We start from the raw sequence: 72089 nt of genomic DNA, 5'->3' as shown, positions 1-72089 counted from the left end.
CAAGATACGGGACACACACCAACCTAACACACTTATACCTGCATATTGTGCAAATGCTATAACCTATCCTGCTACCTTGGCCACCTCTGTGCATCTGTGCTCCACTGCTATTAGACCTACACATACATGTTACTACATTTCTACATATGGTTGTGGGGGGGGGCACACCTAACTGTTACAACATGTGTACATCACATGGGGGGGCACACCAGAGCATTACTACATAATTAAGTAGGGTTGGGAACCCACCTGACTGTTTCTGCATTCCTACACAGGATTGGGAGGTACACCTGACTATTTCTACATATCTACACAGGATTGGGGGCACACCTGACTGTTACTACATTTCTACGTAGAATGGGGGGCACACCTGACTGTTTCTACATTTCTACACAAGATTGGGGGGGCACACCTGACTGTTACTACATTTCTAAGTAGGATGGGGAGCACACCTGACTATTTCTACATTTCTACACAGGATGGGTGCACACCTGACTGTTACTACATTTCTACGTAGGATGAGGGGCACACCTGACTACTTCTACATTTCTACAAAGGATTGAGGGGGCACACCTGACTGTTACTACATGTCTACATAGGATGGGGGGGTACACCTGACTATTTCTACATTTCTACACAGGATTGGGGGGCACACCTGACTGTTATTACATTACTATGTCGGATGGGGGGCACACCTGACACTTGTACACACTTGCTATGACTGTACTGGTATGTCAGGTACTCTATTTCATTCTGTATTCTAACCTAGCATGCTGACTAGAGACATACCAGTGTACTACAGATCTTAGCTTTGATTTACCTACATATTAGTTTCTGACTTCCTACCCTTCAGAACTAACACCCCACTGCCTGACCTGCTGTAGTCTGTCTGTGTAGGCCTGGGGGGGAGGTTACCCATAGGCATCATTCAGAGGCCATAGCACAGCCTTTGTTTGTGTTTGTCTACACCTGTACTGCTGGCTGTGACTGTTGTTGGGTATGTGAACCACCCTGACTGGCATGTGTGAGTCACTTACCTTGTGGGTGTCCCAGTATTAAGGGTGGTGCTGCAGAACTGCCTATGTCAGATGCACATAGTACACTCCCTACACATGGTTAAGCACAGGTAGTGTCATGTTTGGCATCCCTTTTACTGTATGTGAGAGTCAGAGAGAGGTGTTATTCCCTGGATCCCTCCTGTGTCAGTGTATGTGCTATGCGTTGCCTCTTTACCAAGGCCTGGGCATACTGGGCACGCCTCCTTTTGCCTACTGGGACAGGCTCAGGTTGTTCCTCATCTGAGTAACTCTGTGCCTGTGCAGGCCTTGGCAATGGTGGGGCTTTGTGGCCCTAACCCGTGCTGTTCTTGCTGCAGCTGTTTCCGCAGGATCATATTGTGTAGCATGGCACATATGATGACAATATGAGTACATGTAGCTGGTGAGTACTGCAAGGCTCCACCGGATGTGTCCAGGCACCGGAACTGTGACTTCAGCATCCCAAGCACATGCTCTATTATAATTCTGGTCTGTGTGTGTACCTCATTATGGAGTTCTTGTTCGGGTGTGTGTGCATTTCTTATGGGTGTCATCAGCCATGGCTCCAGTGCGTATCCAGCATCCACCACTAGGTGACCGTGAGGGATGTCCCCACTGGCAAATCTCTGGTACAGCTGCATCAGATGCCAGATGTGGGAATTGTGATAGCTTCCAGGGCAGCCAGCACACACATTCATTATTATGCTCTGGGCATTGCATACAACCTGGCAGTTGATGGAGGGGAAGCCCTTTTGGCAATGTAAACCCTACCCCGATCACCGGGTGGTACTTTGATGCATATGTGCGTGCAGTCTATAGCACCCACTACCTCTGGGTATTCTACTGTTTGGTGGAACAGTTGCATATTGCTGGCCAACACCTCACGGGTGTTGGGTAAATTTACATGCTCACCGACATGATCTGACATGTCATCCAGAAACTGGTGGAATACCTTGGATGATGATGCCTGTGAGATCTCCATCATATCCCCAGTTGGCCTTTGGAAGGTACCTGTAGCTAGTATTCTTAGGCCTACACATACCTTGGTATCCACTGGGATGGGTTCCCCTCTGTTCGTTCTGTGTGTCAGGCGTAGCCGGCACAGCTCAACAATTTTCTGTAGGAGGTCCCTGTCCACCCTATAGCCCTCCACTATCTCCAGCTCATGTAGCCCCTGGTAGGTTACCCTGGGTCTGTACAATATTCTCCATCTCCTCACTGTGGGTTGCTCAACAGCATCCACATCCTCACAACCCTCAGCCTCTTCCACAAGTTGTATGATAGCTATTGCAGCCCCTATCATTTTGTTGTTTTGTTTGTTAAAAGTTCCCCACTTGTATACACCAGTGGTGTAGAGTGTGGGGAAAAAACAGAGGGGAAGGTGTTTGCATAGTTTATAGTAGTGTTCTGGGCTGGGCTGGTCTGCTGCCTGTGTAATTGGCTGATTGTGCTACATTTCACCTGACAGCTGTACTAATTCTCCTAGATTATCCTCTGACTACTGTTTTCCCTTCCCATTGCCTTCCTGTTTAAGCCCGTGGGTGTGCTGTGCAAACAGGGTGCTCAAATGTGCACAGAGCTGCTATTTCCTGGTTTAACTTTTTTTTATACCTTTAAAACCTGATGCACACCCGCTTAGGCAATGTAAAGAGTGCTAGGCAGACTCAGACACACACCCTTGCTTAGCTGTGCTTAGCTAGGAGCAAACCTGAGCCACAGGGCTCCAATTCACTTACAGTATGCCTGACACACACCCCCATGATGTCAGCTAACTCCTAGGCTTGCACCAAGCTATTCCTACTCTTACACTGTTGGGGCCTGATTAGCATGCTAGGGAAAACTGGGATTCACTATCATTCCCCTCATTTGCATAGGATTGCCTGCTAATGCATAGTTACATGTCTCACAGTGAGCCTCCCCCTTAGCAACCACTACTCACTGGCTATGTTGTCTTCTGCCTGCCATTGATTTTCATGGCAGAATAGTGATTTTAGTTAGAATGCTTATTTTAGGTTTATTTTATTATTTTCCCCCTGATCCCGTTTGAGCGCCGCTGCACTACACTTAGCCGAGATCAGCAAAAAAAAAAAAAAAGTTGATTTTTTTATTTTTTAGGCTGTTTGCAATGCCAATGGTCTTATACTTGGCCATTGGCATGCTTCCTGACTGATATGCAGCCTTTATGTGGAGCTGTCACAGCTCCATTTTGGATTTTGCAGACATGTACTCAGTTACTAACCGAGTACATTTCTGCAGATTACACTAGACCTGCACAGCCGGTTTCAAGCTTCCTGGATCACAAATTCACCTAATTTTCATGGCTTTCTCCTGAAAATGGGGTGATTTGCATACAGGGGCTTAGTCCATGCAGGATTACTGCAGAAGCGCTCGTGTACGCCCCTGCATGCTGTTCCTGGATCGCCCGGCAGACATATTGCCTGCTGGAGCTAATGCACTAATCCTGCACACCATGAAGGCATGCAGAATCCGGGGGTAAGAGTAATTAGAGGGAGATCTTGAAAATATTCAAACACAACAGGGCTTAAAAGACGAAACTGATCAGGGCAGACTAGCGGGAATACCACCAAGGGAGTATTATGGATATACTACCTCTAAGGGGCTACAGTTGCCATATGTACCATTTCAGTTGGCACATCAGTTGGTCAAGTTAAATCACCAAATACTGAAACATGTAGGAGCTGATAAGCTATGGGCAGTTGTAAAAGAAAAATATTGGAACCCACATTTAGAAAAGGTCTGTAGGCTAATTGTAGAAGAATGTCTAATCTGTTTACAGGTAAATACTAAAGCAAAAAACTCAGTTACATTGGGTGCAGCCAGCAGATGGGCCATGGTATGCAGTTCAGATAGATTCTGCAGGTCCATTGCCAACAACAACAAAGGGAGTTTACAGATACCTACTAGTAGTAGTGGATGTCTTCTCAAAATGGGTAGAAGCAATTCCCACCAAAACAATGACAGCAAAAGCAACTGCAGAGGCTTTATGGAAAAATATTTTTTGCCATTGGAGGTGGCCATGTGTCATAGAATCAGGCAATGCTCCACAGTTTGTTAGTGATCTCGTTAAACAAATGTGTAATTTGTTAGGCATACAGCAAAGGTTTCATGTACCATACCATCCACAATCCAATGGCATTGTAGAATGTATGAATCGGATGTTAGAAGAACTTCTAAAAAAGGCATGCCCAGAAAAGGGCAATACTTGGGTACATTATCTGCCTGTCATTTTAATGGGTATTTGAGTGACACCAAATAGCAAAAGTATCTCCCTGTATGAAATAATGTCAGGTCACAAAATACCCATACAATTGCCATTTGATCCAGAGATACCTAATGGTAGACCCATGTTAGAAATCAGCAAACTTCAAGAATGGTTAAAGCAGCTTACTTAGGTATATGACTATAATGCAAAGGAGCAAGCAAGCATTCCACTTATGGAAAAAGGTACCAATATTACCACCTGAAGAAACCCTTCTCTGCGGAACAAAAGTATTGATAAAAATGTTCCAAATGAAAGGGGCCATGGGATAGCAATTGACAAGGCCCTATTAAAGTAGTGGAACAAATTGGATCATTAGTGCACAAAATTAAAGAAAAAAAAACAATGTCGGTGCATAAATAGTTAAAAGTTGTTAGAACTAGTGAGCAATGTAAATCTGACTTACTGTATTCTCTTGTATGCTCCTTACAGAAAGAACATAATGAGTTGGTTTAAAGTGCATCCTTTTGGAAATCCAGTTTCGGATGACCAAAGGCAAAATGATTCAGCAATGGAATTTCTATTTAAAAGATTTTTTTAAAGTAATTATAGCTATCATACTAGTTATTATTGTATTGCATCTTTTAATACATTTTTGGAAAGACAATGTTGGTATGCAAAATGCATGAATGTTTCTAATTGCTGGGTATGTAGTTTAATACCTAAAATAACAGGGGTTATGCCCCTGGTGCCAATTCCACTAGTTATTATTAGTAGTTGGAAGCTACTAATAAATGAAACAGGAGACCAAGTTATAAATGTACAAGTATGTAAAGCAAGAGTTCAGTTATCTGCTATAGTACAGGAATCACATGTTTTCAATAAAATGGAACATCCCAGTGGGTTATAGTAATTGCACTAAAACCATTGAAATTATAAACTTTCATAAACACATACCAGTATGTGGGTTATTTTTTCATGGTTTACTTATTCTAATACCAGACAAAGGTCAGTTAATATTAAATGACACAGCAGTATTTCATTTTTCACAAAATGATAAAAATGAGTGTGAAACCAACATTATGTGTTAGTGAAGTAAAACAAAAATTGTACAAGATAAAACTACTATGGGGCAGGTAAATGGCAGTGTAGTAAAAATCAGTGTTGCTCTGTCAGATGGGTTATATTACATTTGTGGTAAATATGCTTATAAATGGTTAGGAAAGGGATTGGATGGTACCTGCCATATTGGAATAGTAATACCAGCAATGCATCATGTAAGAGTTACCAAAGGGAAGCATTAGAAATGCAAGACGGAAAAGAGACATATTACCTATAATTGAAAGTCCAGAAAATCCTGTAAACACCCTAGATACATTATGCATTTACCACCAAAATCTTGATTATTTACAATTAAAAGATATGGATCTAGGAGATGATGTAAGTTCCGGAGCAGGAATATTTCCATGATATGGGACAGCAAAAGCCATTTGGGAGTTAGTAAGACTATCTAAACTAGTTGAAGTATTGGCAAATGTCACTTCCAATGCAATTTCAGACATTACTGTTGAAATGACAGCCATACAAACTATGGTTTTACAAAATCAAATGGCATTAAATTACATAATAGTGTCCCAAGGGGGTACATGTGTCCCAATTGGAGAACAACATTGTACATTTATTCCAGATAAAACAGAGTCTCTAAAAATGCATTTAGATGTCATTCTGAAAGTGTCACAGCATACTAGAAAAACTGGAATGACAATTGGAGTGAGTGGTTTAGTAATTTATTTACAGGGTGTACAGGAAAAAAATCGTTATATTTTTAATTGCTATTATTATTACTATAGTGCTTGGTTGGATATTACTCATATGCATTAAAGTCTGTTTAATGAAAGGTAGTCAATAAGTTACTGTTGTTAATTGTTACAATAAAAATATATTACCAAACAATGATGAATTTGTCTCCCTGGTTTAAAATAAAAAGGGGAACTGTTAGAGTGTGCTAAACAATGAATAAAGGTTGAAATCAATTCTGCTGTAAATATGCAAAAAAAGTAAAGCATAAAATAAAAGTTTGCTTAAATGTAGGAATAGAGCTTACCAATATATAATAAGCATCTATACTTACGTATGTGACATAACCCTGACTGTATTTTGAAAAACAAGGAACATCTGTTAATGGACATGTTTCCTTACAGAATCAGCAGATACTCTAAAAAAACAATTCTGTATGCATTCTCACAATATCAGCAAGGAAGTTTGATGTGCATTTTACTGATTAATAGACATGCTTTTTACAAAATCAGCAGAAAAACAATTTGTACGTACTTTCTCACAAGATGTGTCCTTAAAAGCAACTCTGAAAAGTAAGTATTACATGCTTTCTCACATCAGCAGGTGTTTCCTAACAGATGCTTCCTTACAAAGTCTAAAAAGAGATACTTTGAGAAAAACAGGATCTAAAATGTGTGAGAACAGTATATAAAGACTCTAAAACTAAGCTCTGTTAGAGGTATTTGTTGTAACACACATGTTCCAAGGTATTTTGTAGGAGAATTATTATCTATATTGATCGTAAAGTAAACCTTGTGCATTAAAGCTAAAAACTGTAACAGTATAGTACTTGTCTGCTATAAAAATAAGTTATTTATTAGTAACTGCACTAGAATTAAAATAGTATTGTGCTGCAAAGTGTATTTTCTCATCAGCGTGCAGCTTGCATGGCTCTGTGTCTTAAACAGACTGAAAATGCAGTTATGCAAAACTCTGTGTTATAACCAGACTTTGATTTCAGTAGCAAACAGCCAACAAGACTTAGTGTCTTAAGAAGACTTTGGTTCCAGCACAGCAGCACCTTCTTAATTAAATTTTCAAGCACTACTACAGTGTTATACTAGACTGCAGTGACAGTAGAACACACATGCATGAAATACAAGCATAGCGCATATAGTAGGTGCCCTATATATCAGTATAATGCTGGAATAAGCAATTTATTGTTAGTGGGTTGAAATATCTGTAAAGTCAACAAACAATACCAATTCATGGAGTGGGATACCTCACCCATATAACTTAATTACCTGATGTTTGTGGATGACAGAACATTATGTGAGCAATATTGGCCTACAGACAGCCTTGAATGGTACTATATGAGTTAAACAGAACAAGTGTCAGCTATTAGATTTGTATTCTACAGCTATTACAGTGTTATACTTGACTGTAGCACCTTACCTTAAAGCATGAATGCATACAGCTCTACAACAATGGTTACAACAACACCGTCCTGATGTACACCACTTTCCTTGGTGATACTGGTATTGTTTCATTGTTTATATTGTAGAACAGTTGGCATTATCCATTTCTTGCAATACAGCTTTAATTCCACATTTATTGCACTACAGACTTTATTGTCTATACTTTAATGCAGTTATTGGTATTGTTTCATGTGTTTATTGCACAACAGTTGACATTATTCATTTTTTGCAATACAGCTCTAATTGTACATTTATTACACTACAGACTTTATTGTATATACTTTCGTGCAGTTAATGATTTACCCTTTCTTGCTTATTTCACTACAGTTAGCATAACACATCTGTGCTCACCACACTCACGGCACAACCTAGCCAGATGCCCAGTGTGCGACTCGACATTGCAAGCCCTCTCTTTTGCAGCTGTTGGGAGATAAGCACACCATTATGCATACCAGTTTAGCAGACATTCAGATTAGATATTGGTGAAACAGAGGTAAAACTGCTCACATACTTGTGGGGCATTTCCTACCCGAGCTTCTTGGACCCAGGTGTCCAAAAGTTCCCCCTTTCTTCATTTCAGGTCATCATGGTGGTGACAACACTCCTCAATTGTGCAGATGATACCAGTAACACTGGTGAGATTTCTGGCCAGTCTGTCCCAGACCTCTGCCTTTCACTCTGAGCCCTGGAAACCTCCCAGCAGCTGCCAGTCTTCATGTTTTTAACTAGGAGTTCAGCCATGACCCTAGACTCCAGAATGCCCCAATGCTGCACCTGAAAGCATGAACCTTCACCAAAGCCAGCCATAGCACCTGTCAGAGGAAGAACTCCAATGGATTCTACTGCATTCCCACCTGTTGGGATTAATATAGGCTGTTTTCTGGCTTTACACATCATTGAGCGACATTCAAAAAAGCTCTGCGTTACTTAGCTCTGTGCAAACCAGTGCAGCTGAGCTGAGAAGTGTGAAAACTCGCAGAACCATAGCCTTAGTAGAGCTTAGCAGCACTCAAACCAGCCAAGCAGACTCAAGCAGTGCATAAACACTAGCAGCTGTTATCATTTTATGCGGCATTTAGCAGGTCTTAGCAGGTTCCAGCAGAGATTAGCAGAGTGCAACGGATCTATATATTAAATTAGTCTGCAAAATTTGTATATTAAAATTAAATACTAATTTCCCTTCCATGTATTCAAACCCCAGACCTACTGCACATGGAGCCATCATTCTACCCATTTAGCTATGTGGATATTAAGAAATCTGTTATACCTTCACATATACCACTGAACTATATATAAACAGTGCTGAGCTCCATGCCACACCATGCAAACATGCTTAGATATGCTTAAACATCCCATTTAAATAAATAATTAATGACATCTGATTTCTATTTTTAGATATCTGGCAGATATCTGCTGTCTTATCTGTGGGCACTGCTTAGCTTTGCTGCACTCTGCCCCATGCAAACATGCTTTTTTTTTTTAAAAAATAAAAAATAAATAATAATAATAATAAAACACTACCACAGTGCAGGGAATCTCTTACTCCTCTGCGGACACTGTTATCACTACACCACTCCCTGCACTGATACAATAACTGTGTTCCTCAGCTCTCCCTCGGTAATATGCCATCATTAATATACATGGCATGCTGTTGAGGAGGGGCTGTGTACAAAGACACGATAACATTCCACGTAGGCTCTACACTGTGCCTACACAGATTTTATTAAATCCTGGAGAAAGTCTATCAGGTCCTTGGAAAGTACCTGATGAAATTTTATTTGAATTTTTATTTAACACATTAAGTACATTTTTTTCAGAATATTTATTATCTTCCTCCAATGACTGTCTTACATTTGAATGTTTATTGTCTTCTGTTTTTTTTTTAAATATTTCTGTTATACATGTCAAAACAACCATCATATTATCCTAATTTGTAATAACTATTTCCTCCCATATTTTCTATAGAGTCTATTCTATGTTCTCGTTTTGCAACTTTACAAAAAAAAGTTGTACTTCCAATATTTTACCTTGAAATATATACATGTGTCAAAAATCATATCCTTTAGTTTGTTCTTATTTAGAGATATTATTTCTTTTCTCGTCTCAGACTTGCTATGTATCTTTAAGTAGTATTTTGTCATATATTCAAGAATTTGTGATATTCTACATTTTCCTAGTCAACATTTCTTTTTCAACTTGACTTATACTTCATTTTAAACAGTGTCCACCACTATGTTTAATTTTCACAAAATTATATCATTGTCAGGTTAACTATCTACAGTAACTCACTTGCTTGTTTCATTCTTTCACTTTCTAACACCATATCATTTAATTTTGTATTCTCTTTCCATTTTTGATTTTGTCCAAGTTTTACACACTTCAGTCCACAATGAAATATCATTAGTCAAGTCTAATTATTTTTTTAAAATTTTTTCCAAATTCAGCCAAGGGTCTAATACTTAGCAATAATCTATTTTCTTTCTTAACTATCCCTTCTGTATATATATATATATATATATATATATATATATATATATATATATATATATATATATATATATATATATATGACAAAGACTGGGAGCTAGGATTCGTTTTCTAAATTTAATAATTTCTTAAAAGTTTTTTATGTCTTTCATTGCTTTTCTTGTACCCTTCCTCATATTGTAATCCATGCCCCCATAAGATCTCTATATATGTTAATACTGACAAATTTAAATGTTCAAATACATCATCTCTTTTTTCATGCTTATGTATGCATACATTACAGTTATACATGTAACATATATTTTAGCCCTACAATCACAACTATAGCTCTTCCTGGAATTATAATAGGTGTATCCTTAATTTGAATAGCAGGTTTACATAAACATGCTATTCCACAACAAGCATCCATCTCACAGCTCCACACTACAGACCCTTCCCACAATGCTAGTAGCCATGCTTTTTGAAAATTGTTTGTAGAGTTCCACTATTCAACAGGCAACATTTATCACCATTTTTCTTTTTGCAAAAATTGCAAACAGTTAGTGTTCTTACTTCATTAATAATATTCAAGGGACATACATTGATACTATCCCTTTCCAAGGTAAGCAAGGTCTCTTACTATCGGTGACAGCAAGAAAATGGTCGCATGTCTAAAATATTCAAAGGTGATTGTGTAAAAGTTTTCCTTATCCACCTGGTTTAATCCTTTAATATCTGCTACTGCAAAACTTTATGGGACCAAAACATGATTCCAGATAAATACCTTATTATATGTTGTCTGTTATAACCAGTAAACAATTCCTAATAGCTGTAGTATGAGAAAGTCATTCCTGCCATTGCTGATCCTCTTATGCATAGGATTTAAGCTGAAAATAATTTTATAATGTATTTCAATTTTGTAGTTTCAGTTTTAAGAGAATTGAATCTACGGAAGACTTTCTATGAATATTTTGGATAGTATTGCGTGTAGCCTTGGCCATTATTTCCTTGACAATGTTTGATTCTATCTTTTTATATGATGGTAATGCTGCTTCACACTGCTCTACCATCTGACTTCAGTAAATAACCACCTCATCAGCTGTTTAATCTTCTAATACTGAGCACAATTTTCCATTAGATAATCTACCATTTTTATGGCACTATTCTGTACTCTATCACTACTTTCAACATTTCTCTCTGACTCATTTTTTTCTGCTATACCTGACACCATCTTAAGACCCAATGACAGGAAGAAGAAACTCACAATGAGCAGGGGCATTATTTATACACATCATTTTTAGATATATATCTAATATCAAACATTATTTTGTTCAAAAACAAAAAAAGTTATTCATATTCTTATATAAATAACATTTATGACTTTATAAATGTTCACTCATTCTCCCCACCCTTTTCCCACAACCATTTTTATCTTCTTACACACAACTCTAGAACCTTAAATCATATTATATAATAATTCATTACATCTCACAGTCTATGTTATCCATAACATATTGATTATTCTGTCTAACTAATAAACTTTCATCATGTTTGCATTTTTATAAAGTTTATAAATGATCATATCCATATTGATATTTGATATAATGCTTTTATTCAGATCTGTTTTTGGATTTGTCCAATACTTCATTTATCCTCTCACATTCTAATTCAGAATGTATCAAATTTTCAACATTTTTAGATGTATCACATACTTATTTATCCCCCCACATTTTAAGTAAAAATGTTTTAAAGGTTCTTTCATACCAGATATATGATATACTTTATCCTCTATTCTTTTGTATTTTGTCACTACTTTTACTGGTAATCCTACTTATTTAGCAATCTCCATAGAAAATCATTCATTTCCACATTAGCTTTATTTTTTATTTTATTTATTCATTTATTTATTTTTGCTTTTCTGTTATTGCCTTTAAAATTGTAGCATTCTTTCCTTCTCATACTTTTACATAATAATATTTTATCATTATTTCTTTATAACTTATCTTCCTGTTTAACCATTTTTAATACCACCTTAAATTCCACTCTCTCATTAATTCCAAATATTGTCTATTATAGCTTTCCAAATCTTTCTTACTTTTCTTCTGTAAATTCCATAGTTATATTTTATAGCAGTTATTTTACATACCAAATCCTTATTTCCTTTAAAAGTTTTCTGTGTCATTCAAAGTGTATGTAGGGAATCTAAAAAAAAGGATGTGTTAGTCCCAACCTCCTCCATTTTCTTTGCAGTATTCTACACCCATTTTAACAGGATTCCATCTTGAACCCTACAGAAAATAATTCCAACAAAAACTTCTCTAAATCTACTGGAAACAGAAACACATTCTATAAATACCCTAGCTTACCTAACATATAGTTAGTTCAGATAAGTTCTTTTTGAATAAGATAACTTAAAAGTCTTCAATATCACCACCACTTTTCAAACTTCTTCCAACCTTTCCATCTAATGACTTTTTTCAGTTTGCTCACTACCAAATGTTACTCCAAACAATTAAATTTTGTCATATTAAAATAAATTCCTGCAATCCCAACACTTTCTCCATATCCATTACTTTTATTCTTATTTATTTTCAAACCTACTATATCCAATGAATGTTCCACTTCACATACCACTTCTTTAACACATATCTTCCTTTTACTATTATGGCTAAGTAATCGGCATAATAAGAAACATGGGCAACTTTACTAGGTCTTTAAACACTACCAATCCTGTTACTTTCTCATCTACCTTAACAATAACTACAATACAACTAATGCGAACAGTGTCTGACTCAAAGGCCATCTCTGGTTGACCTTTTTAAATTCAGTCTCCTTACTCGGCCATCCATTTATTAATAGCCTATTCACTGATTTATTATACACTGACTCTATAAGCTTAATAATTAATTTCCAATATCCATATTGTTTCAAGATTTCTATTATTTTATGTCTTATATTGCTTTAGGTCTTTTCAACATCACATGCAATTAAATGTATATCCTCCCTTCCAGATTTACTTTCCCTCACCATTTCATTTGCCTTTATTAATTAGCCATTCATGTATCTACTTTTAACTTCATATATATTTTATTTATCATTCCTCCTATGATTTCTTTCATTCTTTTTGTATTAAATTCATACATATTTTGCAAAAATCCACATTATTGATTGTAATATGTTTCCATTTTTATATCATCCTTTTTTAAACAAGAAACACCATTATTAAATTATCACTTATGACATAGGCATTTATATAAATGAAAATAAACCATATTTATATAATCTGAGTTGCAAGCATTATGCATCACAAACCATACTGACATAAGTTTAGTTGCAAAAATTATACATCACTTATAATCTACCCAATCATTGTCAGTCAAACATTACATAGCTCATTTAAATGCTCCCTTTTTAAACCTCATTCCTTCTTGTATGTATTTTCCCACAATTCCCATTTTCTATATAATTTGCTCTTACCCTTTTCTAAAGATACTAGTTTCACTTGTTTATCACTGTTACTATAGTCACTACTTGTAGTACAGTTGGTTTAGACTTTGATTTCCATTTTCTAGTAATTTTATTTTTGGCAGCCACCATAATTTGACTCAGTGAGGCCTTACTATGTCTAGGCAATTCTGATTCTGTATCACAGCTCAGAAAAATAATTTCTCTAGATATACCAATTTCTTCACTCAGTATCTCCGATAGAGTAGTCTGCAGGGAATTTCTCAAGTCTGCCAACTCATTACACTTTCAGAAAATATGTTCCCAATTATCTCTTTCTTACCTGTCACACCTCCAACATTTGCAATCTACCCATGGAAAAATTCTCTGAAGTCTGCTTGGGGTATAAAAATGCCTATGTAAATGCTTCCAAACAGAAATCCTAATTCTTCTAGATTTTGTTGCATATTTGGGAAACATACAGATATCCCCCCATTGTTTCTTTGTGAATTGCTTATCCAATTTCCCTTTCCAAACCTTTCCAACCTCCTCTAACCGTCATCATGTACTATTTTATATGGTCTATTAATTATTCCCTTTTTAACAGCAGCTTCTGTTCTAGATTCTATTAAAAGCTCTACCAGTGCTGGTCTTTCATTTAAGATCCCCTATTTCTTTCTCTCTGCCTATACTCTGACATCAATCCTTGATAGGGAAGGTAACCTCTAACCTGCAGTCCAAATGAATCCTTGATGTCTTCCCATTCTATTACCTTTCCCTCTCTAGTTATTTTCTCCCAATACATTGGTTCCTTTGTCAGTTTTCTCCAAGAATTTCCAGTCCCTTCTTCCCTACTGTTTGTCATCCCTATTGGCAAAATCTCCTGTCTCCATCCCCATGTTGGCTTAGCTCTTAGATTTCTTTCTGCTCCTTTATGAACATATTATTTTGTATGATTATTGTTATTCTCCTTAAAGATTTGCATCCAGGATTCCAGTCTCTCCTTGTTTCTTGAGCTTCCCCTCTGTTTCATCATCATCATCATCATCGTCATCATCATCATCATAATCATCATCATCATCATCATCATCCCTTTCCACTATGAATTATAGGTTTCTACTTGTGCTGTTTATAGGAGCCTTAACTGTATAGCTCTAAAATACCCGATTCAAATTGTGTAATCTCCATCTGCCTTGTTCAATTGGAAGAATCAGTTTATCCCACTTGAATCTTGCCATCTTCACCTCCCAGATAAAATCCTTCAGCTCTTCATTAACTGCTATCCACAACTTATCTTCTGGATGGTACAAATATGCCTAAACTGTGTATAAAACTAAAAGGACTAAAAAGATTTTAACTGCCTGTATCTTAATATCCATAACCATATAACAGAGCTTCCAGTTTCTAATTTTTTGTATTGCCTTTTAAATAAAAAAGTAATTAATTAATACAAGGCTAACTGCTCTCTTTGGCCATTTTAAGCCCAGATAATTACTCCATGTGAGAATCAAACCCTGCACCTTGTGTCTGTAAGGTAACCCCCTAAGCATTATACAGATCTCCTACCTCTTTTGTTTAGTCTCTTCCCACATATCTTTAGCTGCCACACCAGAATAATTTTTAATCCATACTCCTAAGTACTCCATTTTATCATGTCCCTATAAATTATGTACCCATACATAAACATACATACCCCTGCCATAAACAAACTGTACAACAGAAGGAAGAAACTGTTGCAAAAAAGAGTAAAATCCCATGAGTGTAGGAGTTCCCTGGTCAGCCTCAGTAAGAAGCTGAGATCCCTTATAAGATCCTCCAAAGCTAGCTGCAAAAACAGAATCACCACTAATTCTAAGGACAACCACAAAGCATTATATAGCTATGTCAAGAATCTCGATGGCAACACCTAGATCTGCTCTGAGTTACAGCACAACGGCACGAAAATTACAGAACCAACTGATATTGCCAACATCCTGGCAGATAGGTTCAGTGCTAACTTTACCCCACCCCCACCCCCACCCCCTAAAGGGTCCATATCTATACAGGAAGAATGCAGAGTCCCTGTAATCACAACTACGCAGGTAAAAGCTGCACTCTCTAAAGACAAAAACACAGAATCCATGGGACCGGACAACATACCAGGCTGCGTTTTACACAAACTTCAGAACAAACTGGCTTTCCACTTATGCAACATGTTCAATAATAGCCTCACATCAGGCTTTGTGCCCACCGAATGGTGCACAGCAACAGTTATCGCACTCCACAAAGGGGGAGCCACCACTGATCCCGGGAACTATCGACTTATTAGCCTGACGAGCCTGGTCTGCAAGGCCATGGAACGTAGCATCATGGAACTCATAAACAAAGACATTGGTAACCTCCAAACTCTGGATCCCACCCATTCTGGGTTTGTGAAAGGCAGATCATGCCTCCTGAACCTGATTGACTTTTTTGAGGCAGTCACCAAAGCTGTAGATGAGGGCAAGGTGGTTCACACAGACTATCTTGACTTTGCCAAGGCTTTCGACACCATCCCCTATTCTGGAATTATAGCTAAACTCACTAAACTAGGTATAAATCCCTACATCACAAGATGGGTTGCCAACTGGCTCACTGACAGAACACACACTGTAAAAGTTGCAGACTCCAAATCTGACCTCAAAGCAGTGACAAGTGGAGTACCACAGGGTTCTGTCCTGGGACCTCTCCTGTTTGGTATCTACTCTGAAGTACAAGCTAACACAGAAGGCCTCTGGCTAATGAAGTTCACAGATGACTGCAAACTAGGAGCCATAGTCAAATCCCCAAATGATGAGGACATCCTACAGAAGGCCCTCACTGAGACAGATGCCTGGTGTCAGAGCCATGGCCTCAAGCTCAATGCCAAAAAGTACAGTGTCATCCCCTTTGGTAAAACCTCTGTACCATGAACTACCACATAGGCAGCAATCTACTTAACACCGAATGTGTGATAAGAGACCTTGGGACCCAGGTGGGCAGTAGTCTCTCCTTTGATAGTCACATCGCCACAGTAGTCAGGAAGTTCTTCTATGTGGCACACCTCATCATAAAAGGGTTCTCATCCAGGAAAAAAGAGGTCATTGTTCCTCTCCACTTGACACTCATTAGACCCAATGCCCCTTTTGGAATGTACCTCACAAGACATCTGCAGCAGCTGGAAAGGCCACAGAAGTACCTCACAAAGAGGATTACTGGCCTCAAACAAATGCCCTACATTGACCATCTAAAAAAACTCCAGCTTTACTCCATAGCATATCACCTACTCCTAGTTGATCTCTTCCTAACATATAAAGCTATGTCAAACACAGAGCTGTTGGACATGCTACACCTAAAGAAATCCCAATCCCTCCAAGCTACATGCTCTAAGGACCTAAACCTTGTCACCACAATAAACAGGACATGCTGGAGGGATAGATTCCTGTCCCAGAGACTTCCCATACTCTGGAACAGGCTACCCATCTATGTCAACCAAAGTTCTTCATTAGCACTTTTCAAGAAAAATCTTGATGAGTGGATGGGAAATAGGAAATACACCCCGGGATCACTTCTATGTCTGCTCAACAGTGGCACAGGGAAATAACTTTCTTGGGTGGCATAAGCCAGGGAACCTTGTTGGCTAGGCTTACGTAAGCCCTTGGGCCGATAGCCTAGTACCTACTTATGAACCTATGAACTGGTTCAGCAATCTCTATATCATCCTTTTCACCCTTTTTATAGATCAGTTTTATAATTCCTTGGCATACTCTTGCATCTCATTTAGCATTTGTTAGCCAACAATTCATAACATTTACAGAAGTCTTTCTTATGATCATAATTCATTGATTGGCAAAATCAGAAGTCAGTCTATCTGGTCCTGGTGAATTTGATCTACTTATACTTGCCAAAACACTATGCAATTCATCAACTTCAATGTTTCTTTTTTTCAATTTTTCAATTTTTCTAGAAAGTTTTTCTCCATTTTTTCCTTATATGCCACTTAAAGCATATCTCATTTACTTCGTCTCTATAAATGTTTTCCATATACTCTTCCCCAATGGGCATAATCTCTACTAATGTTTGATTCTCATTACCTCTTTAACTTTTAGTCCATCTGTTCTCCCCTCATCCTGTTTAGCATTTTTACTCAGAAAATGTGACACCTTTTCTAAATTATCATTTTCCTTTCTTTTCAGCTTTCTTAATCAGTTTAATGTTCTGTTTTATTTACTCTGTTGCCAATAGAATCTTTTTGTTATCTATTGCTTCTTCCCCATCATCTCCTTCAAAAGAAGCTTCTGATAAATAACAATGACTCATAGGTATGCCTTAATAATCTTGTATCCAAAAGCATCACACCACTGGATGGTGCAGTGGTGTAGCAGTTGCACTGTTGCCAAACTGCAAGAAGGTCTTCAGTTCAATTTTTGGCTGGAGTGCCTTCTGTGTGGAGTCTGTATGTCCTCCCTGCATTCTTGTCAGTTTCCTCTGGGTGCTCTGATTTCCCTCCACATTACAAAGACATGCGTCTAGAGCATTTCTCCCTGGGCCTCCACTGAAAATTTGCTTTGTTCCAAGTTGGACTTTCCCGGTAAACAAATGTTAAATAAATGCATTTTTAGACCTTTCCAAAGCAGTTGTCCTTCTTTTCTCATTAATTATACTATTTACATTTTAGGCAACAATTTCTAAACTACCATTTCCCTTTCTTTTCAGTTTTCTTAATCAATTTAATGTTCTGTTTTTTATTCTGTTTGTAATATAATCTTTTTATTATCTATTACCTCATCATCATCATCATCTTCTTTAAAAGAAGCTTCTGATAATTTTTTATAAACCTTATAAATGTCTTTATTGTATACATGCACATTTTTTAACAACTTCACTGTTTGAAATTGAATTTTCTTCATCATTCATTTCACTTTCTATTTCAGATGTAAAATTTACATTTTCCTGCATAATTTCAGCCTGCTGGAATGTTTCATAAATTCCATTAATTTCCATGTTATCAGCATCACAATTACATCAAAAATGTTTTGCACTGCCACACCACAGATAAAATGTGTTACAGTCTTTTTTACCATGCCTTAATTCTCTTATTTGTATACATATCCATTTTTACAATAATTAAATAAATGATACTCATCTCCAACATGGTAATATGTTCTAGGCAGGCCCCAATATTTGACCTTACCTTTCTTATTGTTCAACACAACTACACTGAACAAATGTCATACCCTACCATCCAAAACATTTAAACAGACATCAGTTTCCCATCCCCTATTCCACAAGTTTCTATTGTCATAAGATATTTCATGTATAACAATGCATCTATCTTGATAAAAATGTTAATTTCTACTTCAGTTTCATTGGCAATCCAAAACTGTAAACTTAAATTTCTTTTCAGCACAATGTTTTGCCATCAGCAAATTCTATGGTTCAGAAAAAGACATGTATCAAATTTCAGTAAAAAAAAAAAAACTCTACAAGCTCTATTGTCTTAAATGTTAATCCACTAAAGCTTTCCACTCCAAAATGTATATGTGCTCTAAAATCTTCTGGTTTTACTCCAAGTGGTTTTATTACATCGTTCCAAAGGACATATTTCTCAGTGGTTGCACCTTCCTTAGAGTCTATGAACACTACTGCCTTTTGCTTCTGTTTTACAACACTGGAATTTTGCTTTGTCAGAACCTCAGTACTAACAGTTGTAACTACCACTGCAGCATATGCCATTGTGCTTTCTTGTCCAACAGAAATGTTAGGCCTTCTATCAATTCCTTTATCCACCTCCATCTTGCTTAGTTTGTTTCCAATTCACCATACACTCATTATCCTGCACATCCTCCTTCTACATTTTCTCAATCAGAAATGCAACCTGGGATCACAGAATTGCTTAATTTCCCTCTGTTTCTTCTTCATTTAACATTGCAATTAACATCTCCATATCCAAACCACATCCATTTACATCTATGACAGTCATACTCGGTACTTCAAGATCTGCATTCCTGTAAGTTCCAAACTCATAGAATCCTAAGACATTTTCATCACAGTTTTGCACAGCCTTGCAAACAAGGTTCATCATATACCTTCTCCTCTATGTGACTCCTTCCCAGAAGCAACCCTATACCAACATATCTAGGAAAAAGTAGGAAGTGCTTCATTAACATTTACATTCATTTTATACCATATAACAATGTTAAATCAGTTATTTACACATTATTTTTGCATTCATACTTAGAATTATTTACAAGCAATCAACATAAAAAAACTTAACTAAACAATTCTATTTTCTTATTTTTTCTTTTATATTTAACTTCCATCACCCTTCCACAATCATCTTCTTACTTAAGCTAATACATCAACCTCTTCCATTTTCTTATCTTTTTTTCACAACACCAGTATTGCCACAGTACTTTATTCCATATATCAATATCACATTTCTTTACTTTATCATACATCCCATATAATATCATATCTTTGTTTACAATATTTAAAACTTTCCCATTTACATAATAATTTCCCAAAATCCTTTATTCTTTCTGTAGTCCAAAAAACAAAATTTTGTTGCTTCTTCTATACTACAATGACACAGTCAACATGCTTTCTTTCCTCTGTCACCTTATATTTCTTTTACCCTTTCATTGGTAACTTGTCTAATAAAATTATCTAAAAAAAATCAGCTGCTTTATAAAAATCTGTCAGACTTTTTTCTTCTGCTGATCTTTTTCACTTATTGTAATTCCTTCCATGGGTACACAAGAAAAATAAATATCTTTTTTCTAAAATCATATCGTACCATTCTTTTATTTTCCCATCAACCTCACTTACTTTTAATTTCCATAATTTCATTATTGTCATATTGTTTTCTTCCTTCCTGACTTTTTTTCTTTGCTTTTCCCTGTTTTATATATGTCATATAACATCTTACCTCTCATTTATTTTGTCTTTTAATTATCTCATTACCCAAAAATAAATACATAGATGCTACTGCACTACTTGATTTTTTTTATAAATTCAAACCACCTTCTTCTTGGGAGGCTGAGAAATTAAGCAACATGTATTTGGTTAGCCTATAGTGGATTTGGAAATGTGAGTGCACTAGGGTATTAAATAATAAAATAGATACACTAGATCACAGCTGTCATGAAGTAATTGGACTTCAAATGCAGAGTGACTTTTAATGTAGACTGTTGGAAAATTTTTGAAAATTTACTTTTTCAATTGAAATAACATCATTTATTTCAAACTGTTTTTTTTTCATTATCATATGTTTGTAGATCTTATTTTATATTGTATTGACAGGACTTTCAATAAAGCATTGCTCTGTTTATTATTTTAAAAGTCTGTGTTTATTATACTGCTTTTCCCTGATTACTTTTATAGCTTCATTGTTAAGTACTAGTCTAGTGTTTAAATAGCTGGCAAATAATAAACCTTATTTGGATTATAGCTGCAGATGTCTGTTTATTTTTTCTTTCTTTCTTTTTTTTTTTTTTTTTGTTTTGTTTTTGGTCACATCTTCCAAAGAAGTGGTGCCTTCTAGCATTACCATAAACCACTTCAAAGAAGTATGGGAGACAGCAGTGAAAAAAAGCAAAAGGATTTTATTGATCCACGTGTTCAAAAATACCAATTTCATGCTTTTTTCCTTCCTACCATACAGGACTTCATCAGAACTGGTGACAGACAAACTAGCACTCCTTAAATAACCTGAAGTCATAAAAGTTGTGGTTTTAAAGCTACCACATACATTTAAATTGATCTATAAACCATCCACAAAAAATTGTCATAAAACCAGCTGAACATTTAACATTAGAGACATAATAAATAGTTACTTTAAAAAGAATGTTACAAAACATTTCATTTTTTACTAATAAGTATACTTAAATGTAAGATTTTTCAAAGTTTAGCTGCAGAAACTTTTAAAGAAACACCAGACAACTTTTACGTTTGACTCTTTCATATTTATAAAGAAATAATTGTGAATGTTTCTTACAGTTTAGCTGCATTAATTTGGGGAACTGGACTTACTGATAGGTGTTCATTTAGCCCTAGCAGTGTACAGGCATTTTACTAGAATTACAATAATAATTCTTTATACTCCAGTTTATTCTCCCAAGCACTTCCCCTGAGCTTAAGCAGCAGTGTTTCAAGAACAGCAAACAAAAACATTTTGAAACTTTTACACATGGTAAAATGTTTAAGACTGCATTATTTACATTCTCTTTTTCAATATTGTGAAGGTCTTCATAAATTCTTTTATGAAACAACCTTTCAGTTTTTCACTCATAAAAAAACTTGAACAAGTGTTACAAATGGCAAGACAGATCAAAACCTTACTTAAGCAATTCCCCTTTTGTGGAGAAATAACCATTCCATCAACATTCTTCAAAATCAATTTGTGGTCAGTGTAAATGAATGGACATTGTTTTCAATGTCCACGTTTTTGTGTGCATTTCATAGGACCATAGGAGGTTACTAAGCTAATGGCCTTGGGGCCCTTACAAGTCCAGCCAATAGTTTATCCCTAAAAAAGAAACTTCAGTCAGCACCTGTTGCCTCTGTCAGTGAGGGACAAAGGTGGAAGACCTGGGACAAATTTGTGGATTCCCAGCCACTAATCAAGGTTGTGCTTGAAGAGGGTTTGTGAGGTACTCTGTTTGACATGTATGGGAAGTCTCTTCCAGAGACAGGGCAGCCCTTGGGAGACAAATCTGTCTCTCCAGCAGGTTTTGTTGATGTTGCATATTAGATTTAGGCCTATCAAGTGGGTAATGCATGAGGAGTTATACTTATGGATATTGAGCATCTCTAGTAGGGCAGGGTCCGATATTGCCCTGTAGGCGAGACACAGATCACCTCTGAGCAATCTGTATGATACCGAGTAGAGTGATAGTGATTTGAGTCTGTCCACATATGACAGGTGTTAGAGGCCATGGATTCTCTTTGTGAGGTACTTCTGTGACCATTCCAGTTGGTGCAGGTGTTTGGAGAGGTACATACCAAACAGGGCGTTATACTCCATTATAGGTCTAATGAGGGAGGAGTACAGAGAGGTAATAACCTCCTTTTTTTCTGGATGCAGTCCCTTTACTTATGAGATAAACCAAGTAAAAGGCTTTTCTGACCACCACAAAATGGTTGAATGTGAGATTGTTGTCAACCTGAGTACCCAGGTCTCTCACCACAGGTTGTGTGCTTAGGGGGTTGCCGTTGATGTGGTAATCAGAAGGGGCCATGTTTTTGCAGACTAGTCTGATAATACATTTTTTTGCATTTAACTTACGGCCATGACTTTGGCATCAGTTAGTTGCAGCTGTGAGACCCTCTTGCAGTATGTTAACATCATTTGGGGAGTGATTGACACCACCCAACTTACAGTCATCCACAAACTTGGTCAGCCACAGGCCCTTTGTCTTTGCCTGGACCACTGACAAGTAGATGCCAAGCAGTAGGGGTCCCAGGACAGATCCCTGGGAATACCATTAGTGACAGGTCTGCTGTTGGAGGTGTTGGCACCTATTTTGACCTTGTGGGTCCTATCTGTGTGCCAGTTGGCCACCCATCTGATGAGATAGGGATTAACACTAAGTTGTGTTAGCTTTTTGATGATGCTCAAATGAGGAATTGTGTCAAAGGCCTTGGCCAGATCAAGGTAAGTTGCATATATACTGAATTTCCCTCATCCAGGGCCTTACTGACAGTCTCAAAGAAGTCAACTAGGTTCAATAGGAAAGATCTGCCCCGACAAATCCAAACTGGGTGGGGTCAAGTGCTTGGAGATTGCCTATGTCCTTGTTTATGAGATCCATAATAATATGCTACATGGCTTTACAGATCAGACTTGTCAAGCTAATGGGGTGATCGTTTCCCAGGTCAGTAGTAGCACCACTTTTGTGCAAGGGGATCACAATGGTGGTTTTCCAATCTGCTGGAATGAAGCCTGCAATTAGGCTGTGGTTGAATAGGGTGCTCAATGGTGAAGCTGGTTCTTGCTGAAGATGGTGCACAATATAGCCTGGGATACTATCAGCTCCCATGGAACCTGTGTTCTTTGCCTTGGATAGGACCTTTAACACTTGATCTACAAAGATGTGAGGTGTGGGACAAGTATTGGGGATGTCAAATGGGCCTTTTGGCTGGATAGGGAGGTGAAGTTGGCACTGAACCTATCAGCTTGCAGGTTGGCTAACTCAGCAGGATCAGTGTTAAGTGGTATCATTAACTACTAATTCAGAGCAAACTTGGGCTTTGCCATGGAGGTTCTTAAGGTAACTGAAGAAGGACTTCTGGTTTCACTTTGTTTTGGAGGCTAGTTTCAACTCATAATTGGCTTTGGAGGTTTTCACTAGTGATCTAATTTGCTTGTTGAGATGGAGAAGGGAGGTTTTCCAATTTGGAATGTGTTCCTTTTTACCCTTGGACAACCGTTTCTTCCTTTTGTTGTAAAGCCTGTTGATAGAGGATGTCCACCAGACAGGTTTGTGTTTACTTGAGTAGCAGGTTTTAGTTCTGTTGGGTATGGCTGAGTCCATGCAGTTGCACAGGTGCTTGTATACTGCAATGGTGTGCTGTTCAGCATAGTTGTCTGAATTCTCTGAGGGGGGTGGTGGTTTGAAGCTGCTGATATTCTCCCTTAGAAGGTTGTAGTCAGCTTCTGAGAAGATTTTTTAGCCTGGTTATGGCTGGGGAGGGGATGGGTGGGATAGAAACTTTGAATGAGACAGACTGATGATCTGATCTCATCAGGGAAGAACATACTATATGAGTGGTGCAGCAGTTGCCCATGTTGGTGAGAAACAAGTCCAGAATGTTATCTTCCCTTGTGGGGGATGAGATCAGCTGGTCTAGTGTGTTAGAAGTGATGAAATCATGGAATCATTGGGTGAGTACATTAGTGCAGGAATAGTTCACCCAGTCCATGGTGCAGTAGTTAAAGTCACCAAGGATCAGGGTGTTAGGGGTTTCCTTGATAGAGTCAAGTAGGTCCAGATAGGAGGAGTGGGTGCCCTGAGTCATGGGGGGAGGTCTATAGGTGGCTATACCTTGGATGGGTGTCTTGCCAACTGTCAGTTGCATCTGGAGTAATTCCAGTGTGTCACACTGGTAAACCAGTCTGGAGGTGTACGTGTCCTTAATGAAGATAGAGACTCCACCACCCTTTGTCTTTCTGACCTCATTTTGGGGTCGGAAAGTGTGGAATGAGGTATAGCCTGGTAAGGCAGGGATGCTCTTTGAAGTCCTGAACCATGTTTCCATGATTGCACAGACATCTGCATCTGCCAGTGTGAGCAGAGCCTCCAGTGAGTGCATTTTCAGGTTAAGGCTCCTAGCATTGAATAGCCTTGTCCAAGATCCGGAACCCCAGGGGTGACAGGTGGAGGTCATCTCTGGCAAACCATCAAGGCCTGTCAATCATGTCATCCCAGGCAGACAGATACTGGATCTCCTTGGAAAGACACCAGAAACTAAGCCAGTTGTTGAAGTCAATCATTTTTTGTTGATATTGTGGTATCATTCTTGGTGAAGGTAGGATGCTGCTTAGGGCTAGGGTCATACCTGCCTGGAGCACATATTCTGAGAGCTGAATTGTGTCTCTCTTCATATAGTCCAGGGAGGTATGCCTCAAATCATTCACACCAACATGGACAATGACAGAGTCATACTTGCACCTGTTGTGGAAAGACTAAAGTGTGTGTGTGATGTGGTGGATTCTAGCACCTGACAAGCAGCTGACTGTGACCTTCTCCTTGTTGATTCTGGTGAGGGGGATACCAGTGTGTCTCACTACTTGAGTCACCAATGACTAGTATGTTTGGTTTACTGTTACGCCTTATGGCTGCATTGGTTTATTGTTATGCCTAATGGGCTGTGTTTGTGAGACACTGGTGTGTTGACTACTGTGTGTGATGTATTGGTGCTGTGTGTGGAATGTTTGTGAGTATGTTTTGAGGGTCTGTGTTGTTTAGGTAAGTTTTTGTTGAGGTCCCCTGCATAGGTGGGTTTGTGACTCTATGATGTGGGTGATGTGGTGTTTGTGCTGGCAATTTCCTCTTAGTCAGGAGTACTGACTGTGGTGTGAGAGAGCATGGATTCCAGCTTACTGATGTAGATGCATTTCTTGCAAGTAGAGGAATTATGTGTTAGGAAAAGGGGACTGTCCTTGAACATGAGGTAGTTGCTACACTGTCTCAGTATGACCATGTTGACCAGGATGCCAGGTTAAACTGATGGGAATTGACTAGACATAGTGTTCTGAATACTTGGCAGACTTATGAAGAGCAGGGTTTGATAAGGGTTTGTCAACAAAAACCCTAAATGTAAAATAACACAAGTGCTAAAACCAAAACTAAGACACTTAGAATAGCAGACAAATTTAATCAGGCTACAAACAAGCAGTAATAAGTGCAGAATAAGAGCACTTGAATGCTTAAGAGCACAGAGAACAGCAAACTGAGGTAACAAAGAAGGTAAAAGACAGTTACAGTAAGAGCAGCTGAATAAAGTATAAATATATTTTTTATAGTAGAGAGGTTGGAAACAGCAAGATTAAGAGACTACAGGGGTTGTCCTTCCCAAATGCTCTATCTGTACACAGTAGATAGAGTTAATGAGATGGGACTGATAGGAGTGTCTGAAATCAAATAAGCAAGGGGGTAGTCCTTCCCAAATGATCTCACTGTACTCAGTTGAGTGAGCAAATGGGATGGGTCCAGGAGGAGGAGTGTCTAAACACAAATTTACAGCAGGAGTGGGTAATTCCAAAGCCACCAAGATTAACACCACAACAAGGACAGGGTGGGGTGGTGGGAAACTAACTGCAGAGAGACAGAGAGACCAAAATATTAAATTAATATTCAATGAAACAAATAAATAAAATGCAGTACTATCACTGAATCAAGGCAAGTGCAAACAAAAGTGTACTTAAATCAGCTTGTATGTCCAGATGATTGCAGGTAGATCACAGCCAGACAAGCACCTCAGATAATGAGCACAAATAAATGCACAGAGGCGTGACTAACACTATTATAAGGCAAAGAGAAACCTCTTAGGCTAACAGTTAAACACAGAACTTCAAAGAAGTGATGCAATCCCCAATGAAACTAGGTGGCTTACACTTCTAGCTGCTAACTGCAGAGAGACAGAGAGACCACAATATTCACTTAATATTCAATGAAACAAATAAATAAAATGTAGTACTATCACTGAAACAAGGCAAGGGCAAATGAAAGTGTACTTAAATCAGCTTGTACATCGAGATAATTGCAGGTAGATCACAATTAGCAATTGATTACTCTGTTACCCTATACTTTTTCTTTCTTTTCAATAAATTGTTAACATTGTCTGAAGTCTTAAATACAAAATGGGTGTTTTCAAATACAATTTATAAAATTGTACCATTTGCCTTAAACATATTCCAATTCTTGGTGATTATATTCTTTACTGATGAGCTACCGGAATTATACTGCAAAACAAAGGACTTATCAAAATCTCTTTACAAGTTCTGCCATATCCCTAAGTGACACATCAGCAAGCCATTTCTGTAAACCCACACCCAAGACTGGTGGTAAATCAACTTTCCTCATCTGTTTAATTTCATCATTATTGTCCAACACCATCTTTTTGTGGTATCCTCTATCTGAAAACATTTTTACTAACTTCTCATTCTCAAAATTTAAAAGCCCTATTGTCAGAAACCATTCATGTTAATTGAATGACTTGTCCTTTGAGTATGCCCTTCTTCAACTTATAAGGGTAGAAACTTGTAAAGTATATGTAACTATTACTAAAAGTGGACTTACGGTAGATGTTGAATGAATAGTTCCCATCAAACATAGAAATACTTGTGTCTAAATAATTGACCATGTACTTAACAAAATGGTGAGTAAATTTAAAAAAAAAAAGTTGTCTCTTGTGGATCATTTCATCCAGATATCTTAAATACAGGGCACACTATTTGTAATAATCAGAGTGGAAAATTTATTTTCTCTCCCTGGCCATCATCATTAAATTTGAGAGCACTGGAGCATAAGCAGTCCCCACTGACACACCCTTACTCTGCTGAAACGTCTGTCCCATAAAATATATGACGTTATTCCCTAGGACAGCCTCAGCACATTCCATAATTACTTCAATATCATAGTCACTCAAAAAGTCAAAGCTCAAAACTGCTTCATGAACTGAACTAATTCGGTCATCTTGAGAGGTACAAGGAAAACGATCAAGTCAAATCAATAGTTAGAACCTCAACCCCTTCATTGAATAAGTTGTCAGTTAGTCTACCCAGAAAGTTCCAGGAATCTGTCAGAATGTCAAACATAAGAAACCACTAACAAACTCCAACCACTGTAGGCTTCATTATCTACAGCAGTGTAAACCTAAGTGCATTCGTCTTATGAGTAAGACTTCATCAGAGTGTCAAGACTTACAAGTTAAAACCATTTATAGCAGCAGACAGTTAGAACCAACCAATAAAAAGGTAATTGAATAAATACAATCAAGTTAAAAACATATACCAGACTGTGAGATGCATCTAAATAAATGCTAACAAATATAAATATAATAAACATGTAAAAGACTTATACAACCCTTTGGCAATCTTAGAACACATAAAAACAATGACAACAATACAAAAATAATTTTGTAAAATAAGGTAAAATGGGTGAATAAAAATGTACGTATGTATATATGTGAATAAAATGAATGAAAATGTATATAAAGATGTGTAACTATAAATATAAATGTAAAAGTATATATATATATATATATATATATATATATATATATATATATAGGTCTACTTTGAAACATCTAAAACCTATAACATCTAATTTCATAACATTGAGACCAGAACATCTAAAACCCAAAACATCTAAAACCCATAACATCGAATTTCATCCTTTTCGCAAAATCCACAATCATCTGACCTTCTGCATTCCTCTCCTTAACACCATACCTACCCATCACTTCCTCATCCCCTCTGTTCACTTCACCAACATGCCCATTGAAGTCCGCTCCAATCACTAGTCTCTCACTCTTGGGTACACTCACCACCACTTCATCCAACTCACTCCAAAATTTTTCTTTCTCATCCATCGCACACCCAACTTGTGGAGCATATGCACTAACAACATTCATCATTATACCATCAATTTCAAGCTTCATAAACATCACTCTATCAGACACTCTCTTCACCTGCAAAACACTCTTGGCATACTGTTCCGTTAGGATAACCCCTACCCCATTTCTTCTCCCATTCACACCATGATAGAACAATTTGAACCTGCCTCCTATACACTTGGCCTTACTTCCCTTCCATCTGGTCTCTTGCACGCACAATATATCAACCTTCCTTCTCTCCATCATATCAGCTAGCTCTCTCCCTATACCAGTCATACTGCCAACATTCAAAGTTCCTACCCTCAGTACTACACTCCTAACCTTCCTCCTCTCTTCCTGCCTTCGGGCATGCCTTCCCCCTCCTCTTCTTCTTCGGCCAACAGTAGCCCAATTTCCACCAGCACCCTGTTGGCTAACAGTACTGGTGGCGGTCATTGTTAACCGGGGCCTTGACCAATCTGGCATGTAAATATGAAATGTTCTCCTTGTCAGTAATTTGGCAGAGGTTTTACGCCGGATGCCCTTCCTGACGCAACCCTCCCCATTTATCCGGGCTTGGGACCGGCACAAAGAAATGCACTGGCTTGTGCATCTCCAGTGGCAGGGTTTTATATATATATATATATATATATATATATATATATATATATATATATATATATATATATGTGTGTGTGTGTGTGTGTGTGTGTGTGTGTGTGTGTGTGTGTGTGTGTGTGTGTGTGTGTGTGTGTGTGTGTGCGTGCGTTAAGCCTCAATTGCCAACAAAGTTCTTCACAATCTAAGGTAGTTTCAGGGTTATCTGAACTCTGTCAATAACAAAAAATGTGAGTTTTTTGAAACTTGAACATTGAAGAAAATGATGAAACAAGGCATTTGCCATTTTTCTTCTTCTTTATATCATAGATATGTTCGATAATACTGTCTCTCAACCTTCTTTTTTTTGCCAACATAAAATGCATTGCAAGAGAGAGACATAGCTAAATACACTAAATGTGCCGTATTACATTTAACCTTCCCTGGACAAAGGATGGATCTTTTGTAATTATGTACTATAGCATATGGACCTACATGTATATACCTACACATTTACACATTTTACAATATCCACATCTTTGCATCAAACTGTGACTCCAAGCTACTTTCCCCATCCCTGACTCCAAACTGCCCTTAATATTTTTGCAACGAGAATAAGTAATAATGGGATGTGATCCCAAATACTTTTTCAACTCATCACTGAATACAATGTCCCAGTATTTCCTAACAGTGCTAACATACTGATGTGTAGTGTTACTAAAATGGATAATCAAAGAAAAGGTATTATCTGTCAAAAGTTGGGCACTCTGTGGGAGTGCAGAATGACTAACCCTTGATCCCTTCAAAACAAGTGAGAAGAGGTCAGGCCTATGTTGTGTTACTTTGGCTTTGATGTCATTAAGAAACTCCATCTGGTATCCCCTATCCAAGAACAAACCTATCAAGTGCTGTAACTCCTCACTAAATTTATTATCATCTGAAATAAGCCGTGACGCCCTGACCATCTGACCCTTCACTACTGATTTCTTCTGAAAGCGAGGGTGACAACTATCAAAGTGTAGATATGGGTTGGTGAAGGTCTCTTTTCTATAAATAGTAGAAGTGCAAAAGCTATTTTTTGAATCTTTAAGAATGTGTTGGACCGTGTTGAAAATTGGTTTTAACAATCTATCAATGTACACTGCAAATTGTATATTTTGAACCTTGCCTTGCTATAGTAAGTCTGGAAGGAGCACTGTAAATACTTTTATGCACCTTCAGTATTCTAAACATAGTTGGAATCACCAGATGTGGATTACTCGAAAAAAATTGTAAATGGGTCCATAAACAAACCCTGATATAACCAATTATAAAATAAAAAAATGATAATTAAATGCACTGTGTTATATTTTATTTTAGTTCTGATGAAGTCCAGGCATCATGGCGGTTACTTTGCATTTCATAGCATCAAAGATTGCAACAACACTAATTTCACGAACTTTAATCATACCTCGACTTAAGAATGGAGTCCATTTCTGTCGTTTTATTAGAAACCCAAAAAGACTTGAAGAAATTAAACCCAAGCAGTTCACTGGTGAAACAAGTAAGTCTCAAAGAAAATATGAAAGAGACAAAGATAAAAATATATTAAATGAAGGGCTATAGCTCATCATTATCAACTCCATTTTCCCATTTTTCTACATAGTTCATAGTTCATAGGTTAGTACTAGGCTAACTGCCCTTGCGAGCCATTTTAAGCCTAGCCAATTATCCCTTGTGAGACTCAAACCCTGCACCTTCTGTTTGTAAGGCAAACACCTTAACCATTAGGCCACCCTCCCAACCCTATACAGGTAAGTAAAACTTACTTAAACAAACCTCAATAAACACACTTTTGCAGGGGGGGTTGCCCCCCTGCACTCCCCATGTGGGTGGCTGTGCCCCCCACACACCCCTTCTTATATATACCAACTCTGAGATCACACTACAGTGGGAAAAAGGATATATTTCTTCTTCCCGACGATCACCCTGCTGGCCAAGGAAATACATTCGGCATTCTGTATTTCGATGTTTATGTGTTTCACTGTTTCAGCTGTTCGGTGTTTACGTGTCGCGGTTGTATTCGCGGTTTTGAATGTTCAGTCTTTTAATATAGACCTCACTTTGCTACCTTCTTTGACAGTCATTCATGCCTGACTGTCACAAATTTTCCCTTATGCAGTCCATCTTAATTCTTTACTGGATATCCTTGTTTTGAGACTGCCGAGATTTCCATACAGGCAATTTATTTATTTGGCCTAGGGAATCAGCTAGGGTCGCGCCCCATGTTATACCTGCTACCAATAATATTTTATCACAAGGAGGAGTGTCTAAGAGGAATGAAGCAACAACATCCCATGTAAGGGGTAGAACTTCTGTTGCCACACAGAATGGCACCAATGTCAAGAAAAACAAACGTAATATTCATTCACCAGAAGTAATGGCTATGTCTTCAACTTTGTTGGATCCAGGAAGTGATGTCCACCAAAAAGAACAAGCATGTACCAGTTTGAATGATACTGCATTTTTTTACTTCTTCCCACTGCCTTTCAAGGAACTGCAAACATAGCAGAGGAGTTTGAGCTGAGGGGGAAAGAGACACAAGTCATTGGAAGAAGGGAAACACCAGCTACAACAACAGACAAGGACTTGGCAAACAGTGAGTGTGACTTAATAGTTAATATTTCGAGTTACATATTAACCAAGACTGAAAGATCCCTGTTGAACAGAGATCTATAGTTTATACTGGCAAAAAACACGGACATTGTTGACTTTATTATTGATATAAAATGTTTTATCAGAAATGTAGCATTGAACTTTTACATAATGACAATGGTGTTAATCCTTGTAGCACATTCAAATGACCTAGTACTTTCATACCCCCTAGCCATCCATTTTTGGAGACATTTGAGAAAGCTTGTGAAAGAGATTTGAATGAGTTGTATAATAATGGTGTTAATGGTAGAAAACATGATTTTTACAATTTGGATAGAAGTGAGTTTGAAGCACTGAAGAGTTTACAGGCAAATCAACATATTGTCATCAGTCAGGCCGATAAGGCGGGGGCTGCTGTTGTTTTTGATAGTGATAAATATAAGGAAAAAATGTTGCTAATGCTTGATGATGTTACCACATATAAATGCTTAACACATGAACAACTTAATAAGCTAATACGAAATGTTCATAGTGATCTATATGATCTGCTTATATGTAATGTTATTGATGCAGGTTTATATAGATATTTTTTATAGAAAATCCATGTGTCCCCATGATTTGCATAAAGTACATAAAACTATTAGTGATCCTCCGTTGAGATCCATTGTCTCTAGCAAGGGGTGGTTAACTGAAACCCTCTCTATCTATATTAAAAACATTTTAAAGTTGATTGCTAACAAGATTGTGACTATTACTAGAGATAGATAATATTTCTTGGAGAATTTTTCAACATATGTGCCTTCAGATAAATATAACCCCAATGTTTTGTTAGTCACTCTAGATGTTAAAACCCTCTTCACAGCTATTCCTAATGAAGAGGGTCTTGATTATATTAGACTCCTTTTGGCTAAGGCAGGGACTTCCAATTATAACATACTAAGGAGTACCCTTTTGTTAGACTTAGTATTAAGTAATAATGTATTCTTTTTTGAGGATAAATATTTTTTATAAGTGAAAGAGGTAGCAAACATAGTCATGGAACATTGGGAGGCTGAGTACATACATAATACGGAGTATGCTAAGTTCATTCCATACTACATAAGATTTGTATATGACGTCTTTATGGTTTGGGATGAACCATTGGATGTTTTTGAGACTTTCTTAGATTATATTAATGGGAAGACTCCTTTTTTGGAGTTTGTTGCCAATAGATCGTATGAGAAAATCAACTTCATAGATGTAAGCATTTGGAAAGAAGGTGAAAGAATAGAGACCGGAATGTTTAGGAAAGAGTGCAGGAAAATAATCTCTGAATTCTCTCAGATAGGTTACAGAGGTAAAGAGAATACCTTCTTGAGAGATGCAAGAGTTATAAAACAAAATGAACAAGGTAGGGCCACCAAGGCTCTAAAATCCAATGTATTCCAATGGTAAAACTGAAGGATAAGTACTTTCACGTGGAGTAACCATGCTTCATCAGATCTCAAATGCAAAGTAAAGCACTCAGTTTAAATAACATCACAAAATACTAATTAAGACAAATTAATATAAATTAAAACTCATGAACACATCATTAAACAATTACAATAGTATTGCAAGAAATTCATTTAAAGGGCTGTGCCTCTAGTACAGGCTTAATGCTCACATAGCTATTAAGACCTGGATAAATGTGTGCACGTAGCCTGAATATCCATTTTAGCTCAACAGATTCTAGATAGTTATTAACATTACCTCCCCGTGGATTCTGAAATACAAGTTGCACCACCTTGAAACTGAAACTATGTGTATTAAATTCAGTAATATGTTTGGTCAAGGCATTCTATATATTAAGATTCCTAGTGTCATACAAATGGTTATAAATCGTATCTCTCAGCCTTCTAGAAGTTTTGCCAACATAGAAACATTCACGACAGTTACAGTTAGCAAGATATACTAAAGTACTACTATCACAAGTGGCATGAAATCTAGGAGAAAATTTAAAATTCAAAGTGGGATGACAAAAAGGCTGTATTATGGCTATCACTCTACACATATTGCATCGCTTACAAGGGAAAGTATCAAAACTCAAACTCTTGTCTTGCTTAATACACTGAACGGTATCTTTACATAATAGTTGTTTTAGATTCAAATTAGTTTTATATATAAAGCTCAGTACTTCTCCAACTATATTGGCTGTAGTGGGGTCTATATTTAATACATGCCAATTCCGTCTAATAATTTCTGACATAACTACGTTATCATTGGCATATTTAGTTATGAAACTAACTCTCTTGCCCCTATGTTGCTTATTATTCCTGGGTTGATTTAATGAATGTTCAGAACCAGCTTCTGTAGGCCTCCTATCACTGAAGACATTATTATTAACCTTATCCAGCACCATTCTATTATAACCCCTATCTACAAACAACCATTCTAAAGTATCAATTTCAACATTCAAATCAATTTGATTTTTACAAATCCTCCTCATTCTATGGTAAGGTCCCTTCACTATATTTGGGAACATAAACCTGGGATGCATACTGCTAAATTCGAGCAGATTGTTTTTCCAACAGGGCTTACGAAATAAGGCAGTAGTAAGGGTCCCAGAGTCATCCCTATATACAGTGACATCTAAAAAGTAAACCTTATGCATAGAAGATGTCATAGTGAACCTCAAGAAACCAGTCGTGGACTCTAGGTAATTAATAAAATCATGTAGGCAAGAGAGCTCACCATTCCACAACAGAAATATATCATCCACAAACTGTCTATACAGTTGGACATGAATAATAAGCACTATTAAATAAATGCATATTCTCCCAGTACCACTAAGTTTGTGTAAGAATTCGCACATGGGGTGCCCATAGTGACACCCCATTGCTGTAAATACATTTTGTTGTCAAACATGAACACATTATTGGACAGGACCATATCCAATAATGTGCAAACTAACATCATTTCATTATTCTCTATCGAGTGCATGTTATTCAAAACTTCTCTAATGTCATCCAGGCCATATTCATTTGGTATGAAAGTAAAAAGAATTTTTACATCTAATGTAACCATTATATATTCATGAGAAAAGGATTCCTTAGTGTATAAGTCTAAGTCATTCAAAAACTGAGTAGTATCCTTCAGAATCGTTGGTATTTGCTTTACTATCAGTCCTAATTTCTGTTCTATGTAAATGCACATAGTTTCGGTTGCCCACCCACCACCACATATAAGTCTCATAGGAGCTGGGTGTATAGACTTATGCACTTTTGGTAAACTCTTAATGCATGGAATGAGGGGATGATCTACATGTAAATAATGATACAAACCATAATCTATCTGTCTGCACATTAAAAGGTCATATAAATTATCATGGACCTGTCTAAGGATATCCATAAAATGTAAGTCATCAATAAGAACATAAGTATCAGTAGCTTGCAATAATTCATGCATTGCTTTGTTATAGTCTTTCCTATTCATTAGTATGATTCCCCCCACCTTTATCTGCTGGTCTAATAGCTAAAGCCATGCTGTTCTGCAAAGACCATAAGGCCTTTCTCTCACTTACATTTAAGTTAAAGTAAGAACAATTATTTTTGCTATATAACTGATTATAAATATCCCTTTCACATGCTTTTATAAAACAATCTACATGATACAGCAGTACAGGGTTATACAAGCTTTTATGCTTCAAGGAAAGTTCAGTTTGTTGATCAGAATCTTTATCTTGTAACAGCTTCAAGCTGACATTGCACCCAAACATCCTTAAGTCAGTAAGCAAATCACTCACATTCGTACCTGTTGAAGGAATAAAAGATAGTCCTTTGTTTAAAAAGGAAATCTCAGCCATGGATAATTTATGGTCGGATAAGTTGAAAACCAAATTGTTTATCTCCTGGTCCTTCGATTTATGTTGTTGTTCTCTCCTGAGTGTTTTCTCTTCAGACGGCCCTGATTGCTGGATCTTGACTGAGGCATAGTGTGTGGATGAAGTCTCCTTTCTTGGGGTTTGTTGCCAAAAGATCTTATGAGAAAATCAACTTCTTAGATGTAAGCATTTGGAAAGAAGGTGAAAGAATAGAGACTGGGATGTTTAGGAAAGAGTTTGTCTTTTCTCGGTTAGGGGTCGTCACAGTGGAACTTCGGTCCGCTAATGATTGGCAGTAGATATTTATGGTGCAGAGTTGCCAGCCCAATGCCCAACCTTCAACAAAGGCACACTCATTTACGCATGTCTTTCGAATGCCACTCGACCATGGGGAGGACATGCAGACTCCACACAGAAGGCACTCCAGCCGAGAATTGAACAGGAGGACCTCTTGCTGTGAGGCAACAATGCTGCCGCTGCACCACCACGGCTAATCTGCTACATCATGACAGTATGTATCCTGCCCATGTCTACAGGAATATTGTATATGGTCAAGGACTCCGAGTCTCTAGGCAGACCATCTCAGATGGTGTATGTGATGAGGCCCTACAGAAACTGGAAAGTGAATTCTCCCAGAGAGGTTACAGAGGTAAAAAGAATACCTTCTTGAGAGATGTAAGAGTTAAAAATAGACATGGTAAGGGGAAATCTTTCTTTAAGAGAGATATGAATGAATTAAAACCCCTGCATCAAACAGTAGAGCCCATATGGCATGATGCAAGGATGGTTAAGCCCTGTTCGAATAACAATAGAAAAATACATGACATCATTACTAAAAATTGTGGGATTTTAACTGTTGATGAGAGAATTGGAGCTGTTGTTGGTGCTAAACCTAAATACACATATGGAAATACCAAGTCTTAAAAAAGACTACTATGCTATGAAAGGAACAATCAAGTTAAGTTGCAATCAATTCGGAAAGGGACTGTTCCGTGTAGGAACTGCAATCATTGTAGTTATATGCTGAATAGTGAGACCTTTGAGCACCCTACTCCTCATAAGATATATAGGTTTAACCACTATGTTGATTGCAAGTCATGTGATTTAGTGTATTTAGCTACTTGCAGCAGATGTACATGCTTCTATGTAGGGAAAACAAATAGCACCTTGCGAGACAGGGTAAGGGAACATCTTTATGCGTTGAATAAGGAAGATGAGACTAATGCACTAGCATGTCATGTTTTGAGTAAATTGTTGGTGCTAGAATTGATGGGTAAAAGTCTCAGGTTAGGTGACCTTAAGAATCAAACAGAACAAGCAGAGATAAAATGGATCGTCAGGTTGCAAGCAGATAAGGGGTATGGGCTTAATGACAAAATTTCCCTCAAACCCTTTTTGATTGCTAAACCTTTCAAGCATTGACATATGCTTTTAGTCTTGTTTTTATAAGTATTTTTTACATGTATATTTTTGATACATGTTTTTTATATGGTCCACACACACACACACACACACACACACACACACACACACACACACACACACACATATATATATATATATATATATATATATATATATATATATATATATATATTATATATTTTTTTTTTCCCACATAATCAGTTTTTTATAAAATGGTGATGTTAATATAAGGTTTTATAAATGGAGAGATGCTATACAATAGGATATTACACCATTGTGTTTTATCCTTTGAGTATTTACTACAATGTTACTTTAAGTACTAGAGCAAGCTAATTGAAGGAGGAATATAATTAGATATATTTTATTATTTATATGCAAATGGAATGGTTGATTTTATATGTCTCATGAAGCGTTCAGCAAGGGGTATGGGCTTAATGACAAAATTTCTCTCAAACCCTTTTTGATTGCTAAACCTTTCAAGCATTGACATATGTTTTTAGTCTTGTTATTATATGTATTCTTTACATATATATTTTTGATACATGTTTTTTATATGGTACTTATATATATTTTTTTCCACATAATCAGTTTTTATAAAATGGTGATGTTAATATAAGGTTTTATAAGTGGTTGAGGTGCTATACAATAGGATATTACACCACTGTGTTTTATTCTTTGAGTATTTACTACAATGTTACTTTAAGTATTAGAGTGAGCTAACTGAAGGAGGAATGTAATTGGATATATTTTATTATTTATATGCAAATGGAATGGTTGATTTTATATGTCTTATGAAGCGTTCTGTAAGAGTACGCAAAAGCGCTAACATTTCTTGATTTATTTGTTTTATTAAAGGACTTTGCTGCTTTGTCAATGGTGTCACCTTTGGATTTTATTTCTGTACGTTTTGGATAAACTATTTTTCCAGAGGTGCTTTATCCTTTAGCTGAAACTACTCTTTACCTTTGGTCATTTCTCCTGTAACTCTCTCAGCATTTTAATAATATCTGCTATGACCCCGTCAGAGCTTGCTGCTATCCCTGACTTTATTTTCCTTAGTGCCATTTTTACTTCTACGGTTGGCTCTTCTTTCTCTTACATCATAGACTGTGTTTGGGGCAGTACATATCTTCTCTAGGAATTTCTTCACTCAGAAGCAGCTGGAAGTATTCCTTCCATCTGCCTTTGATGTCCTGTGGGCTGGTGAGCAGATTGTTGCTGGAATGCCTTATGAAGACTGTCTGATGTCTATGTTATCCTTCAGTCTTTGTTTTGTGACTTGATAGTGTTTCTTTTTGCCATCACTTTCCAAAAGCTGGGAGAGTGCACATAATGCCCTATTCTTTGCTATTATGACTACCTTCTTAGCCTCTTTGTTAGCCAACCAGTATTTTTTTCTTAGTGTGGCCCATCTTTTCTATCTTCCACTTTTTTTCCTGCACTCCTTCTTTCTTTTTGTAACTTCCTGGACTCCTGCATCCCATCACTAACTTTTTTATGCACCTTATGTCCATACCTGGCTCAAATGCATAGCCCACAATAGGGTTAATGTCAACAAATTCATTATCTCTTAGTCCTTGGACATATATCAGATTAAAACTTTTTTTTTTGGTTATTCCAATCTATTCCCTGAGAGTTGCTGGTCCAGTGTGTAATTCCCTGTCTTCCATTGTATACTGCAAAGTCACCTGCCTGTAGTAGAGACCAATGTCAAGTTGTAGTGTGCTCTATACCCTATAAAACACTAGGTGTCCCAGCCACTGCATTCGAAATGCAGAAACAGTACTGATTTCTGCCAGGGATGACTGCATTCACAAAGTAAGTAGCACACCACAAAGTCACCTGTTTGCATTTGTGACCATTGCCTAGTTAAACTGCAGTGTCCAATACACCCCTACATCATGCAAGGTTCCCTTTCCACTGCAGCAATCATATAGAAATATTACTTCTGACTGTATTTATAAACTCTCAGGGAATAGATTGGAATAACCAAAAAATATAGAGCAAGCACCGAAAACACAACTTAGAACCCAAAAACAGTTTGAAGTGTTGGCCAAACCTATTTAAATTGTATATTTAATAATTTTAACTGTCAAGGCACCATTGTTTGTATGAAGTCCAATTGTTTTAAAGGATGAAAGCACTTAACTTTGTGTTGCCTTTTTTTCACTTGAATTAAATGGATTGTTTATTTTTGGCCTACGGAAGTGGTGTTTCCAGGAAACAATTTTGCCAACACCTTGAACTGTTTTGGGGTTCTAAGTAGATTGGACTAGACAAACTAAGCCAATTTTCTTTGGCATCTCTTATGCACAAACTTCTAAATGACAGTTTTGTATAGCCAAGGTGTGAGTTTGGATCACAAACTGTATGTTACTTCCTTCTAGATCTCTTTAATTCTCCACAAGATGGGGGTCTGCTAGCCGGGATTCCTAGCAGTCTGTGTACTATAAGTACAGTCTCCACTAAGGTATACAATAAGTATAAAGAACATTCTCCATCTTCATTTAGGTAATAGTGAAAATCATGCAGAATTTCTTGCTTTATTCATTTCAAGGTCACGGGGGAGCCAGAGTATATGAAAATCAGAGAGACTAATTCAGGATAAGGTGACAGTCATTGAACACACACACACACACACACACACACACACACACACACACACACACACACACACACACACACACACACACACACACACACACACACAGCTTATATACCCGTGGAGAATTTGAACATCTGGTGGCTTGCCTAAGGTATTTTTATTAGGATATAGGAACAAACAGGAGTACCAAGTGAGGAAAAAATGCTCAGACATGCATTCTCTGCACAAAAGACAATTCAATTGGGAAATGAATTGGAAAAGCATATATTGCAAGGCAGGAACTCTAACAATTGCAAGACTGTGCCACTCTGAGCTGAAGTTCTAAAATAAAAACACTCCATGGAAAATGCTTATGCTCTGTATGTAGGATGTAAGATGGAAAAGAAGGCGCCAGAGTAGAACGTAGAGAGAAATGCTCATGCATACTTGTAACCCTCCTGCTTTAGAAGCATTAAGTTTTCTTGTCATGCTATTTATTTATTTATTTATTTATTTATTTATTTATTTATTTGCATTTGTTGATAGGGAAAGTCCACTGGGTCTTAGTGACCCGTTTTCAGTGGAGGCCCGGGGAGAAAAGCTCCACAAAAAGTTACATTAATACTAATAGTGAATGAGAGTTTACATTAATAGACACAATTCAGAGTCAGGAAGACACAGGCTTTCATGTGTAACATTCAGTGCACAAGAAAAAAGGATAATGAGAGAGGTAGCAGAGTTACAAAATTATACAGTATATAAGAAAAGCATGACATTAACACATTGGTTTACATCATTAACATTCATTGCAAATAGTTTTCTATAACTTTCAGAGAAGGATTTTAGTAGCTGGGGGGGTGCTTAGGTAGGAGCATGAGAGCGGCATATCCATTTGGAGGTCAGATGAGAGAACAGGTGGGTTTTGAAGTTGTTGTGGTTAGACATGCTGCGTTGTGGGGAGGGGAGAGAGTTCCATAGTTTAGCTATGGTGAAGGCTAGTAGTAGTTGGCCAAGGGGATGAGAGGGTTTGTACACTTGAAGGAGATTTGGGCTCTCGGATCTTAGAGAGCGGGAGGGTGTGTAGGGTGTAAGGACAGAGGTCAGAGATGGACAATCTGCAGGTCTGAAGATGAGCTTGTGTGTGGTGGTAAGTTGCAGATATTTGAGGTAGTTAGGGAGTTCTAGCCATTTGAGGGTGTGTAGAGAGTGGCAGTGATGAGATGAACTTTTGGCGTTGGTTGCAAATTTGCTGATTTTGTGGTAGCAAGTTTTGAGTTTGGAATGAAGGCCTAAATGAAGGTTGGTAAACAGGGGAGCGCCATACATGAGAGATGGGGAGAAGGAAGGCAAATGCAAGTGTTTGTCGGGTGTACTGACTGACATAACGGTTGTGTCTGCAGAGGAGACCTATTTTTTGATGGGTTTTCTTAATAGCTGAGTATATGTGGGAGTCAAATTTTAAGTTTTCATCAATAATGATGCCTAGCAGTTTGGTGGTGGGAACAATTTCCAATAGGGTTTTATTCTGGCTTGTAATGCGGAATAGGTTCCTGTCAAAAGTAGATTTTCTACTGGGAGTAAAAATCATTAGTTTTGTTTTGCTAGCATTTAGGGCAAAGTGATTGGATTTCATCCAGGATTCTGTTTTGGAAAAGGCAAGCTGGGTTTTTTGTAGTAGGTCAGAGGGGGAGGAGGCTGAAAAGATGATGGTGGAGTCATCTGCATACTGGATAATGGAGGCTTCAGGGATGGAGAAGTGGAAGTTGTTGATAAATATGTTAAAGAGTAGAGGGCCTAGTACAGATCCTAGAGGAAAACCGGTGGGTGTGGGTAGAAAAGGAGAGGTAGATTTGTTCCACTGTACTGCTTGTTGGCAGTTGGATAAGTAGCTGGTGAACCAGGCTAGGGTGGAGGGAGAGAGATGTAAGAGTGAGAGCTTGGATAGGAGTAAGGAGTAAGGAGTGGGAGATGGTGTTGAATGCCTTTGAGATTTCTAAAAATAGAGATGATACATATTTGCCCTTGTCTCATATTAGGTTTATGGTTTCTAGAAAGGATAGGAGGGCAGTCATGGTACTGTGGCCAGGGTGAAAACCGTGCAGGGTATGGGAGAGGAGTTTGTTTATGGTTAAAAATTGCATAATTTGTGCATGAATAGTTTTTTCTAGTATTTTTGAGAGAGGTGAAAGTATTGCTATGGGTCTAAAATTGGTTGTGTCAGTGTTTTTGCCACCTTTATGTAGTGGGATGATGTATGCTTGGCACCAGATGATTGGAACATAAGATCCCTGCATTGATCTATTTATAAGTATGGATATGGAATAGGCTATAGCTTCAGCAGATTGCTTGAGGAAGGTGGGTGGTAGGTTTTCTGGTGTGTTACGGCAAGGTTTTAGCTTGAGGTGGAGCCTTTTTATTGTGTTTGTGGGGATGGGTTTTAGGCTGAAGGGGGAGGTAATAGGAAATTGACTGGTGGGGGGAGGGGGGAGGATGGTGGGTCAGGGAAGGAGGAGGATAGTTTTGCTATGCAATCTATAAAGAATGTGTTGAAATTAGTGGCAGTTTCTAGGCTGGTAAGAGTTGGATCAGGGCATGGGTTGCTTTTGTTGCCAGGGTGAAGGATGGAGGAAATGGAGGTCCAAAACCTTTTTGGATTGGATGAATGTATAAATTGAGGTTTGCTGTAGTAGTTTTTGTGATCTTTGGTTATTTGTTTTTTGGCTAAGTTCCGCAGTTGTTTGAATTCTAGGAAGGAGCTGGAGTTGTTTTGTTTTTGGTATTGTTTCCATTTTGTGTCCCATTGATGCATGATAGCTTTAGTTTCACAGGATAGCCAGGGGTAGAGATTAGCTTTGGTTCATTTGGATCTGAGGGGGGCTAGTTGGTTTAAAATGGTAAGAAATGTTTTATTGAAGAGGGATACTGCGCTGTCTAGTGGGAGAGATTTTAGGGGTGACTAGTCAGTGTGTTTCAAGCACTCTGAGAATAATACTGGGTTAAAGGAAGCTAGGTTGCGGGTTTGGTTGTATTGATGATGTTTATGTGGGGGGAGGATATGCGGTCAACGTAGGCTGGTATGTGGTCACTGAGGGGATCAGGTAGTATGCCAGCATTTGAGGCAAGGTTAGGATGGATAGTCAATATCCAGTCTATGATGGATGAGTACAACTTTATAACTTGTGTTAACTAGCATACACTTTTAGGCAACCACTGTAGTAAAGGCCATGTAAATGTATATTGAGGTTGCGTGATGTATTTTGGTCAGTTTACTCTCAGCCCTTTTGCCTAAACGGATGTGGAAACATACGGAACTCAGCTATTTTTTTTTTTTTTTTTTTTTTAAAGCCGTCATGCATAACTGAATGCTCTATTGTGATAATTAATAAACTCCTTTGACAAATGTGAACTGCTGAATGTATGTATATGCTTCTGGTTCTGACTGTAAGGGAACTGTTATATCTTTCTGTTGTTTGGTTTACGGTTTGCTACTACATTTACTGCTCTGTGCCTCCTGGCTCTACCCTACTACCAACACTCATCTCTTTCCACCTTTTTCCATGCCCTCTACTTGTTTACCTATCTTAAAGCCCTGTGAATGCTAACCAACCTCTCTCTCTCTCTCTTTTCACAGCTTGCTTCCTCGGGTGCCCTCCCCCACTCTGCAAATAATATTGCAGGGAACACCCCCCTACAAAGGAAGATTACCTTGGATTGCCTGCTCTAATAAAGCGTGGTTTCCTCTTCTAAAAGAAAGAATACCATATAACAACTAAAATAAAAAATACGGAACTCAGCGGATCCTACAGGTAGCGTTCCCATCCAAGTGGTGGCTCCCTGATTCGCAGCCCTATTGTTCCCTGTATGAGAGGATACAATTAATCCCCTTACAGACTCTGAAGGCTTTTCTACTGTTTAAACATACAGGTTGTTAAATAATAGTACCGTTTGCCTTCAGTAGCTCTCTGCCTTTTAGGATCCAAGGTTATACTTTTACAAGTGTTATTAGCTCTAGGTCTTAGACTTCACCAAAAATTAAATTGGACTTGCAACGGACTTATATTTGGTGCCTGAAAATCATAACTAAAGCTTAACAAGGCTGTAAATTGGTGCCTGTAAAGTACTAATTCAAAGCAGAATAAGGCTGTATAGCCTGCTGAATTTCCCCAAAAAATAAAGAGCTATCTACCTTTGTTGAGTGTGTAGCCAAGCCCGCGAAACCCTGCTATATTTCATTACTCCTCCCCCACAAGCGAGGTTTCAAATAAGACTTCAGTTACCCGCCATTTCTAAAACCTGAGAATACCTGGATCCTACAGGTAGCGTTCCCATCCAAGTGGTGGCTCCCTGATTCGCAGCCCTATTGTTCCCTGTATGAGAGGATACAATTAATCCCCTTACAGACTCTGAAGCGAGTACGCCGCTTTTCTACTGTTTAAACATACAGGTGGCTCCCTGATTCGCAGCCCTATTGTTCCCTGTATGAGAGGATACAATTAATCCCCTTACAGACTCTGAAGCGAGTGGCTCCCTGATTCGCAGCCCTATTGTTCCCTGTATGAGAGGATACAATTAATCCCCTTACAGACTCTGGAAAGTTAGCACGCTTTTCTACTGTTTAAACATACAGGTGGCTCCCTGATTCGCAGCCCTATTGTTCCCTGTATGAGAGGATACAATTAATCCCCTTACAGACTCTGAAGCGAGTATGCCGCTTTTCTACTGTTTAAACATACAGGTGGCTCCCTGATTCGCAGCCCTATTGTTCCCTGTATGAGAGGATACAATTAATCCCCTTACAGACTCTGAAGCCAGAGCCCGCTTTTCTACTGTTTAAACATACAGGTGGCTCCCTGATTCGCAGCCCTATTGTTCCCTGTATGAGAGGATACAATTAATCCCTTACAGACTCTGGAAGCGCTTTTTCTACTGTTTAAACATACAGGTGGCTCCCTGATTCGCAGCCCTATTGTTCCCTGTATGAGAGGATACAATTAATCCCCTTACAGACTCTGGCGAAGAGTACGCCGCTTTTCTACTGTTTAAACATACAGGTGGCTCCCTGATTCGCAGCCCTATTGTTCCCTGTATGAGAGGATACAATTAATCCCTTACAGACTCTGAAGCTTAGTACGCTTTTCTACTGTTTAAACATACAGGTTGTTAAATAATAGTACCGTTTGCCTTCAGTAGCTCTCTGCCTTTTAGGATCCAAGGTTATACTTTTACAATTGTTATTAGCTCTAGGTCTTAGACTTCACCAAAATTAAATTGGACTTGCAACGGACTTATATTTGGTGCCTGAAAATCATAACTAAAGCTTAACAAGGCTGTAAATTGGTGCCTGTAAAGTACTAATTCAAAGCAGAATAAGGCTGTATAGCCTGCTGAATTTCCCAAAAATAAAGAGCTATCTACCTTTGTTGAGTGTGTAGCCAAGCCCGCGAAACCCTGCTATATTTCATTACTCCTCCCCCACAAGCGAGGTTTCAAATAAGACTTCAGTTACCCGCCATTTCTAAAACCTGAGAATACCTGGATCCTACAGGTAGCGTTCCCATCCAAGTGGTATGTCTATTTTGAATTCTTGAACTAAAGTATGTATTTCACAGTCTATTTTGAACATCGTTCACTGTAAAATGGATATGTATTTAGCTAATCCTGAATGAGTATCTTACTGTTGTTATAGCGCTAACCACGCTAGAAGTGGTGTAACAGTTTTGTTTTAATGTGTATTTGCTACTCCTGGATGCAGTACTGTAATGTCGCAAAAGCGGCAGTAACCCTTTTAAACTTAATGCTATATCTAATCATGCTTAATAAATTATGCTAGTATTCAACTGCATGCTCGAACATTTGTTAGCGACTTTCTAATAGAGTGGAGGAACCATTGTTTACTGCCTTATGCTCTAATATAGTGGTGTATTTTACATGTAAAGGTATAAATACTACATCTACTGTCTACTGTTAGCGACTTTTAACTAGAGTAGAAGACCAATTGTTACTGCCTTAGGCGCTAGTTGGTTGTGCAGTTTACTTGTACTCAATGTATAAAGATTACATATACTGTCTTTTCACTGCCTTCTAACCTTATTCCTGACCTCCCTCTTTCATCCTAGGTGGCTCCCTGATTCGCAGCCCTATTGTTCCCTGTATGAGAGGATACAATTAATCCCCTTACAGACTCTGAAGTTAGCACGCTTTTCTACTGTTTAAACATACAGGTTGTTAAATAATAGTACCGTTTGCCTTCAGTAGCTCTCTGCCTTTTAGGATCCAAGGTTATACTTTTACAATTGTTATTAGCTCTAGGTCTTAGACTTCACCAAAAATTAAATTGGACTTGCAACGGACTTATATTTGGTGCCTGAAAATCATAACTAAAGCTTAACAAGGCTGTAAATTGGTGCCTGTAAAGTACTAATTCAAAGCAGAATAAGGCTGTATAGCCTGCTGAATTTCCCAAAAATAAAGAGCTATCTACCTTTGTTGAGTGTGTAGCCAAGCCATGAAACCCTGCTATATTTCATTACTCCTCCCCCACAAGCGAGGTTTCAAATAAGACTTCAGTTACCCGCCATTTCTAAAACCTGAGAATACCTGGATCCTACAGGTAGCGTTCCCATCCAAGTGGTATGTCTATTTTGAATTCTTGAACTAAAGTATGTATTTCACAGTCTATTTTGAACATCGTTCACTGTAAAATGGATATGTATTTAGCTAATCCTGAATGAGTATCTTACTGTTGTTATAGCGCTAACCACGCTAGAAGTGGTGAAACAGTTTTGTTTTAATGTGTATTTCGCTACTCCTGGATGCAGTACTGTAATGTCGCAAAGCGGCAGTAACCCTTTAAACTTAATGCTATATCTAATCATGCTTAATAAATTATGCTAGTATTCAACTGCATGCTCGAACATTTGTTAGCGACTTTCTAATAGAGTGGAGGAACCATTGTTTACTGCCTTATGCTCTAATATAGTGGTGTATTTTACATGTACGCAAGGTATAAATACTACATCTACTGTCTACTGTTAGCGACTTTTAACTAGAGTAGAAGACCAATTGTTACTGCCTTAGGCGCTAGTTGGTTGTGCAGTTTACTTGTACTCAATGTATAAAGATTACATATACTGTCTTTTCACTGCCTTCTAACCTTATTCCTGACCTCCCTCTTTCATCCTAGGTGGCTCCCTGATTCGCAGCCCTATTGTTCCCTGTATGAGAGGATACAATTAATCCCCTTACAGACTCTGAAGCTTTTCTACTGTTTAAACATACAGGTTGTTAAATAATAGTACCGTTTGCCTTCAGTAGCTCTCTGCCTTTTAGGATCCAAGGTTATACTTTTACAATTGTTATTAGCTCTAGGTCTTAGACTTCACCAAAAATTAAATTGGACTTGCAACGGACTTATATTTGGTGCCTGAAAATCATAACTAAAGCTTAACAAGGCTGTAAATTGGTGCCTGTAAAGTACTAATTCAAAGCAGAATAAGGCTGTATAGCCTGCTGAATTTCCCAAAAATAAAGAGCTATCTACCTTTGTTGAGTGTGTAGCCAAGCCCGAAACCCTGCTATATTTCATTACTCCTCCCCACAAGCGAGGTTTCAAATAAGACTTCAGTTACCCGCCATTTCTAAAACCTGAGAATACCTGGATCCTACAGGTAGCGTTCCCATCCAAGTGGTATGTCTATTTTGAATTCTTGAACTAAAGTATGTATTTCACAGTCTATTTTGAACATCGTTCACTGTAAAATGGATATGTATTTAGCTAATCCTGAATGAGTATCTTACTGTTGTTATAGCGCTAACCACGCTAGAAGTGGTGAAACAGTTTTGTTTTAATGTGTATTTCGGCTACTCCTGGATGCAGTACTGTAATGTCGCAAAAGCGGCAGTAACCCTTTTAAACTTAATGCTATATCTAATCATGCTTAATAAATTATGCTAGTATTCAACTGCATGCTCGAACATTTGTTAGCGACTTTCTAATAGAGTGGAGGAACCATTGTTTACTGCCTTATGCTCTAATATAGTGGTGTATTTTACATGTACGCAAGGTATAAATACTACATCTACTGTCTACTGTTAGCGACTTTTAACTAGAGTAGAAGACCAATTGTTACTGCCTTAGGCGCTAGTTGGTTGTGCAGTTTACTTGTACTCAATGTATAAAGATTACATATACTGTCTTTTCACTGCCTTCTAACCTTATTCCTGACCTCCCTCTTTCATCCTAGGTGGCTCCTGATTCGCAGCCCTATTGTTCCCTGTATGAGAGGATACAATTAATCCTTACAGACTCTGGAAGCTATCACCGCTTTTCTACTGTTTAAACATACAGGTTGTTAAATAATAGTACCGTTTGCCTTCAGTAGCTCTCTGCCTTTTAGGATCCAAGGTTATACTTTTACAATTGTTATTAGCTCTAGGTCTTAGACTTCACCAAAAATTAAATTGGACTTGCAACGGACTTATATTTGGTGCCTGAAAATCATAACTAAAGCTTAACAAGGCTGTAAATTGGTGCCTGTAAAGTACTAATTCAAAGCAGAATAAGGCTGTATAGCCTGCTGAATTTCCCAAAAATAAAGAGCTATCTACCTTTGTTGAGTGTGTAGCCAAGCCCGAAACCCTGCTATATTTCATTACTCCTCCCACAAGCGAGGTTTCAAATAAGACTTCAGTTACCCGCCATTTCTAAAACCTGAGAATACCTGGATCCTACAGGTAGCGTTCCCATCCAAGTGGTATGTCTATTTTGAATTCTTGAACTAAAGTATGTATTTCACAGTCTATTTTGAACATCGTTCACTGTAAAATGGATATGTATTTAGCTAATCCTGAATGAGTATCTTACTGTTGTTATAGCGCTAACCACGCTAGAAGTGGTGAAACAGTTTTGTTTTAATGTGTATTTCGGCTACTCCTGGATGCAGTACTGTAATGTCGCAAAAGCGGCAGTAACCCTTTTAAACTTAATGCTATATCTAATCATGCTTAATAAATTATGCTAGTATTCAACTGCATGCTCGAACATTTGTTAGCGACTTTCTAATAGAGTGGAGGAACCATTGTTTACTGCCTTATGCTCTAATATAGTGGTGTATTTTACATATGCAAGGTATAAATACTACATCTACTGTCTACTGTTAGCGACTTTTAACTAGAGTAGAAGACCAATTGTTACTGCCTTAGGCGCTAGTTGGTTGTGCAGTTTACTTGTACTCAATGTATAAAGATTACATATACTGTCTTTTCACTGCCTTCTAACCTTATTCCTGACCTCCCTCTTTCATCCTAGGTGGCTCCCTGATTCGCAGCCCTATTGTTCCCTGTATGAGAGGATACAATTAATCCCCTTACAGACTCTGAAGCATGCGCTTTTCTACTGTTTAAACATACAGGTTGTTAAATAATAGTACCGTTTGCCTTCAGTAGCTCTCTGCCTTTTAGGATCCAAGGTTATACTTTTACAATTGTTATTAGCTCTAGGTCTTAGACTTCACCAAAAATTAAATTGGACTTGCAACGGACTTATATTTGGTGCCTGAAAATCATAACTAAAGCTTAACAAGGCTGTAAATTGGTGCCTGTAAAGTACTAATTCAAAGCAGAATAAGGCTGTATAGCCTGCTGAATTTCCCCAAAAAATAAAGAGCTATCTACCTTTGTTGAGTGTGTAGCCAAGCCCTTGAAACCCTGCTATATTTCATTACTCCTCCCACAAGCGAGGTTTCAAATAAGACTTCAGTTACCCGCCATTTCTAAAACCTGAGAATACCTGGATCCTACAGGTAGCGTTCCCATCCAAGTGGTATGTCTATTTTGAATTCTTGAACTAAAGTATGTATTTCACAGTCTATTTTGAACATCGTCACTGTAAAATGGATATGTATTTAGCTAATCCTGAATGAGTATCTTACTGTTGTTATAGCTAACCACGCTAGAAGTGGTGAAACAGTTTTGTTTTAATGTGTATTTCGCTACTCCTGGATGCAGTACTGTAATGTCGCAAAGCGGCAGTAACCCTTTAAACTTAATGCTATATCTAATCATGCTTAATAAATTATGCTAGTATTCAACTGCATGCTCGAACATTTGTTAGCGACTTTCTAATAGAGTGGAGGAACCATTGTTTACTGCCTTATGCTCTAATATAGTGGTGTATTTTACATGTACGCAAGGTATAAATACTACATCTACTGTCTACTGTTAGCGACTTTTAACTAGAGTAGAAGACCAATTGTTACTGCCTTAGGCTAGTTGGTTGTGCAGTTTACTTGTACTCAATGTATAAAGATTACATATACTGTCTTTTCACTGCCTTCTAACCTTATTCCTGACCTCCCTCTTTCATCCTAGGTGGCTCCCTGATTCGCAGCCCTATTGTTCCCTGTATGAGAGGATACAATTAATCCCCTTACAGACTCTGAAGCGAGTACGCTTTTCTACTGTTTAAACATACAGGTTGTTAAATAATAGTACCGTTTGCCTTCAGTAGCTCTCTGCCTTTTAGGATCCAAGGTTATACTTTTACAAGTGTTATTAGCTCTAGGTCTTAGACTTCACCAAAAATTAAATTGGACTTGCAACGGACTTATATTTGGTGCCTGAAAATCATAACTAAAGCTTAACAAGGCTGTAAATTGGTGCCTGTAAAGTACTAATTCAAAGCAGAATAAGGCTGTATAGCCTGCTGAATTTCCCCAAAAAATAAAGAGCTATCTACCTTTGTTGAGTGTGTAGCCCCACTACGCTCGGGCTCTCTTCGCTCCCCTCCCTGCCCCCTATTCCCACCCGCCCCCACTACCTCTACATTTATAGTCATAAAACCACTCCCTCTAAAAACTGGTCCAATCCCTGCTGTTACCAAAATTTCCCCACCCAACCCCTGAAACTCCACCTTCCTTGCATTCTACCTACTCCTGCTCTCTCCCCCTCCTTCTCATTCTCTGAATCATCTATTCCTCTCCATCTATTCTTTCGGTAATAGCATTTTTCTGCAGCCCAATATCACAAGTACTTAAACATGTGGTATTTCTTTCTTCTTCCACTGCTATTAACCTCTTACTTCACAACATCGTATGAAACACAAAACCTGGTATTACTCTCTACTACCACATCAGGGACCAATATAATTGGAAGTAAATTCAATAACTACTTTCATGTTTATGGTACTTGGGAAGAATCAACCTCCTGTTTACTGCTACCTTACCCAACCGCCGCAAATAGAAATAAAACCCCCAAACTCAAACAATCTTACAAAATTTTAGATAAATTCCTAAAACTTATCTCCAAACTTAGACTTAATCTGCTCCCTCATGGTGATATACACCCCAACCCTGGTCCCACCAGCATTGACCAGCAGTCCTCTCCCAACATTGATATTAGTTCCAACCCCATTACTGCCCGTCCTACTAACTCTCTTTTAACCTGTCATCTGAACATCAGAAGCATAAACAACAAAGTACATGAACTTCATGCGGTACTAGTAGACCTTTCCCCTGAGATCTTGTGTCTAACTGAAACATGGTTAAAACCCACAACTACCGATAATGAGATACTAATCCCAGGTTACAATATACATCAGAGACCGAGTTCCCAGGAAAGGAGGTGGAGTAGCCATACTCTATAAATCTGATCTAACTGTATCTATTGATGTTTTGCAACCACCTCAATTTAACAATGCAGAAATACTAATTTCCAAGCTTCAGATTAACAGCAATAAATTTATCTATATTATTTGCTTGTACATTCCCCCAGGAAATAATATAGAAACCCTCGAAAACACCCTTCACTGGATATCAACTCACTTCCCCCAAGAGACCTTAGTTCTCGGAGACTTTAACATAGATTGGAATACCTGTGCCCCCTCAGCTCCTTCCTCACATATTAACCTTTACTCTTTCAAGCAAACTATTAATACTCCAACTAGGCTAGGGAAACCTAACCAGAAGGACAGTATACTTGACTGGGTACTAATAAATAAGCACCCTGATCACTATACATCTGGTACTCTCCCCGATAGTTTAAGTGACCACCACCTCACCTACATCATTAAGCATAAGATAGCCATTCCCATGCAACCCACAATCAGAACTGTTAGAAACAAAAGAAACTTGACTTAACTAAATTACAACTAGAACTATCTTCATGTAACTGGACATTACTAAAACATCTACCCCTAGAGGAAGCTGTGCTTTACTTTAACAAAAAATTCTTAGAAATTCTTAATTTTCATGCACCCACTCGTTCAAAGAAAACCAAAGCTGTAGATGTTCCTTGGCTTTCAAAAGAAACAAGATTGAAAATAAAACTTAGAAACAAGGCGTGGTCTGTCTGGTACTTCCAAACTCCCTTTGGACCAAAGTAAATACAGGCAACTTAGGAATGAAACTAAAAGGCAAATATTACTAGATAAAAGACAATACTATTGTAAATTGCAAACCGACCACCAAAACTGTCCACAAAAATTCTGGGCTGGACTAAATCAACTTCTTCATCCTGGTCGCACTACTACCCCTGCCCCTGCCACACTCATTGATAAATCTGACGATGTCTCCAATAGTTTTAACCACTTCTTCACTGAGACAATACAAACTCTGTCTAATCAATTACCACCTAGCCTTCATACCTCTGACCCTCGAACACTAAAAAATATTCCCTACTTACCTTTCAACCTGTTGCAACTTCCGTTATATGTAAATTAATTAAAAAACTAAAACCCTCCACACTCTCAGCCGACCAACTCCCAGCTGAATATTTGCAAAAAACAGCTGACGTAATTGCTTACCCAGTGTCAATCCTCATCAACCGCTCCTTAGCAGAGGCCATAATTCCCGAGATCTGGAAGATATCATATGTAATTCCTCTCCACAAGGGAGGCACTTCCACTGATCTTTCTAACTATAGGCCCATATCCATACTTTCCCCTTTAGCAAAAATAATGGAAAAATGTGTTCAGAAACAGTTCATGAAACACCTAATGGTCAACCAACTACTGGCTGATACCCAACATGGTTTCAGACCTCTCCACAGTACCACCTCAGCCCTCCTTGTCTTTTCAAATACCATAAACTCCCATCGTAATAATAACAATCTCTCATCAGCACTATTTCTGGATCTGTCAAAGGCCTTTGATATGGTGGATCATAAACTTTTAATCAATACATTGCCTTCACTAGGTCTTGACACCTTTGCTGTACAATGGTTTAGTTCCTATCTATCTGGCAGAAAACAAGCAGTTTTATGGCAGACCAAACTCTCTAAGCTACTACCCAATACATTAGGAGTACCTCAAGGATCTATTCTAGGGCCGCTATTATTTTCCATTTTTATCAATGACCTGCATACAGTTACTCCTAATGCCAGTTGTATACAATATGCAGATGATTCCACGTTAATCTGCTCTGGTACTACCCCTTCAGATTTACAACTGTTAACCCAGTCTACTTTCAGCAAAATAGAAAACTGGCTCTCCAGTCGTCGCCTGATTCTCAACCCAAAAAAAACTAAAATGTTGTTGTTTCTTCCAACAAAAAAGTCCTACCCCATTAACTTTACTATCCAAGCTAAGGATGGGACCATAATTTCTCCTGACCTCTCGACAAAATTACTAGGGGTAACCATAGACAACAAACTAAAATTTGATATACACGCAAACCAAATAATTAAGACCATTAACAAAAAGCTAGGCTCTTTATATAAAATAAAAAGCTTCCTGACTCCCCAAGCTAAAATGGCCATTGCCCAGACTCACCTCCTCTCATCACTCCTGTACTCGTCCCCCTTACTTCACAATATAAGTAAAACTGTAATGAACAAACTCTCTAAATGCTACAATCATATTGCAAGGTTTGTTACTGGGTCCCCATATAGGACCCATCATTGTACCAATTTAGCCAAACTCAACTGGTCTGAGCTTCCTAACCTAATTACTTTCAACCTACTAGTCCTTACTCACAAAATCATATATAACCCTGAATATGCTCCTTCCCTCAAAGCACTACTTCCCCTTTGTAATAATCCCCGCCCATTGAGGTCGTCCAACCGTCTCCTAATCCAAACACTCAAAACTAATAACTCTGCTGGAGACTTCCTTCTCTCCAACGCTGCAGGTAAAATTTGGAACAAACTTCCCATGATATTATATCCATCTCTACTTTAAGTCAATTTAAAGCTAAGCTAAAAACTCATCTGGGCTCAATGCGAAGTTGCCATTGCCTAAACCCGGGATAGTCCACTCTAGTATGTAATAACTGTCTATAACTCATGAATATTCTACATCTCCTTACTATCCTACCCCTCTTACATTTAAAATAAATTAGAAATAATAACTTAGAATGCTCTTATTTTGAATGTATATTTTGCTTCATTGTTTAGTTAAGTGTTTTGTAACCTGTATTTTGGAGCTTTTCTCCCCGGGCCTCCGCTGAAAATGGACATGCATCCAGTCGGATCCTCCCGGTCAACAAATGTAAAATAAAATAAAATAAAATAAAATAAATAAAATAAACTAGTGTGTCTGTATCTTCTTAATATTTGAAGGATTGTCTATTTTAACAGTATCTACCTACAGCGAACACAATAGCAGCCTTCTGCAACCCATTCCCTCACTTCCAGTTTCTTTTACTCTATACTCCCCGAATGCTTCTACTATATTAAAAAAATAACCTGAGGGGATAAACCGATAGCGGAAGACCAACTAATGCTTCTGTTTCCCATCCCCTTTTTGCCACTAGGTGGTAGCATACACCCACCTGAATGGATAGAACACCTTTAAAGGCTTGTCGTGTCACCATAGCATTGCATTGGTATATGTAAATGCTTTTCTTTTATAACAAACTCATATAACCTATAGGGGAATATAACTAATGGCTCTAACCTACAGATACTTTCCTGCTCTGCCCTCTTCCGCAGAAACTGATAGACGCCCTCTGCAGTCCCAGGCTTTTCCCTCAGCACTGTTTTTATTACTTACCCTCTAGCTATAGCACCATTCTGACAACAGAGTCCCAGTAACTGATTGTTTTCTGATCTGTGGACTACTCCTCTTGTGTCTTCCCGCTCCTTTCGCGTTTCAGGCTCACTCCGCTCCCCTACCAACAATAAGCATTAACAGTTCCCTTACAGTCAGAACCAAAAGCATATACATACATTCAGCAGTTCGCATTTGTAATATGTTGTTTTGTCATCACTTCTGTTGACTGGTTAAACCTAAAAGCATCTCCTCATCCCTGCTTACTCACAGTGATGCTACTTCACTTCTTCTACTGTTGTCCCTAGGAGCTTCGTCTCAGAAGTGTAGCACCTTTTATCATTACTACACTGCTTTAATTGCTACTGTATTGTACAGATGCTTTTAAGGGACTCTGTAGCTGAATCTAACACATATATTCTCTTAATGAGTCAGTGTTGTAATCAGTTGCTGGCTATACAATGCATATATCACATTTCACCTATGCAGCCATTTCTGTTACTTAAGTCTACCATTTCTGCAATACCTTATTTTTCTGCATTGGCTGGAAAAGGGATCCTTGGACCAGCTACTATACCACTAAAAAAGCAGATATGGTAGCAGTATTTTGTATACCAAAGTACATTACATAGAATAAGGCAGTCTTATTTTGGCAGCAATATTTATGTTTATCATAAAAACTGCAAACCAAACAAGTGTATTAGATGTATGCCAGGTAAGTTCACTTCCAAGTATATGCCACATCTGTTCAAACATAGAATGCCAAGAACTGTGCCTTGACAAACATAGGTGCCAAGGAGGTTTGTGCCTACCAGCAACTTCTTTGATAAAAATTAAACTGTGGGCACAGCTTCATAGGTAAATATTAAGCAATCAGTCTGCAGCCCACGACAAGCCTAACCAAAAGCTATATATAATTCAGAGATATACCTACAGGGGTATATTATCTATTTATTTATTATGTATTTATTTATGCATGCATTAATTTATGAGTGCATGTATCTATTCAAATGATTATTTTTATTTAACGGTCCAAGTGTGTATTTAATTATTTTATTTCATTTTATTTTAAATGAGAATGAAACACTGTGAAAAAATATCCAAGTTTGTTGAGTGTGTCACTAAAACTTAACATATGCAGAAAACAGTATTATTCTTAACTGTGTATCATGACTCTATACTGAAGTTGTACATCTAGTAAGAGCTCTCGTAAGTCTGTGTTTTCTACACATGCATGTAGATTTTTTTTTTTACTTTACAAAAGAATGGCCATATCAAGTGGAAAAGTAAGAGTTTCATACATGTCTGTAGAGGATGACCTTTAAGTGAACTAGTACTAAGTGAAAGGCACTTTTCTTAAGAAAAGAATTAGACAGCACTGAATCAGTGCCATTTACCTACTACAAAAGGGAAAAAACAGGTTGTGTGGCAAGCTGAAGGGAGAAAAAAATAAAGTACTTTTTCTCAGAGACCACTCATTAAACATGGGATGCCTTATAACAGAGACCAGTCAGATGTGACAATGGAGTCTGTCATGGAAGAGTGCTGTTAGCAAACAAAATTCTCTTTAAGTTGTCAATAGAATTTCTTAGGTTCTTTGCATGACTCACTGAACTGATTTTTGTTTGCTGCTTGACATGATGACTGTTACAGGGATCAAGGATCCAACCACCAGGCAGGCACCAAATCCACCGCACACACTGCTGACATGACCCCTGACATTCACCCATTAACCTAAGTTCTGAGGGCTTTAGCACTTAAGTCATCCTTGCTCTAGACTTACCTTTTGGCCAATAAGAATGCACAGGAGTAAAATTAACTATTTCTTTCTGCACAGACATTTTCCCTTCAAATCTACTTTTTGTAGAATCATCAGTTCATATACAAGAGGCTTTGATGTATATGATGTGACCTTCAGAGACCATAACCAGGTGGGATTCTTAAGTACACATTGAACAAAATGTTCAAAGCAACAACTGTTCTCAAAAGACATTTTAGACTAAAATAGTTTAAAAACTAATTTGTTTCATGTGACTGTTTTATTTCAATTTATTTCCACATCTCAACGTATAACATCTGATCCTCTCACCCCGTATTATATTACTTTCACTGCTGTCACCATTGCTTCATTTCAGAACTGATTTCTAAAACTTTTATTTTTATCAACAATCACAGGGACTGTGGCCCAAAACTACTGTCTTAAAAGCTGGCTCTCTGCCTTTCTCAAGTTGCCATCCAACATGATTGGTCTGGTATACAACTAACTGGAATAAGAGGTTTCTCCCTAATATGTGCACTATAATTAACATGGAATCATACATTTTTAACAGCCAAAGACTAAGAATTATTCCATTAAATAAATATACTTTAGAATAATTCTGTAGAAGCACATACACATTAAAAGATGACGTGAAAGTACAGAGTGTAGCTACTTTTCTGTGCCATGTTACATAAATGAATGCATGTGCATTTCCATATATATATATATATATATATATATATATATATATATATATATATATATATATAGCAAACCGGGTCTGGATATATCATCCCAGTATTCTTACCCCCAGTATCCTTGACTCATAAGCTATATACTGCCTCTCTCTTTCCCTCTTCTAGCTTTCTTTTTCTAGCTTTAGCTACTATCTGCCTATTGTTTTACACTCCTTACTTCAATTATGTTTACTCCTAACCTCTATACTATAACCTTACATATGTCTTACAAGTCATATCTAATGTTTTCTTTCTACATATATTGTACATGGAATGTTTGCATAGTAAGTATTTTATACTTGGAATTTAATTACCATGTATAATATCACCACAGAAAAATCATCCGTTCCATCTCTGTATAGTATTGCTAAAGAATAATTACATGCTTGTATCTAGATGTCTTAAAATCCATCTGTAAAATGTATCTTTGTAAAAATAGTTGATTTATCATAATTATCTTATACGTATCTACTGGATCAATTCTCCCTGGCCCTCCACTAAAAATAAACTTTGCCCAGTTAGATTTTCCCAATCAATAAAGGTAGATAGATAGATAGATAGATAGATAGATAGATAGATAGATAGATAGATAGATAGATAGATAGATAGATAGATAGATTATTAAATATAAATAAATAAGAACATCATTGTGCCTTATCTGTGAAAAGCTATAGCTACTACCTTTGTTAATAAAGTGTTACACTTCTATGAAATACTCTTTCAGTGATTTACCCATGTAGAAATGATTACATGAGACAGCTGACCTTATTCATATATTATGAGTAACTAGGTGAGGATCTCAATGCATTCTTATCTGTTTTCAGTGGTAACCCCCCCAAGATTCAGTCATGTTAAATAGCTTACTTTGAGTTACAAATAATGTACGCAATAGTTAACTCCATGATAGTTGTTTATATGATGTAGTTTTTTCATAGGTCTTCCTTAACTATTAGACTTATATTAATAGCAGTTATGAACGTTAACAGCCAGGAGGGCAGAAGCTTTTCCACCCTGAATTCAGAGAGATGACTATATCAGTAATATAGAAATTGATAATTTGTTAATTGAAATGAGATTCTTCTTCTTCTGGCTTTTCCCAGTTAGGGGTCGCCAGAGTGGATCATCTGTTCGCTCATGATTGGCAGTGAAGTTTTACGGTGTTGAGTTACCAGCCTGGCACCCAACCTTCCATAGAAGGCACACACATGTGCACACTCACACCTAGGGCCAATTTAGAATGTCCAATCCACCTACTGCATGTCTTTGGGATGTGGGAGGAAACTGGAGCACCCAGAGGAAACCAACGCAACCACAGGGAGGACATGCAGACTCCGCACAGAAGGCACCCCAGCCGAGAATCGAACCGGAGAATGTCTTGCTGTGAGGCAGCAATGCTAACCACTGCACCACTGTGGCTGCCCATTAATTGAAATGAGATTATTTATTTCAGACTTAGACTAACTGGTATCAGGATTACTATCAAGAGAAGTTTATAAAATGTAACACTTAGTAAAATGTATCTTTGTAAAAATAGTTGATTTATCATAATTATCTTATACGCATCTACTGGATCAATTCTCCCTGGCCCTCCACTAAAATTAGGCTTTTCCCAGTTAGATTTCCCCAATCAATAAAGGTAGACAGATAGATAGATAGATAGATAGATAGATAGATAGATAGATAGATAGATAGATAGATAGATAGATTATTAGATAGATAAATAAATAAGAACATCATTGAGCCCTATCTGTGAAAAGCTATAGCTACTACCTTTGTTAATAAAGTGTTACACTTCTATGAAATACTCTTTCAGTGATTTACCCATGTAGAAATGATTACATGAGACAGCTGACCTTATTCATATATTATGAGTAACTAGGTGAGGATCTCAATGCATTCTTATCTGTTTTCAGTGGTAACCCCCAAGATTCAGTCATGTTAAATAGCTTACTTTGAGTTACAAATAATGTACACAGAAGTTAACTCCATGATAGTTGTTTATATGATGTAGCTTTTTCATAGGTCTTCCTTAACTATTAGACTTATATTAACAGCAGTTATGAACGTTAACAGCCAGGAGGGCAGAAGCTTTTCCACCCTGAATTCAGAGAGATGACTATATCAGTAATATAGAAATTGATAATTTGTTAATTGAAATGAGATTCTTCTTCTTCTGGCTTTTCCTGGTTAGGGGTCGCCACAGCGGAACATCTGTTCACTCATGATTGGCAGTGGAGTTTTATGGTGTTGAGTTACCAGCCTGGCACCCAATCTTCCACAGAAGGCACACACTCAAACCTAGGGCCAATTTAGAGTGTCCAATCCACCTACTGCATGTCTTTGGGATGTGGGAGGAAACCGGAGCACCCAGTGGAAACCCATGCAACCACAGGGAGGACATGCAGACTCCACACAGAAGGCACCCCAGCTGAGAAGTGAACCGGAGAACCTCTTGCTTTGAGGCAGCAACACTAACCACTGCACCACTGTGTCTGCCCATTAATTGAAATGATATTATTTATTTCAAACTTAGACTAACTGGTATCAGGATTACTATCAAGAGAAGCACTTATTAAAATGTGCTAAGCATTGGAGACTTACCTAACAAAACATGAATTTGACAGCACATATTAAAATTCAACTCTAGTCCGGATACGGGCCATTTTGAGAGTACAGTAAAATTCAGAACTAAATCAAAACTGTACCTTTTTTCTTTAGAATGACTTCAGAGCTTCCCAAGGAAAAACATGGTTACTTCAGCTGAGTTATTACCATAAGGGAGACTCCAAGCAAAGAAACTGAATTTAATTAAATTATTATGTTTACGGTCCTTCTGAAGAGGAAGTTACTTATCTAACCTAAGATTCTTGTGCAAATGATTCTCCATGCATCCATGGAATTGGGGCACTCCACAGAAAATATTTCACTACAAAATCAATGTACTAGAAAACATTCACAGAAGCAAAAACAGCAAAAGTGCGGAACCAAACTTATAAACCAAAAAAAAAAAAAACTTCACAATCTTAAACCACTTCAAAAAGCAATAGGAAACAGTAGTGAAAAAAACAAAGGAATTTTATTGATCAACACACTCAAAACCACCAGTTTACCGTTTTTGTCATTTCTACCAACGATAGATCTACAACAGACTACTTGGATGTTCTTTCACAGCAGGAATACAACTGAAGCAGATGAGGTACTGTTTTTGTCATTCTACATAGCACAATTGTGAAAGACTCAATTTAAATGCTGCTTCTGTAACTAGAGGTTCCTATTTTGACACTTTTGATTTTTTGGGTTGGTTGCAAAAACATTTAATTTTGACAGATGACTGAAAGTAATGATAGCTCTTGTGGTCTTGAGTTTAAAACTTGTTCCACAAGGGCTAAATTATTATAAATTTCCCAGGTGGTGTTGAATCTGATACATTGTTTTCTTTTTTATTTAGGTTTAATGATAGCAGCGGTTAGCATTGTTGCCTCACAGCAAGAGGTTCTCGGGTTCGATTCTCTGCTGGAGAGCCTTCTGTGTGGAGTCTGCATGTCCTCCCCACAGTCAAGTGACGTTAAAGACATGCAGGTAGGTGTGTGCGTGAATGGGTGTGCCTTCTTTGAAGGTTGGGCATCAGGCTGGAACCTCGTCACTGTAAAAATCCACTGCCAATCATTAGTGGACCGGAGTTCCACTGTGGCGACCCCTAACCGGGAAAAGCCGAAAGACATTACTAATGATTGTAAAATCACAAAACTCATTTCAGAAGTTAGTGATTTAAATGGGATATTAACAGTTGACTTCTGTTTTCCACATTGTTTGTGTCTTTCGGCTTTTCCTGATTAGGGGTCGCCACAGCAGAACTCCGGTCCGCTAATGATTGGCAGTTGATTTTTACGTACCTGCTTGCCTGACACACAACCTTCAATGAAGGTATGCCCATTCATGCATGTCTCCACGCAGAAGACACTCTAGCTGAGAATCGAACCAGACAGCGTCTTACTGTGAGGCGACAATGCTACCGCAGCACCACCACCGTGGGTATGAATATAAATATCGCCAGACTATTAACAAAGTAGATAGACATTTCAAGGTTGTGAGAAACAGAAAGAAAAAGAAATTAGTCTGTGACAGGTAACAGTACAATAAAACAGTAGCATATCCTACTTTCAAGTTAGGACCAAATGATTTCAACACTAGGCCTAGTTTTAATAGTTTTAACAATGTTTTTTTTCTGGTAATGGTGAAGAGAAAATCTTAGAATAAGCAACAGGACAACTTGAGTATATTACACAGTCCATTTGGCAGGATGACACAGAAGAAATTGTCTCTTCAGATGGTCCCTCCCCTCCGCAGATCTGAGAGGATAGTGAACCAATGTTCCAAGGAGAGGAAACAATTATGCATCCATTATAGTTCATTCGCCACAAGAAGGACCTATAGCAACTCCACAGAGGTTCCAAAAGGGAATGGGAGGAAGAAGAGGAAGAGGAAGGAGGGATAATTAGTCATATTAATTGAAGTCAATGAAGACACTAATAAATTGATGACCAAGTATGGGTTATTGTAGTATCTCAAAAAAGTTACAAAATTTCCAGCTATAGTAATTTTGAAATTACACCTGTAGTTTTGAAATTACACCTGAATATTTTTCTTTGTTTCAAAAAAGGTTCACTTTTGTACCCAATAAGAATTTTGATATTGTTGATTCTATTCTTGGATTCAAGTTATTCACTAGGAAATTAAACTTAGCCCTATATTTTAAGAGGTTCCATAGTACATGATCAAAGACACTTTTCTTCGAACGTGTAATATTCAAACCCAAAACATCAAAAACATTAAACTGTGAACGGCCACATCTACAAATTTTTTCCTAGGGAAAATGTTTGGTTGGTCATTCTCGTGGTTTGCCCTTTTCCCCAATGTTGACCGATCTTGGAGTTGGTATATTTAGTTACGAGGAGGTGTGGGGGCACAGCCCCCCATGTCAGGGAGTGTGGGGGTGAATCCCCCCACTTGATTAGGATTGCGAAGTTTGTGTTGTTTGTTTGAGGCCTTGTGAATTTTTTCCCTAGGAAAAAACTTGCAGACGTGGCCATTCACGGTTTAGTGTTTTTATTGTTTTGGTTTCAAATATTATGCGTTCGAAGAAAAGACACTTTGATTGCATAATATAGACCCTTTTAATGAATATGCAAGAGCTGAAAGTGTTACAACTGGTTTATGTACAAAGAAAATCACTTTTAATCCACCCATGCGCCCATTACTGCAGGCTGTTAAAGCAGCATGTATTTCCAAGATGTACAAAATCAAATGCACAAACAACAAGCATGTCAGTCACCACTTGGAATATGCAGAATTTATGTTAATGAAAAAATGATGTTAAAAAACACTTGAAACCCAACAAAGGTGGAGGTGTGGTGATTTTTAACTCCTTGATTGCATTAGTGTTATTTGTAATATTTTAAATGATGACAACACTTATTTTGTGGTTTAAAGGCTCAACTTCTGAGAGACTTGCTTGGCTACAAACATCTGCATTAGAAGGTGAAGCTAAGTGAAACTTGCAGTAGTGTATTTTAGTCTTCTGTTAAGTACAAACTTGCAGTTTTAAAAGTACTGTATTTTCATTTTTCTGTTTCCTAATTGTGTGTTTCATTGAACAGTGTGCTGCATGTCTCTCTGCAGTTAGTTCCCCACTACTCACCCACCCGCCCTGTTCTTGTGTTGGTATTAGTGTTGGTGGCTCTGGAATTGCCCGCCCCTCCTGTAAGTCTGTATTAGAACACTACTCCTGGGTCCATCTCATTTGCTCACTTAACTGAGTAGAGTGAGATCATATTCTGAGTCTAGTGTTCACTCTACTTAATACAGACAAAAGATTTGAGAAGGCCAACCCACTTAGGTTTGTCCTTCCTCTCTCCTTGTACTTAAAAAGAATTGCACTTTATTTATCCACTTTTACTGTACTTGTGTTTCCTCCTACTTTATTTTGCTTTTCTTAAAAGTACTCAATTTTATTTATTCTTCTGTATTTATTACTGCTCGGTAGTAGCCTGATTAAATTGTAACTGTTATTCTAAGTCTTTTGGTTTAAGCACTTGGGCTTCATACAGGCTTTTTGCATTAAGAAAGTTTGTGGTCTACACTGTTGTGGCAGGACAGGTAGCTTACATCCTTCTAAGCTAGGAATTGCTGATTGGAGGCCCATTGTCTGCTATTCTAAACGTGTATTAGTTCTGGCTTAAGCACTTGGGCTTCAGGCCAGTTATTCTACATTAAGAGGCTTTGTGGTCTACACTCTTGTGGGAGGAGAGGCTGGATTCAGCCCTTCTGAGCTGGGAATTTCTGGTCACAGGCTTATTGTGCCTGCTTATTTGAACTGTTTCTTTCTGAAATTGGTGTGCCTTGTTGCTGTAGCATAGACCAGATTCAGGCCTGCTGAATCTAGCTTTGTTTGTATAACTTGAGCACTGATCCATGCCATCTTTTTTGGAGAAGGTTCCCCTGCAACCTAGTAGCAGGAGTGTGCAGTTAGAACTTGTCTGATTGAAGACTGCTGGAACAGGGCTCAGTTTTGAGCATTTTTCTGGTTAATTGAGTGACTTGTTTAAATCAGTTTGTTTGTTTTCTATTGTTTTTCTAGATATATATATATATATATATATATATATATATATATATATATATACACACACACACACACATATATATATATATATATATGCATATATATATATATATATATATATATATATATATATATAAAATTGCACTTTATTCATCTGCTTTTGCTGTATTTGTGTTTCTTCCTACTTTATTACTAGGGGCATTGACTACAACTCTAATCTGCAATATATAACAAAAAGTATCCTTTTCTGTGCATTTAAAGTGTTTTTTGATTGTATCTGCTTTATATTCTGAAAAAAAAAAAAAAAACAGTACTTGTTTCCCGCCTTTCTAAGCTAGTAAAGTCCAGTTTTCAGGTTAGTGCAGAATTCAGGGCTGTGTTTGCCCATACCTGACTTGCATAGAAGGAAGTTTCTCTGTTCACCTGTGAGAGAGAGGAGCTTTGAGCAGCCTATCTGTCTCTGGAGGAGTGGTTTCAGCCCAGACATTAGTAGTTTATTGGCCATTTTGGGCTAATTTCTATCTCTTTCATTTCCCTGCTATAAATGCTGCATTTGTCCAGTATTGCACGCTGGGCAGTGCCGTTTAGCTAGGGTAAAACTATTCCCGGCTCCACAAAGTCTCCTATTCAATTTTTCCCTTAGAACTAGACAACCTTTCAACTTAAGCACTCAAGCCATTCATTTATCAGCCCGGCACTTACTCAAAACTTATAGCAAGCACTTATAAACCCTAGCACTGGACCCTCCTGTACTGTACAGAAGGACAAGGCTTCCTATTTGACCTTACCAGCCATCCAGTAAAACAGTTCACTGTATCCAGGTATGTCCAAAGGGCAGTTTCAGGTGTACTCTCCAGTCCAACTGGTGAATCTGGGCATTTTGAGGCAAAGTTACAACTGCCTCATGTACATAGACAACACTCTCCTCCTACCACCAAACACTAATACATGCGAGAGATGCAATTATACAGCCAAACTGGAGGCTAAGCTATCTCAACCCAAGACTGGATCAGACAGTCAAGAGGAGAAGGGAAATACTTGCGTCACACTACCAGTCTCACATAGACCCATTAAACCAGCACTGGCAAAAAACACACATAAATACATGAAAACATACTCGGAGGCTCTAAATAAAAATCTGCAAAACCAACAGAGACATCCAAAGCAAACATCCAAGCAACCTCCACCTCCCAACACAAACTATGAAACAAATACTTCACAAAACCAGTGTGCCATGCAATCACAGCCCTTAAGGCAATGAAAAATGTATTTTATTGTGCCAAAAGCACTGTGCTGTTACTCTGATGCTTACTGTGGTTCATTTGAAGTCTTCTTAAGACACTCAGTCTTGATGGCTGGATTCTGCTGAAATCAAAGTCTGGTTCACAGTCTATATACTTTGCAGCACCTGCCTTTAAGAGCAGTGACCAATAACTTTTTATAATTAACCACATGTACTTCTGTTACAGCTTCAGAAAATGTTCTACTTTACGTCTCATATAGTACAGATGATGTGAGAGATATAACATTTACCTCAGGACAAAATGTGTCCCTACCATTACCCCTAACATAACTGGAATTAATACAGACTTTATATATTTTTTTAGTTAAACACACACCCTCTTGGTTTTGGAAAGATACTGCCTTGATGATGCAAATGCTGACACATCTGTTCTTGTGCAAATGCTGATAAGTGGAGAAAAGCATATTTTTAAGGAAACACCTTGTGGATAAACTTTCTTAGAAAAGCATATTTTTTAAACTTTCTTAGTAAAATGTATTTTTCAAGAAAATGCCTTGTGGATAAACACATGTCCTGTTAAAGAAAGCAGATTAGGTTTTTTTCTGATATATCCTGTTTTTTTTACATTCTTGCCAAGTCTGTAAGAAGTCAGCTTTCTTGATGTGTGTGTAATACACTCATAAGCAAGTTCCTTATTTTTAAGTCACAATCATTTAGTATGGATGCTAATCACATATTGCTAAACTCTATTTCTCCATTTAAGCAAGCTTTATTTTATACTTATTTATGTTGCATATTTGTAGCAAAGTTACTTTTAACCTTAATATCTTGTTGAGCATAATCTTACAGGCAAAATAACATACCCAACATACTAGTAATAGGTGACTCTATAGTCATGCACACTGACATCCCACTCACTAGGCTGAATAAGGAGAAGGTTACTGTTAGCTGCCTGTCGGGTGCCAGGATCTACCACATAACACAAGCACTCAGGTCACTCCAGAACAAGTACAAATATGACTCTGTCATTGTCCGTGTTGGTGTGAATGACCTAAGCCATACCTCCCTGGACTACATGAAAAGAGACATGGAGGAGCTTTCTGATCACGTAGCCCAGGTCAGTATGACCCTGGCCCTGAGTAGCATCCTGCCCTCACCAAGAATGATACCATGGTATAAAGAAAGAATTTTCGATTTCAACAATTGGCTAAGTTTCCTGGTGTCATTCAAAGGGGATCCAGTGTCTGTCCGCTTGGGATGACATGCTAGACAAGCCACGCTGCTTCAGTAGAGACGGCTTGCACCTGTCACCCTTAGGCTTTTGAATACTGGCCAAGACTCTTGCCACCCCCATAGTGCCTTTTTTAGACAAGGCTCAAAAGACAAATCCACCACCATAGATAGCACAAGTAACAAAAAACTGAGGGTAATGCTACTCAATGCCAGAAGTCTAAACCTCAAAATGCACGCACTCAAGGCACTCATCAGTATGAAGAAAATCGATATATGTGCAGTAACAGAAACCAGGTTTAAGGCTCCAGAGACCACCCCAGCACTACCACGCTACAACTCATACCATACATTTCAGCCACAGAACCCAAACCGAAATACAAAAGACGGGGGCGTATCCATATTCATCAAGGATACCCACACCTCCATGTTAGTGGGACAGCACGATGCTTCACAGATCATCCATGTGCAACTAACAATGGGCAAAACTGCAATTCAAATTATAGCTTGCTACAGATCACCCACCATGTCCCAGGACCCCCATTCTACATTTCTGGAAACACTGGGAAACATAAAGGTCCTACCAAACACCCTAATATTGGGTGATTTCAATTACCCAAGCATTAACTGGGAGAACTACTCAAGTACTAACTCCCTTGCCCAACATTTCCTAGAATTTATAAACTCAAACACCCTGGTTCAACTGGTCAACACTCCCACCAGAGGTGACAACATACTGGACCTGGTCATCACCAACATGGGCTACTGGTGTTCCACACTGGAGGTCAACCCCTCGCTGGTTAGATCTGACCATAAACAAATCACTTTGGATATCCATATTCTGCCCCCACCCCTGGACAAGGAAACCACTGTGAAAAACTTTTCAAAAGTAAACTTCACGTTACTTAAGACCAAGGTGGAAAGTTTCAAAGCCCCCATGCTAAAGAATAACACTGACCAAGCTGAAAATCTTTTACTAATGTATTCTACAGGCACCTACAAGAATGCATGGATTGTGCCACCCCAAGCAAAAGCAAGACTCACTCTTCCAAGAAAAGGAAACCAGTCTGGTGGACTCCTGCCATAAACATGCTATATAATAGAAGGAGGAAACTAGTACAGACAAAAGTAAAATCCCAGGAAGGGAAGACAACCATGATTAGTATCAGCAAGAAACTATGTTCCCTCATAAAATCATCCAAGGTGAGCTTTGAAAGAAAAATTGCCAAGGACTCCAAAGATAACCACAAGGCATTCTTTAACTATGTCAAGAGTCTAAGTGGCAATGCTCAGAACTGCTCGGAGTTAGTGCAGAATGGCACAAAATACACTAAACCGACTGATATCGCCATCATCCTGGCAGACAGGTTCAGTGCAAAATTCACCCCCCTCTCGCCCCCAAAATGGCCGATACCCATACCAGAAGAATGTAGAGTCCCTGAAATCATAGACACTCAGGTTAAAACAGCCCTCTCCAAAGCCAAAAACACAGCATCAATGGGACCAGACAGTGTCCCAGGCTGTGTCCTACATGAGCTCAAAGACAAACTAACCCCTCACCTAAACACACTGTTCAAACTCAGCCTCTCCACAGGCTACGAACCCATAGAGTGGCACACAGCAATGGTTATTCCACTCCACAAAGGTGGAGCCACAACAGACCCCAGGAACTATCGCCCTATATGCCTGATTAGCTTGGTCTGCAAGGCTATGGAGTGCATCATCATGGAACTCATTAACAGAGACACTGGGTACCTCCAAACACTAGACCCTGCCCAGTTCGGCATTCTTAAGGGCAGATCATGCCTCCTAAACCTGGTGGACTTGTTTGAGACAGTTACCAAGGATATAGACGAAGGAACGGTGGTACACACAGCCTACCAAGACCTCACTAAGGCCTTCGACACCATTCCCCATTCTGGTATTATAGACAAACTAAACAAACTATGAACAAAAAAAAAATATGAAAAATGAAAAAGGTGGACTCTCTCCAGTAGCCTTTCAGAGGCCAAAAAACAGTTCAATAGAATGATAAAATCAACAGATAAAAAAAACGTTTATTAAGCTAAACACAAGCTTTTCGTCAGTTTGAAAAAAAACAACTTATTCAGAATGGATACAACGTCATCCAGTAAACCCCCCCCCATATATCCCTTCATTTCCTGTCACATGGTCACATTAAAATACATTAAAATACAAAATTACATTGCAATATTGAGACAACTTATGAGAACAAAAAATTACATGTATATAATTACTATTCTATGATAAAACTCATTAAGTATATCATTGATGCACTAAATCAACCTAGACGAAAAAATAAAATGTAAATAAAACATAAATAATGGATCCCAATGGCTGCGGCCACAAATCATTACCTGCATGGAACTACAAAGCCCCTGAATAATGTACAATTGGTAACTACTTGGTTTCATGCTACATGTTTTATGCTTTGTGTTTTATACTTCATATTTTGTATTTATTTTTATTTTATATATTATGTTATACAGAATCCTGTAAGCTAATAATGTACTATCCCCAAACTCCTATGTGGCCTTGAAAAAAATCTCCTAAGTGAATACTACCTCTATCTATAAGATATATAATAAACTTAAATATAACCAAGAAATAGCAGCAAACAATCCGATGACCATCCAAAGGTCGTAGTCCCAAACTTAAACGAAAATGAGTACAAAACTAGACACGACCACCACGAAATAATAAAAAGCCAGTCTTTATTAAAAATGATAAGCGCTTTCTCATGCAAACCTAGCACGCTTCATCAGATCTTACTACAGCTACCAAAACCACACATCTAAATACAAATACATTTAATTGAGTAATTGAATAATTGCAACAATTAATCAGCAAGTAAAACCTTAAAGCAATAAGCTCATATAGTGCAGAAATAAAATAAACCAAAACCAAAACTCATGGATTAGATATGCAGACTTTCAAGTTTATATAATAGAATGAAATTAATTTACTTCATATAAGTGTATTTAAAACATCAACAATGATAAATATGTAGCATTCCATAAATCGTAATAAATATATATATATTAAAAGTAACAATTAAAATATATTAACTACCAACGCTGGGATTCAGTGTCTAGTATTTACGAGCCTCCAATACCGGCTTAATATTAAAATGTATATTCAATCCTGGTTCAACATGAGCCCTTAGTTTAAAAATCCAGGAGAGTTCAACATATTCCAAATAATTCATGTTATTGCCCCCTCTAACATTTCTATTCACCAACTGCAACACCCTGAATCTAAAGCTATGGTTTGGATACTCAACCACATGTTTAGCCAGTGCATTATGTAAATCCTGTTTATTTATATCATAAATGTGATTATAAATTCTATCCTTCAATTTCCTAGATGTAATCCCCACATAAAATGCAGTACAATGTGTACAAGTTGCTAAATATATCAGATTCTCACTGCTGCAACTGGCATAAAACCTGGGTGTAAAGACATATTCAGTAGTTGGATGTTTAAAATTCTGTTCCTTCACTATAAACTTACACATCTTACAATTGTTGCAACTATATGTACCTAACTTATTTGTCCGGAAAAAGTCCCTTCGTGTATATGGGCATTCTTTACATAGAATCCTTTTTAGACACTTAGTGTTCCTATAGGTAAATTTGGGAGTAGGACCTACTATAGTCAATACTTTAGAATCAATTGTCAATAGCTTCCAATTTTTCTTGATAATATTTACTATTCTGTTATTATCATTAGTATATCTGGTTGAAAAAGTAACTTGAGCCTGACATTGTGGATTTATCCCATAGTTAGTGTTCATACCGCTATTCCTAGGAGTCAATCCATCTAAAACAATGTTGTGAATTTTGTCCACCATAGTGCTATGATAGCGTCTATCAAAGAATAAGGTACGCATAGTATTTAATTCAGTTTGCATGTTTGCAGGATCACTGCAAATTCTGGTGATTCTAATACACTGTCCCTTGACAATATTGGGGAAGACAAACCTAGGATGCATGCTGGTATAATGCAATAATGTATTCTTCCAGCATGGCTTCCTGAATAGAGATGTGGAAATATTACCACTATGGTCCTTAATTATACTAATATCTAAAAAATCAACCTGATTATATGAAAAATCCAGGGTAAACCTTAGAAAACTCGTCGTTGTTTCCAAATAACAAATAACCAAGAAATACTAAAAATGTGTATATTGGAGACTAGTGCTGTCAATGAATACAACTAGAACTGTTTAAAACTGTACTTCATATATTAAATAAAATCCTGTGGGCTATCCAATATACACATATTTAGTATTTCTTGGTTATATTTAAGTTTATTATATATCTTATAGACAGAGGTAATATTCACTTAGGTGGTTTTTTCAAGGCCACATAGGAGTTTGGGGATAGTACATTATTAGCTTACAGGATTCCATATAACATAATATGTAAAATAAAAATAAACACAAAATATGAAGTATAAAATACAAAGCATAAAACATGTAGCATGAAACCAAGTACTTACCAATTGTACATTATTCAGGGCTTTGTAGTTCCATGCAGGTAATGATTTGTGGCCGCAGTCATTGGGATCCATTATTTACATTTTATTTACATTTTATTTTTTCGCCTAGGTTGATTTAGTGCATCAGTGATGTACTTAATGAGTTTTATCATAGAATAGTAATTATATACATGTCATTTTTTGTTCTCGTACGATATCTCAATATTGCAATGTAATTTTGTATTTTAATGTAGTTTAATGTGACCATGTGACAGGAAATGAAGGGATATATAGTGGGGTTATTGGATGACGTTGTATCCGTTCTGACGAAGTTTTTTTTTCAAACTGACGAAAAGCTTGTGTTGAGCTTAATAAACATTTTTTATCAGTTGATTTTATGGTTCTATTGAACTGTTTTTTGGCCTCCGGAAGGCTACTGGATAGAGTCCACCTTTTCATTTTTCATTAGTTTTTTTGGTTAGTAGTTTGTTTTGTGTGTTTGTTCCAGATGGAAACAGCTCCAGTTTCACCATCCAGATTATCGGTAGAGGAGGAAGCGGGTAATTTAACCCAGTTAATCGAACTGCTCACTCAGAAAGTGAACATCTTATTCAATCGTTTGGATGGTATTATGAGTTCTCAATGGAGTGCAAGGACTAATGCCTCTGGTGTGTTCAATGGGTACAGCGTTGAGGGGAATGGGGCAGGTAGCTCAGTTGTGTCTCCTGCAGAGCTTCCTGGTCCTCCTGCATTCGATAGTGGGCCCAATCATACCAGGGGAGCTAACGAGATGACAGGAGTGGGAATCAATGGCGAACAGCTGATTGATGGTGTACGTATGTGAGGGGCAACAACACTCCAGTCTTCCGGGGTACTTACGGCTGTGAACAACCTCCTAGAAACTTCCAATTTGAATCAGTGGTTTAGTCGTTCTTTTTCTTTCCATGGCAATCAAGCAAACAATGCTATGGAACAAGGTATGATTACTGAATTAGATTTACCTACTAAATTACATTTGTTTGACCAAAATCTAATGAGATTAACAAAAATCCAGTTGGAGGTAGAATACTTTGAAGAATGCAAGTGGTCCAAAGTAGTCCCCAAGGGCCTAAGGTCTTGGCAATACCCCACAAGGTTGGTGGAAGGATCAGACTTCCACATGGATTTAATTCAATTGTTTGACAGGCATGGGTTCGAACTTTTGAATTTGATGAGTAAACATTACCAATTAGCTGCTGATGGCTTGATTATCGAAATAAATACACTGGATGGGGATATAAAAAATGATTTAAACTTTCATCGGTACCGTTTTGATTATGAACGGACTTTCAGCAGTATCGATCAGTATATATCTAAAATTACGACTAACAAGACTAAAAAGTTACATAGAGATGTAAAGGCTTATAAAGAG

This window comes from Protopterus annectens, chromosome 3.part0 (genome assembly GCF_019279795.1).
Source record: "Protopterus annectens isolate FY-2018-M chromosome 3.part0, PAN1.0, whole genome shotgun sequence".
Classification (NCBI taxonomy): domain Eukaryota; kingdom Metazoa; phylum Chordata; order Ceratodontiformes; family Protopteridae; genus Protopterus; species Protopterus annectens.
Note: the sequence above shows the minus strand (reverse complement) of the source record.